General features: G+C 38.4%; 3 protein-coding genes, 1 long non-coding RNA gene and 1 other non-coding gene across 11 annotated transcripts in view; 3 read left to right on the top strand and 2 right to left on the bottom strand.

The window, feature by feature from the left end:
• Window positions 1–22,129, top strand: part of LOC141657401 (uncharacterized) — a 22,682-nt gene extending 553 nt beyond the window's left edge. Inside the window, exons 2-19 of one of the 6 annotated variants that reach the window (XR_012548750.1) lie at window positions 451–509; window positions 2,490–2,571; window positions 2,781–2,848; window positions 3,147–3,216; window positions 4,951–5,032; window positions 6,303–6,367; window positions 6,808–7,815; window positions 7,968–8,030; window positions 8,105–8,151; window positions 12,050–12,095; window positions 12,186–12,265; window positions 12,505–12,621; window positions 13,184–13,265; window positions 14,345–14,466; window positions 14,790–14,870; window positions 15,803–15,928; window positions 21,461–21,516; window positions 21,722–22,129. Coding sequence is in view for 4 of the 6 variants with exons in the window: in XM_074464631.1 (XP_074320732.1) it covers window positions 451–509; window positions 2,490–2,571; window positions 2,781–2,848; window positions 3,147–3,216; window positions 4,951–5,032; window positions 6,303–6,367; window positions 6,808–7,815; window positions 7,968–8,030; window positions 8,105–8,151; window positions 12,050–12,095; window positions 12,186–12,265; window positions 12,505–12,621; window positions 13,184–13,265; window positions 14,341–14,466; window positions 14,790–14,870; window positions 15,803–15,928; window positions 21,461–21,511 (2,253 nt within the window). In the remaining 2 variants the exon portion in view is untranslated. Of the gene's footprint in view, window positions 1–450; window positions 510–2,489; window positions 2,576–2,780; window positions 2,849–3,146; window positions 3,217–4,950; window positions 5,033–6,302; window positions 6,368–6,807; window positions 7,816–7,967; window positions 8,031–8,104; window positions 8,152–12,049; window positions 12,096–12,185; window positions 12,266–12,504; window positions 12,622–13,183; window positions 13,266–14,340; window positions 14,467–14,789; window positions 14,871–15,802; window positions 15,929–21,460; window positions 21,517–21,721 lie in introns of all 6 variants that reach the window. The other 5 variants (XR_012548751.1, XM_074464634.1, XM_074464631.1 and 2 more) reach the window with 5 other exon arrangements.
• On the bottom strand, window positions 19,358–22,796 carry LOC141657402 (uncharacterized). Its single transcript, XM_074464635.1, has 2 exons — window positions 21,370–22,796; window positions 19,358–21,262 (listed from the first exon to the last, which is right to left on the bottom strand). Exon 2 carries the CDS (start codon window positions 20,474–20,476, stop codon window positions 19,460–19,462), a length of 1,017 nt encoding a protein of 338 aa, XP_074320736.1. The 5' UTR covers window positions 20,477–21,262; window positions 21,370–22,796; the 3' UTR covers window positions 19,358–19,459.
• A 16,376-nt stretch (window positions 22,797–39,172) lies between these two features.
• Window positions 39,173–39,811, top strand: LOC141656109 (uncharacterized). Its single transcript, XR_012548346.1, has 2 exons — window positions 39,173–39,360; window positions 39,453–39,811. It is a non-coding gene; the product is annotated as an uncharacterized LOC141656109 (long non-coding RNA).
• A 2,961-nt stretch (window positions 39,812–42,772) lies between these two features.
• On the top strand, window positions 42,773–48,972 carry LOC141657399 (pentatricopeptide repeat-containing protein At3g49240, mitochondrial). 2 transcript variants are annotated; one of them, XM_074464628.1, is made up of 3 exons: window positions 42,773–43,333; window positions 44,652–46,153; window positions 48,661–48,972. In XM_074464628.1, exons 1-2 carry the CDS (start codon window positions 42,832–42,834, stop codon window positions 46,127–46,129), a joined length of 1,980 nt encoding a protein of 659 aa, XP_074320729.1. In that variant the 5' UTR covers window positions 42,773–42,831; the 3' UTR covers window positions 46,130–46,153; window positions 48,661–48,972. The 2 variants fall into 2 exon arrangements, with proteins under 2 accessions (XP_074320729.1, XP_074320730.1); XM_074464629.1 differs by having other exon boundaries at window positions 48,640–48,972.
• Window positions 48,973–59,313: 10,341 nt separating this feature from the next.
• Window positions 59,314–59,421, bottom strand: LOC141658135 (small nucleolar RNA R71). Its single transcript, XR_012549039.1, has one exon. It is a non-coding gene; the product is annotated as a small nucleolar RNA R71 (small nucleolar RNA).
• Window positions 59,422–72,089: the final 12,668 nt, after the last annotated feature.

The following is a 72,089-nucleotide window of genomic DNA, read 5'->3' as shown; positions in this document are numbered from 1 at the left end:
ACTTTCCTTTATCCCACAACTATACTAGTTTTCCAGAGATGTTTTAGTGTAGTGGTTAAGGCGGACATATTGTGGACAACGGGTCCCAAGTTCGAATCCCCCATCCCCTGTATTGTTATGCGACAAACAACTCAACCAATTAAAACTAACCAGAAAATCACTTCAAAAAGCTCCTTCTGATTTATACTCCTTCAAATTCTTGCAAAACAATTTGCGATTCGGTAGGTAACTAAGCGAAGCTGGTAACCTAGATTATGATACCATCTACATTCTCATGTTAATTTGTTATTCTAGTTGAGATGGATGTTATCAAAGTTGATGCTGACCTAATTTGATTTGGCAGAAGTATTATTAACATCTGCAATTTATGCTGAAAGTATCAGCAATTTGATTTTGTTGGATGACTTGAGATAATAGTGTGTTGATAAAAATAATGTTCATATGTTGCAGGATAATTTGGAGAGGCAGGAATTTGATGCAGTTGGTTGTAAGACGGTCTATCTTTCGGAGTATGTGATGATTTGCTAAACAATTTTACTTCTGAATTGGATAAATGATTGTCTGCGTTATTTAGCTGATTTTTAGAAATAAGATTCAAAGTAGTTCTGTTAGATTTATGTGGTAACTCTCGTTAGGAGTAGATTTAATTACTTGTAGGCTTTATAAATTGAAGGCCACAACTTTGTTCAGGGGTTGAATCTTCAACAATCGTTAATGCTTTTGGTATGGCGAGTCTTATGTTGCTAACTGAAGTTGACATAAATATTTTATTGAATTGATATTGGAAAACTGATGTTATGTTTGCTCGGGATCATAACATCACTGCTTGGTAGATTTATCCAGTTCTCTCTTGTTCGCCGTTAGAATGTCGGAGATGACTTTCTGGAACACACGACTGTATCTTCAACAGAAAAATTGTTCACTATAAATGATTTTGTTGAATGGTCAAAGATTATACTCCCTCCAAGTCAGTGTATTGTTCCATCTTTCCCTTTTCATGCTAGTCGGGTTTTGTTCCCTCTTTCCTTTTTTTGGGTTGATTTGTGTGGTCCAAATTCAATGGCATGTGGGGTAATGTGTTTTGTGTGGGCCAAATCCATTTTCTTATTTCTTGTCCAAAAAAGAAAGGGGAACAAAACAGCGACTTGGAGGGAGTACTTATTAGCGCTCTTGATAGTCAACTTTGTTAAACTGAAAAGTCGCACATCAAATTGTGTTGAAATCAAGGAAAGTGTGTTGCATCGAGGTTACTAGTGGTCTAGTGTACTCGGTACATACTATTATCATGAAACATTCTTAGGTCCACCGGGTGTACCACATAATGGTACACCCTAGCCAATGAGAAGCCTCATTTTTTATACTACTAAGATTCTACGTTGTTATATTACTTAGATATGGTAAATGTTTTCAAATCTAATATTCTCATTGGTTAGAGTGTACTATAATGTGGTACATCCTGCGTACCGAGAATTTCTCATGTTACCATAGCTACCAGTTTTTATTCATGGCACTATCATTTTTGGGTTTCCATTTTGAATTCATTATTTGATTAGTCAATGATCTGAATGCCCAATGGTGCCCCCCCCCCCCTCCCCCTTCTTAATGCCTTCTTTACCTTGATGTCCTGTCTAGGTTCACAGCTGGGTGAACTCGTCCATAAAATTAAAATATTTTGCTAGAGAATTTGCTTTCGTATTGAAATTTGACGTCGATCCTTGACAATGTATGCAGATGTAGTCACCTCATAGAATTGTTTCTCCTATTCTTATCTTGAACCTCATCTTTCATTAGCAACCTCTGATCAGCACCATTATCAACAACCGACGCCCAATTATCCTCATCAAACACACTTGCATCCTCATCAGCATCGTCATGTCTCTAAGCTTTTAATTCAAAATTATGCGCAAAACTTGCATAAGCAGTTATATACTGATGTCCTAGGTAATTTCATCAAATCTATTGATGAAATGAACCTTGATTATTGTTCTAGAAGGCTTTATGAGAATTGAGATGTTCGATTCATGAAAATGGTACGTGCCACACCTATAAAGAGGAGATAGACCACTTCATAAGCCTAAGGACGTTGCATCCTAAAACCAATCGGTGATAGGAGTAACTCATTGGTTTGTAAAGTAGTGGCCTCCCTTCTTATTTTGTCAATGTGACATATCACAAGCGGGTAAACCACTTAATAGGAGCCACTTAAGAGAAGATCACATAATATTATATATATGTAGAGAGAACCACTGATTAAACCGGTATATACTTGTCCCTGTACTGTTGTGAGAGCTTCTTTTCAGGCTCATGGGGTAATGTTGACTTTAGGTATTTCTACTGGTTGTGTTGCTTGATAACTGATTGCCCCTCTCTTTAATAAGTTCATGTTGTTTTACGCTTCAGGCTGCATTGCATAGTGTAGGCTGTATTGAATATAAATGAAACTAAAATATATAGAAAATAATGAACATTCATCTTTGTGAACTTTGCAGGTCATTTGTTCGTGAAATATATGATGGCCAACTGTTCATAAAGCTCAAAAAGGGCTTTAGTTTCCCTGCAATGGATCCTTGGGTTTGTAAGCTTTGCCTGTTTGTTGTGATTGGAAGTTACTATACCTATTGGTTGTGTACTTCTATGTTTCAGTGTATTTTAGGGTTCTTATTTGTCCCCTTTAGGAAAAAGAAAGGCAAATCGACTTGATGCTTTTTCTACTTTCAATTGCTGGAATGTTCAGTATATATTATTACTCTGTTTTCTCGACCATTCTGTTTTCATTTCAGGGAACAAGTGACCCATACATTGTGATGGAGTTTGATGGTCAAGCAGCTAAAAGTAAAATCAAATGGGGGTTGGTGATTTTTTTTATAGATTTTCTTTGTAATTCTTAAATGCGTATTGACCAATCATTCTTTGATATATGGTGGCTGTATGGTTTCTTCCTATAAGAATGTTGTATGTGTTTACTACCTTACATTCACATATATGTTGGGACATAAAACAGTTTTTGGCGGAGGTGACCTTAGGTTAAATGCTAGTGTCCTCAACTTTCAGATGACAGCTTGCAATAAAACATACTCTGTTTGTTAGCTTTTCCCTTGTGTCTACCTCCATCATCTCTTTCTTAAGTATGCTTCGTTGGATATCAGGACAAAAGAGCCTACATGGGATGAAGAATTCAATATAAACATCAAACTTCCGCCTAGCACTCTTCTTCAGGTATCATAGTGTCTGTTATTGCACATGAAACTGTCTTGCAATGAGTAAACAAAATTTAAACTAGCTATAAATTTGAAGGTATTGTTTAGAGGTAAGAGGTTCTAGATTAAGTAAAACTAAGAGAATTATTTTGAGTGCAACCTTTATTTTGAGTGCAACCTTTATTTTGAGTGCAACCTTATCTACTTCAGAAGTTGTAGATTGGTACATAAGTTACGCTTAAAAGGTTAAAATTATAACTTGGTTCTACCCTTGGCCGATAATATTAAGTAGTGGAGAGATAGATGGATACATACTTCTCAGTATCATTTTTGCGTTGTCAAAATGGTGAGGTGTGTCGTTTTTGTTACGGGAAGGGATGGTCAAACTAAAAGAGAAGTTTTACCAAACTACTAGCAGACCAGCATGCAGCGTTACTCTTTGGTGCTGATTGGTGGGAAATTAAGAAGGCCCAAATATATAAATTTAGTTGTAGTGCATATCGAAATAATTAGGGTAGATAGAACAAACTATGATCAGACATCTTGATGGTTCAGGTCGCCTATTGTACGGGTGGAGAAGCATAGGAAAGTTGGAAATGGGTATAGGGAGGAGAGAGGAAGTGAGAGGTTAAATTTTTGGGTTTCTATTAGTAGTTAATTAGTTCAACTGTACAATATTAATGAGTGGCAGTTTTATAAATATGAAAACCTCATAAAGCCAATCTCTTAAATTGATCCCTAATAAAATTTGCTGAACTTGAAATTTTTAATGTGGGAAGGCAAGATGAAATTTTCATGAATGGAATATGGAAAGAACACAGTGAAATGGAGGGAGTAATTAATTTTAAAGAGCACACGAAAGGAGAAATTGGCATGGATTTAGATTGGAAAAAAAATAAACAGAGTATTACTTTGAAGGAGTTTGAAGTGGAAAGAGAACTAGAAAGTAGTGTTACTTATTGAGGAGGTTAATATGTCATATGTTGCATCTTTTGTCAAATTCGTACAAAGGTGAGTACTACATGTCTACTATATTTTTCATCTGATGTGCACCTAATACATAGATGTATCTCATTTACTTGTATTCTATATCATATTAAATACTCTTTCTGTGACGCTTCTTAAAATAAGGATACAAAACAGGAATTCGTTTGCTAGAGTGAACATCACACTAGTTTTGCTGTATGTGCTTTTAATACGTTGATTTATAGTAATCCATTCTCACATAAGAAAATGTATTAGCATGCGTGAGCTATGATCAAACACTTTTCAAGTGTGGTTTTTTTTATAATCCACATCAATGAAGCTATGCATCTTTGTAGCCCCCCATGGGTTACCAAATTCGCTTAACCTCAGCAAAGGCCGTCTGAAGGTGACCCATTCGGTGACTTTTGCGGTCCTATTGATGATTTTATTATCTTGGACCACGAAGACTCGGTTGTGCTTCTGGTTTATATTCTCATCATCATATTGATGTGTGTCAGTAACAAGTATATGTACACTGAAATTTTTGTATCGGAGACTCTATTTTGTATCGCTTATCTTTATTACGAGTTTGCATTGCGTCATACTATAAATTAGGCAGTGCTAAGTCACATGAGACCTCTACACTAAAATACACATTATAAGCTTCAAACTGTTTGGATAAATCATTCTATTTCTGTCCAGTTAAGTCCATTCTTCGTGCCGGTAGTCACAAGTAATTTCATCATAAGTTCAATTTCTGGCAAGTAATAAGTGTTATGGATTGCAGGTTGCAGCCTGGGATGCAAATCTTGTCACTCCACACAAACGAATGGGAAACGCAGGTCTTAATGTAGAAAAGTTATGTGATGGTGAGAATGTTATTTTTTTTTTATATTCTTTACTTTTACTATCTTAAAGAATGGCTGTACTCAATTTTTATTTTTGGCTTCCATGGCTGCTGCTAATATTAGAAAGTTTTCATATTTCAATTCTTTTGTTTATCGAGTGGAACTATTTTCATTTAAAATGAAGCCTCAAAGACTCGTTATTTGTTGGTTCTGATTTCTCGTTATGATGGAAAAAAGTGAAATAGCTTATACTAAATTAACGCGCTTTTTTATTTTTTATTGTGAAGTACTCCTCCAAAACAATCCAACCCAATCCACCCACTTCCTTAAATACAATCTAATACACTCTATCGTTTCCGTTTTTATCAAAAAAAAAAGGTGGACCAACCTAACCATATCACAAACCTTTTAATACATAAATCGTCATGCATTGGGACATCATAATTCTTAATCTACCTCACTAAACCAAATAATTAACTTAATTTAACATCTTAAAATTTAAGTCCCCTATCCACATTTCTTGTCTACTATCCCAACCCCTCGGTAGCCACCACCACCAGACGCCTCCACTGCCGCCACCATCCAACCCCTCAAAACCTTTGTCGGTGGCCTGATTAAGAACTAAGAAGGCAGCTAAGGGGTGGGACAGGAGAGAGAAAGGTGAAAATGTTAAGCAAAATGTTAACCTCTAAGTAAAAGGGTATTTGAGACCTTTTGCCATTTTAAGTGATTTTCCTTAAAACCTGTGCTTGGCCCCACTGGTTGAATGGATTGAATTGGTGGAGCACTATTCGATGCTATTTCAGCAATTTTCATTTTTGTCACTTGGAAACAATTTTTTGTGCTATTAACAAAGGGGATCGGCTGCACACACCCGACCTCCCTCAGGCCTCACCTCACAATCGCAATTTGTGGGAGCCCTTGAAGCACTAGGGTGATACTGTTATTGTAATCAAGTGAAATTGACTTGCCAGCCGTTGTGCTTTCAAGGGTTTACTTGGGATCAACTTTTTTTATTGTCACGGAGGTAACTATCCTAACAAAGAGCTGTACCATAGACATCAAAGTTGTCTCCTGCCATTTGTCCGGCTTCACTGCATCAGGGCTCACAGTTTAAAATGACGAGAGTTTAGAAATTGAAATCTCTCTGTCCCACACTCCCACTAGATTTATCAGCAACTTTTTTGATCCGTTGCCGTGATTAACACTCTCAAAGCTAACAATATAGTAATGTAAGACACTATTTATGCAGTCAGGCTATGACGATTAAAGTATATTTGTATTTGTATAGGTAATTTGCATGAGTTGCTGGTTGAATTGGAAGGCATGGGAGGTGGTGGAAAGGTACAACTGGAGGTAAGTTTTTAATTTAGGAACTAGCAGTCCAGTGGAATGTTGTATCAAGTTCATAGGTCTGATCATAGTATACATATTCGAAAGAGTCTTTTTCTATATTACGGATTTACGGGTATTCTTTGTAATGGATACATAAACCAGATTGAATAGAATGCCTTGATTCATGCAAATGATATGGAAGACTCTATCTATATCATCTGGAAACATCTTGTGTGCTGTTAAGAGATCCTCCCAATGCAACCTCATTTTTTTTTTTTTTTTGTATATGTCTATGGGAAAACAACAAGCTGATTGATGTATATTCCGTGCCTTACCTCCAGAGAAGAGTGTATACTCTCACGTTCTAATAGAATTGCGGAGCTTCCTTTATATGCATAGAACTTTTCTCTGAGCATGTACGCTGATTACTAGGATATTAGCTAATTTGTCATGTGTTACAGGTAAAATATAAAAGTTTTGACGAAATAGATGAAGATAAAAAGTGGTGGCGGATACCCTTTATTTCTGAATTTCTAAGAAAAAACAATCTTGATTCTGCTGTAAAATTGCTTACTGGATCTGAAAGTGTTCCTGCGGGCCAATTTGTGCAATATGCATTTGGCCAGCTAAAATCACTGAACAAGACGTACCTTCAAAAAGATTGGTTGCCAGATACTGTTAATTATGATCCCAAAGAAATTGTGGATTCAGATGAGTCATCAAATGAGTTGAAAGAACCACAGTCGTCGAGCTATCTATCTGAAACTGCCTCTGATAATCTGAGGTCTGATGACGGAAGTAATGCCCTAGGAAGTTCAGTGAGAAACTCTGATGACACTACACAGTCAACCAACCATTTCTGGAAAAGCTTTGCAGATGCTATTAGTCAAAATGTAGTTCAGAAACTGGGCATCTCTGGTCCTGATAGTATGAAGTGGGATGGGTTGGATATAATTAAGAAGATTGGCTCTCAGTCAAGGGAAGTGGCAGAAGTTGGCTATATTGAGTCAGGGCTTGCCTCGCCGGAGATTCAGGACCCTACCACTAGCAGTGATGATAAAACTGCGGAATCCAGCCTTCTGAATATTGGGAAGATTCAGACTTCACTTCCTGATATTAAGAAGGCAACTGAAGACATATTGAGACAAACAGACTCAATTTTCAGTGCTCTAATGGTTTTATCAACTGTGGTTCCTCAGTTAAATCAGGAACCAAAGAACGGGGATGACACTGAGAATGAAAATTATAGTTCAATAAAAGAAGACAATGATGATTTAGACTATTTTCGGAGTGATGGACTTGAGGGTTTGGATGAGACGAGGGCTGAAGAAATGAGGGCCCTCTTTTCAACTGCAGAGACTGCCATGGAAGCTTGGGCAATGCTTGCCAGTTCTTTAGGGCACCCAAGTTTGATTAAATCAGAGTTTGAGAAGATTTGTTTTTTGGATAATTCATCTACGGATACACAGGTAACATCTTTGTTCGTTTGTATATTTGAAGTTTCCAATTTTATTTTTTCTATTGCTGCTTGCAAATATTCTTAAGTTCCGTTTTTTGGTGAACTCTTCTTACCATGTTGTCTACTATGACATCTGGATGATTAACAGTATAAGAAGCGCAGGTTGCTATTTGGCGTGATCCCATGAGGAAAAGATTAGTAGTTGCGTTTAGAGGCACCGAACAAGTAGGTTTTAAAGCAGTTCATGATCAAGTACAGTTATAGCTTTCGTAAGATATTCTGATCATTTGGCCTTTCAGGCAAGATGGAAGGACCTGATGACTGATTTAATGCTAGCTCCGACAGGGTAATTTTTTTATATAGAGGACATAGTTTTCACTTACCATCTTGGATTGTTGTGGGTGTGGAGACGGTTTACTTGTGCTTGTAGTTCTCCAACTTTGGTCTTCCTATTTGGGGATTAATACTTTCAATATTTACTAGGATTATTTCACAGGAATAATCCATCCTATTGCTGTTCATCTTATATTAATCCATCCTACATGTTAACTCACAATAATACGAACTATTACACAACCTTCATAGTTTGCACTTAGCCACTTAAGTGACCTGCTAATTCCGGTCCCTTCTTTTTACCTTTATATTCTGCCTTTCTTCTCCTTATTCATTTACTTCATCCACTACATACTCCTTCTGTGTCCTGTCCTCCATCGTCAACTACTAAACACAACCACCAAGCTGCTTAACCCGCCACACTATCACCAATACCAACACCAACACCAACACCAACACCAACACCAACACCAACACCCACACCCACACCCACAAACACCAACAACCATCGCCAAACACCCATCCCCAAACACCTTGTAACTCCACCATCACCAGACGACAAACACCAAGAATTACCACTGAACCGTCATTTTTAACCGTATCAAATTGGACTAATATTTCAGAGATTTGTTTACCAATTTTTCCATTTCGTCGGGTTTTAGGCGCAACAAAGGCCGTCAGAAATTCCCTTCAACACTAAAATTACCTAAAATAACCCAATTATAACTGACAAAACCCTAAATTGATTGTGAAATTGGCGATGTAATGATGAAAAGAATGAGAAAATGGAGAGAAAGTGGCCCCCGAGACGATCAGTGGCGAAGATTTCAAAATCTTCGAGGCGATCTTTAAGGTGAGGAGAGAAACTGTAGAGGGAGATTCAAAACGATGCCGATGACGGATGTAGATTTCTGAGAACGAACTATTTTCATGGTTTCATTCTCTAAATCCCCAATTTGCTGCTGTTTGAGTCCTACTCGATCTCTCTGCCTTTTGGTAATGGATTAGATTAGAACATAGAAGCTGGTGAGAAACCCCTCCAAGCCAAGATCTCCAGAAACACTGCATCTTCTATTCACTAGTCACTTGCCTTGCTTCCCCTTCTATTTCGATATTTCTTGTACTTCAACAATGGAGTTCCCCTTCTATTTCGACATTTCTTGTACTTCAACAATGGAGTCAGATGGTGTCTCCGAATCGTCAAAACCCTCTAATTCCCCAAAAAATCCTTATGAAGACAATCTCCAACAGCATTCATCTTTAACAACCGCTTTTATTTCTTTTAATTCTTCTTTTTCTCTCCCAATTAATCGACCCAGTTCCCACTTCCCACGATCCAGAATGTCCCACACTTGAAGAAGCTTCACAGTAGCCAACCCTGCTACTTAACTTCCGATGACTAGACTAAAAATGACCTTTTAGATCAATTAGAATGATACTTCATATTATTGTGAGATAATATGTAGGATGGATTAATATAAGATGGATTATTCTTGTGAAATAATCCTTACTATTTACTTTGGTGGTTTTTATTTTCTGTGATGAACACATTTGTGGAGTGATACTTTTAATAACAAATTCTTGTGTTAGGAAGTCTAGGATAGTGTGAGATCTTTCATATATGGTTATTGGTTTTTTTTAAGAACTAGTTTCACTCATGTTCATTCAATATGTCATTTTGGGCACAAAGTCTTTGGAGCGACAAAAAAGGAGGAAAGGGATTAGAGATATTTTAGTCATTTTAACTTTTATAATTGGGTTAGTTTTAGACAAGTGGGTAAAGTTGATAGCATTTTTGTAAAATGAAAAAGTGCACGAGGATAGATGTATATAATTTCACTATAAAAAGGTTATTACTTTTTAGAAACGGGGCTAAATGAGAGAAAAGAGTGAAAATGGAAAATTGGGCTAAATGAGAGAAAAGAGCGAAAACAGAAAATGAGGCTTATTGAGTGAAAAAGAGAGTATTGTATTCTTGGTAGCATTCAGCCATTCACCTCATAAATGCTATGTCTCGCCATTACGGTACAATAACTTAGGAGACTTGTTGAACTTGATACGGAGTCACTGGAATATTATTTTCTCTTATTATGGATTCCCGGTCATTGTAGGGGGTCATTGTAGGGTATTTGGACCATTTTTCTGCTTTAATGGAGGAGTTACCGAGGAATGGGAGTTTCTTTGTAATGGTTCAAGGATCTCTCCATTTTCAATGGAGCAAAATGATTCACTAGTCTTTGGCTTGGTAATATATGATGCAATAGAGCAAAATCATGTACTCCCTCCCATTTTCTGGATTCATATCACATTCCTTTTTTAGCCTGTTCACTGGATTCATACAATTTCTTTAATGGCAAAAACCCGCAAAATTACTAATATAACCCTCATCATATTAACAACCCCTCCTTATACTGATATACTCCCTACCTCCCTTGCCCCCTCCCTCAACACCTCCAATCTAGTCCATCACAACTAGACCTAGCAAATGAGTCAATAGGCTCAAAATCTGGATGGGGTCGGGTCGGGTCGGGTCGGGTTGAGTGTCTATTCAATTTCCGATGTAGTGTTCGGGTTGTCTTTTTCAATTAGTGATTACACACTTTAGTTAATAATAATTTAACTAACAAAGTATGTTGCAAAATTTCTTATATTATGGAGTGGTATAAACAATGGACCTTTTATTTTGATGTATATAGTGTTAGGAGTATAAAATCGATTTTGGGACTCCAACCATCAGCAAGTCTTAACCTCCCCTTAACCGACACACCATGTGTCTCCCCAGGGGTCTGGACCCTTCATGGGACTGTGCTACACTTGCGTACCAAACTCCTCTGCATCCAATATAACCTTGGATTGGGTCTGAAACCAGTGCCTTAAGCGCGCCACCCCCGACCGCCTTTGGACTTACCATGGACCGATTTTGTTGCCTCCATTAAGCCTCAGCCCACCACACCAGGTCGAACCAAGACCTTCCCCTAACCACTAACTCCTGACCACCACCACAACCTCCCCACCATCACGAATACCCCACCATCACTTTCACCTTAGGAACCACCATCAGACCGCGACCACATCCACTTCCCCCATAAAGCCGCCTCAACTCCACGACGCTAATCTCCTCGCTTGATCACCACCATGTCATCGTCCACGTGAAACCCAACCCAAACTCGGAAAACCTAACCCCCAAGCACAAAAACCCTGTGGTTTCCGTGGATTGAGGAGGTGGTTTCATGCGTGGGAAGCTGTTTTCGACTTTTCGTGGATGGGGCTTGGAGGTGGTTCGAGGGTGGGTAAGGGCTTCTGGTGAGGGAGGGTTGAGGGAGTCAGTGTTTGGGATCTCAGCATACCATCAGTGCTGGGGTGGCGGCGGTGGGTGAGGGGCGCCTGGGGCGGTACGTGATGGGGTTGCGACGGTAGGTGATGACGATGGGGTGGTTGCAGTGATGGAGGAAGATTAGGGGGTAAGAGAAGCAGTGAAAAGAGGAAGAATAATGAGGGGTAACAGTTTTCCTTAAAATTTGTGCCAAATTTACAGCGTATGAAACCAAAGAATGGGAGGAAGTACTAAACTGTATGCGCTCAGATTTTGTAGCAGCAGATGGTCGCTAAATTTCTTAATGCACCTTTTTTACTTGGTCATCTAGAAATACTCATTCCGTGTTTGAACACAAAAAGCTGCGTACATTCGAATCCCTCATACCTCACTGTAGACAGGAGCATTTTGTGGCAATTGTGGTAAATCTTGTTGAAATGAATTGGTGATATGATCAAGAGAGCTGCGAGAAACTGCCCAAAAAATTGACTGTCCTAGTGTCTTGTAAATATAGATTACTATTATCACCCACAATCCATCCCCTGCTTGTTTTCTCCAGTTTTCAAGATTATGCTGAAATAACTTAATGCTCTTCTAGGCTAAACCCTGAGAGGATTGGCGGTGACTTCAAGCAAGAAGTTCAAGTAAGCCTCTTCTTGAATTTTATTGTAGGTTTAACTCTTAAGCATTTTAATTATTTACTGCTATAATTAGGTATTGAATGACTGTTTCAGGTTCATAGTGGTTTTCTGAGCGCCTACGATTCAGTGAGGACACGAATTATGTCTCTCCTCAAGAAAGCTGTTGGTTTTGTGTAAGTTGTTTATCCTCAAATTCAAATGAGGCAAATCATCACTTTACCCATGTACTCCATAATTTTGTTAGCTTGCTATTTCATATCAAGAAATTTGGATTGGGTTTATGACAGCCCATTCCTCCTGCCTTTAAACTAAGACTGATGTTGTGAATGCTAGGTGCAGTTCACGTCTTCTGAAGCAAAAATGTGAGATTGGTCATTTGCTTAACTAGTCCATTTGTTTTGATGTACTACAGAGCTGATGGTGATGCTGAATCACCATCTAAATGGCATGTTTATTGCACCGGTCATAGTCTTGGTGGTGCATTAGCAACTCTGCTTGCTTTGGAGCTTTGTTCAACACAATTAGCAAAGTGAGCTGTTTTTTCTCGAACTGAGTTATTATTATGGATATTGAAGCTGTTATGAGGTGGTTGCTTCTTTAAGGACATGCGTCAGAGCTTAATTAAGTCAGGCCGATGTGACAGAGTGCACACAAATTGGTTATTTGGTTGATCAGAGCTTTTCCTTTTACTAATGAACCATGGCTTATTTGGTTGATCAGGGGTTTTATTAAATATACACAGATTTCATTTAGTTAAACTTTGATTATCAATTATTAGAATGTTAATGGACTACTAGGGTCTCTTAGTGGTTTAATTAGATCTTGTTGCTGATTGCTGAATGCTGATTTGTGTAAAGTCTATAATAGAGGTTATACTTGGTCAATTGAGTAGCTCTTGAAAATGTTTTGGGGCTCTTCACATATCATACCTTCAATAGACGCAGGAGGCTATATATTTCTTTTTGGGTTAATAGATAGCTATTCTTGTTGCTATATCTCCTTTTGAACTATGGACGTTTGGTGATAAACTCTGCTGGATGTGTGGAAGGCCTAACCGAAACTGTTATTTAACAAGTATTCTCTTGCTCTAGGAGTGGGGTTATATCAGTTACCATGTATAACTTTGGATCTCCGAGAGTTGGAAACAAGAGATTTGCCGAAGTTTACAATCAGGTAATCCTTCTCTTTTCCTGCATAGGTATCTGGTATGATTTATTACTTATATGCCTCAACTTATTAGCAGTCCACTATAGTTATATTGTGAGGAAGCCACGTTTTGTAAAACGGTTACCTTGAACAATGACTTGTTGACATGTAGTGGGTATGGGTTCAGGAATGTGAGAGTATGTGACAGGGGTCTGGTTTTGAATCCCTTGCTTTTGTTTTTTGTCATGGTGTGAAAACCCTACTGGTGTTCTCACTGTTGTTATGTGTTCTATATCCTTTCCTGTTGGGAATCTCATTCTGCTTGTCTTCTCTTTTACATTCATTGACAGTTATACGTGGGTTCTTTATTCTGATATAATTACGTAAACTTCGATCAAGGGCTTGAGGCGCAATTTTTTTTCTCCCTATTTTGTCATTTTTCTTCTTTCTTGGACTACTTTTTTCCTCTGTTGATGTGTAGTCCGTGATTTAGTATTACTACATTTCTTCTGTAAATGTCTGGAGAGTCAAATCATGGCACCAAGTTGTAGATGACTGATTGAGTTTGAGAGTATGTCGAAGCTAATATCATTTTGACGCTTCACTTTGGCTGTGTATTCTGTTCCCTAAACGCCAGCATTGGTACAAGAAGGGAGACTTCCACATCCACACTTCATTTTTGGCCAAAAACATGAAACTTTTCACTATATAGTCGTCTCGATACTCCCAACACGTGCCGCATCCGACACTTGTAGCCGCGTCAGATTAACATAAGCTTATGCTACGTGTTATGTGCTGCTCGCCTGCTCTCAGTCTTCTGCATTATAACTTAAAAGCACGGTGTACTTGCTTATTAGTAAGCTGTGCTAGCTCATATGCTTATATTTTAATAATCTTCTCTCCCTTCCAGATAAAGGGCTTTGTTTGAAAGAGTCTGTCTTCCTTTGTTCGTAGCTGCTGGTTTTAAATCCTCCTTTTCTCACTCCACTAGGGACTGCCTTTGCCTTTGCCAGTTATTCTCGTGTTTTTATGAGATTTGAGTTCTGTCTGTTTGCTTCAGGCTAATTTGTTTGACAATGTTGCATATATGTTATTATGCTAGAAAGTGAAAAATAGCTGGAGGGTTGTCAACCACCGGGATATCATACCAACAGTTCCTCGCTTAATGGGTTATTCCCATGTAGCTCAACCTATTTTTCTCACCGCAGGAGGCAGGAAGAATACCGTAGTAAGTTCTTTACTAAAACACTAGTTTTGACCTATATTTGTGAGTTGGTACCGAAGAAGAATTCCTTTCGAGCATCTTTTGAATGCTATTGACTTTGACTCCGTGAGAATCATGAGATCGTGATTGAGAAGGAGTCTTTGTATCTAAGCATCATCTTTTGGCTGTGTTTGCCTATAAATGAGAAGTGATCCTACATTTCTACTTATCCAAAAACTAAATGTGAAATTATCATTGGAAAATGTTGGGCTCTCTACTCCGGACACGGTAACTTCTTTTCTTGATATGAATATATGATTGCTCATGAATATAATGGAACATTTCAGGAGAGTGTGAATCTCTCTGAAGATGGCTATCAAGGAGATCTGATTGGGGAAGCAACGCCTGATGTTTTAGTCAGTGAATTTGTATGTGGCTAATCTCATGATAAATTTCCTTAAAATTATTGATCTGTTCCTTTTTTGTTTTTTATGCGTCTTTGCATCACTTATTCATGTAAATCCTTGTTTAGTTACTATGTTGTCTTTTCTAGCGGTTCCTTTATATATGTACAACGTTGACCTATTTCATATATTTCTATGAGATTAGTGAGTGATATTTGGTTCTATGAACTCACGAAAGGTTACATGAGACGGACTAACATGTTAGGTTAACTCCTCTATGAGAAAATTTGATGCTTTGTTGTTTGCATGTTTGTGGTGTGAGATTGGTGTCAGGATCTTGTGGAGTTTGTTGATAACTTTACAACGAGAGTTTACCTAATTACCTAAGATAGTATATAAAACATTTATTCCTTATTTATGTGTACTCATAAGTCATAATTATAAACATTTTCTATTTTTCATTGATAGCAAACTTTACAAAGTACATAAGTACACCATAAAATAACTCTAATGGATCCTAACCATGAGATTGGACGTTTGTTCAGACCTCAGTTACTGACCTTTCTATTCAATGACCTAGCTCTTAAGAGTTTTCTTTAGATGCAGGACTTTGTATGCTGGCAGGTGATTTGAAATCTCATCATCCCCCTTTATGATTGAGAGAGCCTTGTTGCCTCCGATCTATGGAGTCCACTGCCATGCTCCCCCCCTCCTCTAAGGATGCCTGAACATTAGAATCTTTTAGCTTTATTACCTTCTGTGAAGTTAGTATGACTGTAGCCTGTTGTTCTACTGCAACATATACCGTAAACCATTTAATAAGTTCATGAGGTGTACTGGTTCCAACTTCCAAGTTTCCAACTACAATCTGTTTAGTTTACCTGATCGCCTGCCTATGTTATTGGACTGCTAAATTGTTTTCTCATTTCGGTTTGTTAATATGCTAATTTATGAAGATGAAAGGCGAAAAAGAGCTTGTAGACAAAATACTGCAGACAGAAATAAATATTTTTCTTGCTATTAGAGACGGGAGTGCATTGATGCAGCATATGGAAGATTTTTACTATATTGCACTTTTGGAGGTAGGTTTTTTTTTTTTTTTTTTTCTCTCTCACTCTTTATTCAGTTTTTCTCTGCCAATAATCAGGCCAGTCTTGCATTTTTTTTTTTTTTAAGTATTTATATTGTTTTTTTTTTGTCTAACGAAGCGCGCACTTAGTCGCATTACAATAGAGGGAAGGGGGATTCGAACCTAGGACCTATTGTCCACAATATCTCCGTCTTAACCACTAGACTAAGACATCTCCGGTATATAAGTATTTATACGCAATTTATTTTCGCAGTACGCATTTGACTCATTTTAGTACGTTTTGCACGACACTTTCCATTTACCTACCCCTAACAAAGAAAGACTCTGACCTAATTCTTTGAAAACCTAACCACACAAACGTCCCAACTAATCAGATTTCTTTAATCATGAACACTAATTTAGATTACAACCTGTTTTTGATTAGTTAATTGTAAATTATCAATCAAATTATCAATTAATTGCTAATTATCAACCTGTTTTTCATAGGGTTTTAATTAGTTTTATTAAAGTTAGGGTTGAGATTGGTTAGGTGAGTGCTTGGTGGGGATTGGCGGTATGGGTGGGTGGGGGTCGTCGCCGGCGACGTCTGTGGGTAGCGCGGCAGGGGGAGGCGTGGAATAGCGTAGTGGGTGTGTTGCAGGGGAAAGGGAGTGCGTGGTGTTGTCGTTTGGGGTGGGAATGGTTCACGGAGGTCGCAGGAGGAGGGGGAGGGGAGGGCGGCGGTAGACGGTGGTCTCAGTGGATGGCGGTGGCCGACAGGAGAGGGTTGGTGATGGTATGTTGAAGATGACGGTTGGTGTGAGTTTAGTTTTTTTTTTTTTTTTTTTTTTTTTTTTTTTTGAACACAGTACACTTTTCCATGGGGGAAAATGGGAGGGGTAGTACGGTAAAAATTGTACTACAATGAGTAAAATGCGTCTTTGCGCTCAACACCCTTTATATTGGGTTTCCATTGATAGATGAACCATTTTGAGGTTGCCAAAACCTTTGAACCCGATGATTCGGTTGAGGTTTAACTATTATAAATATTCTACTATTACGCTCCCTCACTGATAATGAACCATCTCAACCAAAACTTTAAGGTGATGGTTGAGGCTCAACTATTATAAATATTCCTATTATACATAAATGAGACCGACAAATGTAATTTTCGCTTGGTTTCTTGTTCGTTAAACCAACATTGTTGGATTTGTATTTGTTAGTTTGCGGTCCACTTATTTTAATTATGGCTATGTAAAAACCTTAAGGTGATGGTTGAGAGGAAGCTCAACAAGATTATAAATATTCCATGTCATTCCTCTCAAATTTGTCCTCCCAAGTCACTCCATCATTGTCATTATCATTATTATCCATTGTGTTATTAAGATTATATCCGCGGATGTAGTTTCAGCATGTACAAGCTGATTGATGAACCATCTGGTCAAAACTTTAGATTGATGGTCTGATCCTTAGATCCCATCCAAATATTCCTATTATATCAATGGATTAGATTTGGGTCTCAATATTTGGATCTACCCGCTTGGTTTCTTGCCGTTAAACCAACATTGATCTGGATCTGTATCCTTTTGTTGAGGTCCAGATCCTATCCATGGATGACGGATCCTTTTTGTAATAATTTTATTTAAAATAAAAGCTAAGTTAAGGTGTAGTAAAATTAGGGTCATTCCTAATTTATCCTAATATAACTCCATCATTTCAAATCATTATTATCCATAATTTTATTAAAATTTATCCGAAAATCCTCATTTCTTTCATACATGTAATACCAAATCTCACAATTTGGTCATTTTATCTTAGATTTACTCATCACCACACTTTTACCTTAGACCATCCAAATTAACCCCCATTCCCATCACCATGGATTAGATTTTTGCCCTCTCGCCGACACTATTTGGATCTACCCGTAGGTGTAGCCCAGGGTTAGATGACCTTAGAGGTGATCATGGGCCAAATTCCTCCCGACGGCATCTCTCTCGGGCTTCACCCCATTAAATTGAACCCTTGTACTTTAACCACAACCCCTACGGCCCACACATGCGGGCTCTCCCCCATTTTAATCCGTTCCCCCCACACTAAAAAACGGTGTTAAAGTGCCTTAAGGTCTTATAACTTTACTCTTCAAATAAATTTAAAAATCCTCATGATCGATTGTGCATTTGTTAGGAAAAGTTTTGTAAAAACTATATTTTTTTTCTAGTATTGTCCCATATAAGGAGTAGAAACATGGATTTTTCAAAAGAAAAGTCAAATTCGATGTAATTTTGTTTATGTGACTTCAATTGGAGAATTTTTAAATAAAAAAACGAATGAATTTTGAGGATTGCTCACTTTAATGGGGTTTCGGTTGTTCTATTTTTACTTTGTAGAGTATGGTGTTAAGTTGTTTTAGTTTGGTGAGTTTTTGACTTATCACACTAATAATGATATCACAGGTAAATATTGGGGTAAGAAAATTAATAAGACTTGTAACACTAATACAGAGTAGTTTAAAAATTAGTTGTGATGAACTAGATGTGAATGTGATTTTAATTATTTTTTTTTACAAACACTAATTTACATCCTTAAATTTGGGGGGTTGTGGAATGTTTTTAATTTGCTTCGGCCGGGGGTAGCAAAATGAGGGCTTGAAACATCGGCCAAACCTGGCCCAATTAAATGAATCGGAGGGGACCATGGGTGGTGGTGGTGGGGTATTTGGTGGATGAAAGAGGGAGGTAATGATTAATGTTAAAAATGGGAAGAGTGGTGGTGGCTTAAATAATAAGGGCAAAACCGTCCATTTGATCAAGTCTTTTTTTGAGATTTGGTATCTTTTGTATAAAAGAAATCCAGGATTTTCCATGGATGACGGATAAGTTTTGAAAGAAAATTTTATTTAAAATAAAAGCTAAGTTAAGGTGTAGTAAAATATATATCGTCATTTTTCTCATTTTTCATAATCAAAGTTATGTTATTTTTTTCTGAAAAAAAACATTGTATTCCTTATTGTATGAGATTCTTTATCGATTTTTTTTAAACTTCAATTTTAATATTTTGTATTTTAATATTTAAAAATAATATTTTAAGGGAAAAATTCCAACAAGTTATATTTTAATATTCAACAGAGTAATTTTCTTTATTATGAAAAGGATTCGCAAAAGAATTTCAATTCCGTATAGGGTCTGGATCCACTTTAATTGGAGAAAAAGGATTACCATCGGATGTATTACGGTATTACCTCATGCCTTTCTAGTTTTTGAGTTTATATGTATTTTTTTGAGCATTTAAAATGGGTTGTGCTTTTTCACATACGGATTTTACTCTTTCACATACATTTTGTCATTAACTTTCCATCTAATACCCTTGAATCTCAAATCCAATCAAATTAACTCTTACTCCTTCCTTTTACCTAAAACCTAATCTAATCTAATTTCTCAAAGGATTTCAAGAAACGATCTTAATTTAATAATTAATGAAATAATTTTTTTTTTTTTTTTTTGCAAGAAAGATACATCCTATTTATTCATCCACAAGAGTGACCAAATTAACCATAAATAGAGTTGAGGTGAGCAACCACCTCATCGCTAATCTTAGAATGCCTATCAAGTATACGAACTCCTACCACAAATTGAATTTGCTTCACCAGATTAGACAAAGAGGATTCTTTCTCAGCAAATAGCCTTGCATTACGTTCCTGCCAGATAACATAAATGGCAGCAGATAAGCAACAACGAAACCAATTCATCTTCCAATGTTTGTGCCTGCGTCTAGACGTACACCAGGTGAGCTCAGTTCTGAGATCATTTGTCCTGCCCATAACCTGCATCCATCCTAACAATCTCCTCCAAAGTGCATCAGTAAACTCACACTTGAAAAACAAGTGAGTATGAGTTTCAGAAGATCTCCTGCAAAGAGTGCATCTGTTCATTAGGCATAATCCATGCCTGTTGATGTTATCTACTGTAAGAAGTTTTTTCTGGACAGCAAGGGAACAAATGAAGCTATACTTTGGAATAATGCTAGAGTTCCATATAGCCTTTGCCCATCTTACTCTCGCATAATGAGGCCTGATGTGCTCATAGATTTTTGCAACCTGGAACCTCCCAGTAGCATCAACACAGCTAATAAGTTGCTCTTCAGCTTTGGCAGCATTCCCATACATATGCAGCAAAAAATCCCGAGTAGTCAAGATGCTTCTCCAACTCTCAGAATGATGGGGACTAATATTAGCTGTCCAGATGGTGGAATTTTTCATGTTATACTCAGCATTCCAAGTTGTCCAGAGAGAAACAGGTGGGTTCAGCATTCGCCAGACCCATTTACACAGGTGTGCCCTATTCCAAGAGAGAATCTCCTTTATGTTCAGTCCTCCTTCCTCCCAGGGGCAGCAACAAGTAGCCCAACTCTTCATATATATTTTCTGATTTTCAACAGAGTTATGCCATAGGTAGTTCCTGCAGAACTTGTTCAGAAGTTTGACAAGAGCTTTAGGTAGCAGTAATGTCTTACACCAATAGTTTTCAAGGCCAAATAGAGTTGAGAAGCTGTAGCTTTCCAGCATAGGAGAGAAGTTTTGTAGACCAGTGATGGACAGATTTTTGGATTTTACAGATCAGAGCATTGTACATGGACATAGTAAGCTTACTGTTATGCAGGGGTAAGCCAAGATATTTAAAAGGGAAGGTACCTTCACAGTACCCAGTTAGTCCCATGATCATATTTTTAATATCTTCCTTAACTCCCCCAAAGTAGATACTGGTTTTCTCCGCATTGGCCACTAAACCAGAGAATGAACCAAAGAGCTCAGGGGTAGTAGCAACAGCCTGCACAGAAGGAGCATCACCTCTCACAAAGATCATGAGATCATCTGCAAAGATTAGGTGGTTAAGATTGATCCTGGTGCATTTAGGGTGGTAGGTTACTTGAGGCTTGGAACAAATTTGTCTCAAGAACCTAGACAGAATTTCCATTCCCAGAACAAACAGATAAGGTGACAGGGGTCTCCCTGTCTTAATCCCCCTGCACCTTTGAAGAAACCCACATTTCCACCATTTAGTTTCAAAGTAAACCAAGTGCTACTAACACAGCCCATTATCCATTTTATAAACAGCCCAGGGAAGTTTAAGCCTTTCAACATGCTTACTATGAACTTCCATTGAATAGAGTCAAAAGCTTTTTTAATGTCCACCTTGATCAAGCTTCTAGGAGAGCAATTTCTTTGTGAATAACCTTTGATGAGGCGCAGAGGTTTCCACGTTCTAGGCCGTGTTTGGGAAGATTGTGAATCTCTGACCATTTTCATTTAAGCCTCATTGTTTGGAAGAATGGTATTCTCATCTTTGTTTAACTGAAATGACACATAACATTGAATCGTGTATGGGTTAAAATCTTGGAAGAAAACCATGCAATAGATAAAAGACCACACGAATGACACGATAGAATAGTGGTCTTAACTGCTTTTTTGTCTTTGATGCTTTAATCATTCGCCTCCCGCATCTCTTCTTGTCCTGCTTTATCTAATTTTTTTCATCCTTCAATTTGACAGAATGTCAGGTCGAAGTACCAAACTGTCACGAAACCAGATAGCAAGAAATGAGACAGGTAATCCATGAACTAGTGCTTATGATGTTGTATGGTTGTTTCTCGACTCTCGGTTTTCAGATAGAGTAACATGACCCATTACAAATAAAAAGTTGAACATTGTTAAATCATATGCAAATACACCATGACTAATGTTATTCCCTCCCCACTGTTGCCTAATATATGTAGTAATCAACTAATCATCTTTCAATCGTTAAAATGGCAGAACAGAAGGCGGTGGCAGATATTGGAGCAAAAGAATAAGGAAGGTGCAAATCCATGATCTCCCGTTTGAAATATTAACTACTCAATTACTAGGACAACGGCTCCGATATTAACTTTTGTACTAAGATGTACGAAGTATATGAACTTTACAAGCCAGATGGGGCAGTCCCCCTTCACCAACCCACAGTAACACATAAATCTGCTACTGGGACCAAGTGGATATTTGTCATGCTATCTTCAGAGTTTCAGATGATATTGTGATGTACGGAGTGCTTTATGTGGGCTTTAAGCACTTACGGCTGTTTCAGGGGATCGGCAACACCTGAAAATCAAGATGATGGGTTAATAGAGTGCAAGACAGTGCTGTAGAAGATTTGAAATTTAGCCGGTGTACCGGATCTGCAAATTTGTAAATAACCCCCTTTTATGTACTACTTTTTACAAATAACCCCCTTTTACGTCATTTTTTACAAATAACCACCATAAATTCAAGTTAATCCAAAATTTTAGCCCCAAATATTGATTACGCACACAAAATCTATTAAACTTGATCTACCTACAACCTCTCAACTTAAACTTAACTAAAATATCTAAACTATCCTTACTAATTTAATTACCCACATTGAACATCCTGATAAAAAATCCTAAAACCCCAAATCTATTGTTCTACCGTCAGTGACTCACGACTCCCTCCTACACTTGGAACATTATAAATTTCTACCTTGATTCTAGAAGCCATTAACACTCGCCTGAAATTATAACACAAATTTACCCTAATTCTTCCCCGGAAGGAGGGAGCAATTGAAATCGAAGCCCAGAAATCTTGTAAGTTAATGTCAACTTATACTAGACCATTCCCAAGTTACACACCAAGAAAACCCAGAATTTGTCCAATGCATTTTTACACAATGAAGTAGCGTCACTGAGCCACTAAGGCATCTTCCAAAGCCTTTTAGTCATTGTTGATGATTGATTACACTTGCAAGTACTAAGGTTCAGACTTCAAACCCCTGTTTTTTCTATCTATTTTCCAAGTTCTATAAGCCAAATTCTGATTTGGGGGATGAGGGAGCAGTGACTTTAGAACAATAATTTTAGGGTTCAAGTATTTCTATTGATTTGGGGGTTTTATGAGGGTGATAGATAAGGGTAGTTTAGGTATTTTAATTAAGTTTAAGTCGGGATGTCTTAAGTAGATTGGGTTTAATAGATTTCGTTTGGGGCTAAAATTTTGGATTAACTTCAATTTAAGGTGGTTATTTGTAAAAAATGACATATAAGGGGGTTATTTGTAAAAAGTAGTACATAAAAGGGGGTTATTTACAAATTTCACAATTACTTTATATGTAAAACGATTGGTATTATTTTTTGTTAAAATGTAAGCATTATGTGTATTAGCAAACCAACCATCCAATTACATCAAATTTAACCTTTTCAAACAAAAAAAACCAAGGCTATATATATAGCTACATCATATATCTAATGTAACCCATTCACTAGCCTTGCACCATTCCTCTTGTTTGCAAATCGTCTTCAATATATAACGTTCAGTTCTCCCTTGATCCTACTAATGATAGTCTCAGGCCTAGGAACCATTCCCTCAATTCTGCATTTATTTCAGCCATCTACGTATGTATGATATAAGTCATCAAATCCACCTGATTTAAATAGATTGAATGGACCCATCTGCCCTAAAAGTGGTCCTATCTCATTGCTAATCACTAAAAACACTTGTCAAGGGCAGCTATTTTTCCAACTTCTTAAATCAATTACAATTGAAAGGGACTAAATTGAACTGAAATGAGCGGATATTAAGTTAGAAAGAACGTTTACTTTACTGTTGCCAAAAAGGGAAATTTTACGTTATACCCCTGAGTATTTCGGTTTCCTATATTGTACATCTACATTTTTGAAATTCCGTGTTTATATAGATTGTTAATCTATAAAATACTATTAAAAGCCTAGACTAAAATGACTCATAAAGTCCACGTAGACAAAGCCACGTATGATCATGAAATGCCACCTTTGATTAACGAAATGCCACGTTTGACTATGGAATGACACGGCCGCATCAATAAACTACCACAGTAAAATGTAAAAAGAAAAAAAAATGATATTGACCTTTTGCACTTCCTCTCCTCCATCTCTTTTGAACAGCTTCATTAAAAAAAATCAAATTAAATGTCTAATTTATCTATAAAATCTATTTAAAAGGGTAGTTAAAACAACAATTTAATGCCACGTCATATCAATTTAATGTCATGTCACATTATGTTAATGTTGACATCAGCTTTGCACACATGTTTTACTGCCACGTTGCTATGTAATGTTTCACACATCATCTAGGCAACCCCAATCCTACGTGATTCAGCTTGATTGAGAATTGAGAACGTGTAATTTATTGATGTTGTCACTTTAAATAACTAAGAGAATAAAAGATCATGCGTTAGATTGTCTTTCCATCTTTCTTGCACTCATCTAATTACTCTTTTATTCCATCTAATAAAGGGACGCTGCAAATTTATTGATACCTTCCGTTTCTCCAACCATTGAGCTTCTTTTGAGTCAATGCATGATTAAAACCAAGAGATTGCCATTGTAAATTGACCTAATATAAAAGTTACATTACACTCAATGATAAAAATGAGGTTGTTTTAAAGTATTGAAGGTATGATCTCTGCTCTTTTTCAGTTTATATTGTACGGTGTAATATTTTTGTTAAACTTTTTTCATTCCTATCTGTCAAATTTACTAAAGTGGTGTTTATTAGCATTTACAGTTGTAGGCGGTATATAAACTCCCAATGCCATTAAACGCGAAACATCAAAGCTACCGTACTGGAGTCTTTTGAATTCTGGTCATGATGAAACTCGAAAATATGCAAGACACCATGACTCATGGTGTTGTCGACTTACCGAATGTTTGCTTGACTGGTTAGTTACATTTTTGTTTTGTGCAATTTGAATCTTAAAGCCCTGATCTAAAAGTGTTTTGGTTTGTTATAGTGATGAGTTTGTAATAAAATAATAAAGCTCGCTTGTGTTGTATTTGTAGGTCAGAGATTTTGATTTCAGAGTAGGCAGACAATTAAATAGTTAAGTATGTAAATAAATTGAGCTTGCTATTTGATTATTGTAAGGGTATTATATGTGAATGAGGTCTTGCAGAGACCCAACTTACAGATTGAACTACATTCAGACTTTCGTTGAATGTATATCCCAATTTTGAGACAAGTGACTGGATTATTCAAATATTAATGAGCACAAGACAAGACAAAGGTAGGGAATAACTATAAGGAATTACGGAGTATATAATTTATCGCATTTCTTTTGTTTATACGCATGACGAAGAGTCTCAGAAAACACTTATATTTGTTCTGTTTATCTTCCTAGACTACTTTTTTGTTGAGTGTATGTTTACGTATATAACATAACATGGTTTTTTTTTTGGCGAAAGATATGATTCTAAGAAAGACTTCTTCTAACAAATTTAAATATATATATATTTGTCTCATATGTTAAAATTTTCTAAGTTTGGATTAGATTAAATTAGGATATGACTTATGAGTCATTTATCATACAAAGTGAACGACACAAGTAATTGCATAACAATGGCGTAATTGAATTAGCAAAGCGGGATGAGATTGCAAACCATTTATATCCACTACAAGCCAGGGGCCTAAAAGGCTAGAACTACAAAACTCATTTTATCTAATCTAACTGAAACTTTGAAGAGTATATTAGAATAATGCTCTTTTAAGTAATTTTCATCTTAGACGGAACTTCCCCGTCAAGCAACGGCTCTGCCATGGTGTAGTTTTTTGCTTCAAGAAATGTATGGAGTATTTCAGAAAAATAATTTAAACTTTATATAATTTTATTTTGAAAATTATGCTTTCACAATAATACATATCTTATTATCTGTCTCAATCAATTATTTATCTTTTTTATTCTTTGCTAAATTTTAATGAAAGATCAAAAAAAAATTGAGCAAAATAAGAGTAAAATTTAACTTAAGTAAAAAGTAGAGAACATAGCTTTAAGCGACCCGTGAATTTCACGGGTTCAAAACTAGTTGATTTATTAAATTGACTTTTTACCATTATAATTACTCATTAACCTACTCATTTACCTATTAGCCCGCCGAATTACCCTTAACTCACTCAATAGTAAGATTCTAACTAACAATTCATGAAACCTCCATTATCATTTTATGCTTCATAATGGAGGTTTTTAAATCGTAGTTTGTACTTCTTAAAAGTAATTTGTGATATTTCTTATAGAGTACGGTGATATGAGATTAATGAGTCAAAACGGAGGTCGGAGTAAGATTGTTTGATGAGGGATAACGGTTATGGAGAGCTAAAAGAGACCATGATGGAGAATAAGCAAGAAGTTCGGGGTACAATATGAAGTATAATATAGAAAAAGTAATGCCATGTTCTTTTGAATTGAAACTGGATGAACTGAACTAAACTAAACTAAACTAGATTTATATGAAATAAAAAAACTTAACAACAACAACAACAAATACTCCATTCCTTCAAATGAATTCCATACGTTTTTATAATATACTAGTTTATATCCCGCGCAATGAATGCGCGGTATTTACAGAGTTACTAATATAAACCCCGTACAATATATGCATGGTATTTATAGAATTTAAATTGACAATTCACTTATTTTTCACGTTTCTCCTTTTTTATTAGAGAAATAAATAAAAATTTAAATCGTAAGATGTAATAAAATGAGTATTTTTTTTGACTTTTTTACCGAGAAATCAATGATTTAATTTACAAATATTTACTAATAACATATTTTTTAGCTGCAAATTTTTATCATAAAAAGTCAATGAATTTTAACAAATATTTACTAATACCATATTTTTTAGCCGCAACTTCTTATCATAAAAAGTCAATAATTTTTTTATCAATAAGTTATTAAAAAAAGAATTTCCTTATTAGTAAAAAGATCGGAGATAAATTTGTGCAGAATGTAAAATATTAAATATTATAAATATTTAAATACAAAAAATTATATCCATTTAGACATTATCATGTCCACACATATGGTATATGCTAAAAATATCGCGCACTATTCTAGGAAATATGTTTTACGCGAGAAAAGTTAGAGTTTCGCCTATTCATTTAGTAAATAGGGGATGCGAGATATACATTTTAATCAAACGTAAAATAATATAAATACAAAAATAAATTTAAGGGTAATTTGATAACTTATACCTTGAATAAGTCACTTTTTCAAATATTATACCTAAGGTAACTTTCTTTAAAATTTTATACCTAAAATAACATTTTCTTCCAAACTTGATACCAAATCTGAAAAAAAGCCTTGAATTGACAATCTTACTCTTATTAATTAAACATTGTCATCCTTTGCCGCACCTATTAAAACACACGTCCACGATTACCACCACTAAAAACAATCAAATTAGTAAGAGCAAAATCGTTAATTTAGGGATTTTTTTAAGATTTGGTATCAAGTTTAGAAGAAAATGTTATTTTAGGTATATGATTTTAAAGAAAATTATCTTAGGTATAATATTTGATAAAAAGACTTATTCAAAGTATAAGTTATCAAATTACCCTAAATTTAAATATAAATTAAAATATAATAACAATATTAAAAAATATCGAAATTTATTTTCGCAGTACATATTTTACTTGTTATAGTACTTTTTGTCCATTAGTTTCCATTTGTGTACTCTTGAGTAAAAAAACAGTAAACTTAATTTTCTCTTTTGGAAAACCTTAATCAATCATAGTATTCTCTCAAAGTAAACAAATTTCTTCAATTATGAATGCTAATTGAGCGTAAAATACATATTTAATTTATTAATTGCATTCTTACTAATAAAATTAATGTTTACTTTCATTTTTTTAGAATTAATTTAGGGTTTGTGTTAATTGGTGGTAGAGATCTGGTGGTTGCCTGGTGTGGGAGGATGGAACGGTATATGGTTGCCTGGCTAGTCGTCACGGAGAAAGGGGGTTTAGTGTCGGTGGCGTGCGGGACAAAACATAGAGGCAAGGTGGTTAAAGGAGAGTGTGTAAAAGTGCGAGATTACAAGGATGGGGGCGGTGTTCATGGAGGTCGCATGAGGCAGGTGAGGGGGATGATGGCGTCGACGGAGGTTCACGTGGATGGCGGTGGGTGGCTAAGGGATGGGCAATGGTGTTGGTGGTGATGGTAGATTGAAGTTGGAGGTTTGGAAGAAGAACGTTATTGCGTTTTGCTTTTCTTAGTTTTTTTTCCTTTTTTCTATTGCAGTACAATTTTCAAAGAGGAGAAATGAGAGAGGCAATTATGTCAAAGCGTACTATAATGAGTAATTTGTGTACTGCGAAAATACACCCGAAAATAATTGCGACAATGTTGTAAATTGTAATGACTTGTATTGAACTAAACGATGCTCTTGTCCTTTTGGACTAAATGAAGTTGAATCAATCAATTAAATCACATGAGTGAATAAAGTCGAATCAATTGAAATTTGTCTTGATGAATAGAGATGAAATAAAATATGAGTTGAAATAAAATTTTCTAAGCTCATTTGATGACTGCTCGGTGTTTGTCGGATATAATCGTCAATCAGGGTGGCTTCATAAGAGGACACTACAAGAAAACTCAAAAAAGCACAAATTTGGCGATCGAAGAAGTAGTCGCCAAATTGGCGATGATTTTCAAATTGCGTGACTTTTCAAAAAGGGAATCAAACGTGGCGACGAAATTTTGGATTTGGCGATCGAATTATGGGTAGTCGCCAATTTGGCGATCAAAATCATCGCCAAATTGACAATCGATCGCCAAATTTTTTAGTAGAAACCAGTGTCATTTTTAAAAAGGAATCTACGTGGTGACCGATTTTTTACATTTGGCGACTGAATTTCAGTCGCCAAATTTAAAAATTCAGTCGCCAATTTTTTAAATACATTCAGCGCCCTCTCTCCTACTTTACTCTTTGCGAAACAAAAAAAAAAAAAAAAAAAAAGGACGAGCGATTTGGCGACGATGACACCAACCAACAACACCACACAACCACCCTTCCACCGCCATTTCCACCGCCACATCCACCCTCTTTAATTAGGTTAGTTGTTTTTGTTTAATTTCAGCTTATTTAGTTTAATTTGTTAGATTAATTTATAGTTAGTTTGATTAATGTGTTGTTAGTTGGTTAGATTTATTTGTAGTTAGTATGTTTGATTAATTTGTAGTTAGATTTAGTTTAATTTGTAGTTAGATTTAATTTAATTTGTGTTTGAATTAAAAGGGAATGATTAAGGGGGTTTTGTGGGGTGGGCCGTGGTGGGGTGGGTGGCGGTTCGGCCGTGGGTGGGCCGTGGTGGGGTGGTTGGCGGTTCGGCCGTGGGTGGGCCCACCGGTGGCGGTTCGGGTCGTGGGGTGGTGTTTGGTGTTGGTAGGTAAGTGAAACCGTCTCATTATCATTAGTATTAAGCTAAGTGGAACCGTCTTAATTAATATTATTATTAATATTAAGCTAAGTGAAACCGTCTTTTGCATTAATGGAATTAGCTAAGTGGAACCGTCTTTTGGATTAAGAGAAATTAGCTATTAGCTAAGTAGAACCTTCTTTAGGACTTGATTTTGATAAATTTAGTTTGATAATTCATGTTATTGATGAATTGAGGTAGAATAACCTTGTTATTTTTGTTTTTCTTTTCTCTTTTCAGTTGTCACCGTGCTGCTAGGCACCACCGTCTGCGGTAGCTGTTGCTTCTTGTTTTCTTTTCATTTTTGCTTTTACTTGATTAGGTAACCTCCTCTTACCAATTACCTTTTAAATTTACTAATTTTAGTTCAAATTATGTTACGGACTTTAGGATAGAAGCCTTTATTATGTGGTTGAATTGGGCTATTGATTGACTTAATTAATTTAGTACTTGATTGTGTTGTTGTTTGATTTGATGTTGACTTAGTACCCGTTCAAGAATTACTCATTAGGAGTAATTCTTGAATAGTCCCCATTTTGGGATCATCTTTGCGTTCAAGTCATTTAGGTAGTAAACACGTACTTGTGATTTATTAATGAGGAATGAGTTTGATGGCGATCCCTTTAATGTTCTCCGAATACATGTATATGTGTATTTGGAGAACGAAGGAATTGCTTTGCCGAATTTTTTCCTCATTAATAAATTACAAGTGTGTTTGCTAGTGACTTGAAACGTACATTGACGGGTTTAGGTTGGAGTGATAAGGACCCCATTCGAAGATGGATTACTTATTGACAATATTTATATATTGTTTTCATATGTTTATTGTATAATGTGGAGTATAATATTTAAATTTTGTATGTAATATTATTGTTATTTTTTAAAAATGTTTAAATTACTTTGGGGTCTTCTATCTTTAGATTAAAATGAAGAGATTTGAACGTTCATGGATGTATGAAGGAAGATTAGACCATTCCAATAAGAAAAGACGTCCTACCGCTAGATTTATAAAGGGTGTTAGCGAGTTTATTGAATTTGCTAAACAACAAGATGAATATGACTTGGTAGACAAAAAACTTAGGTGCCCTTGTGCCAAATGCAAAAACCTGAAATACCAGCTTGACATTGTAGTAGAAGAACATCTCATTATAAACGGGTTTAAGCCAAATTATTACAATTGGATTTCACATGGAGAAGCATATTCTCCAATTCATGAACAAACTCACACCCAACAAATACAAAATGATGAGAACCCATATAGAGAGATGGTTGTTGATGCTATGGATTCCACTATTTTTAATAGTGATGACCATACAACTATTTCTGAAGAACAACCGCCACACCCACAAGCAAAAGCCTTTCTTGACATGTTAAAAGCCTCAGAAAAACCCTTGTATGAAGGAAGCAGAATGACATTGTTACAAGCCGCTTCTAGGCTAATTACCTTGAAATGTGAGTTCAATATGTCATTTGTTGCTGTTGATGGCATTGCCTCGTTCCTTGAGGAATCTTTCCCCGATGATAATATCATGACCCGAAGTTTCTATACTACCAAAAAAGTAGTTAAAGGTCTTGATTACCGCATGAAAAGATTGATGCATGTCCTGAAGGATGTATGCTATTTTGGAAAGATGATGCTTTGCTTGACAAATGTAAAGATTGTGGGGCGGATAGATATGAGACAAGTGAAGGAGATACAGTTTTGGTGTTGAAAAAAGGCAACGGTAGTAAGAGGGCCAAAAAGAGTAAGAAACCAATAGCATGTAACCAATTGTTTTACTTTCCTCTCGCACCAAGACTTCAAAGAATCTATGCCACCAAAAACATTGCCGAACAAATGAGATGGCACAAAGAAAACCCACGTGCTCCGGGGAAGATGAGTCATCCTAGTGATGGGGAAGAATGGAAACGATTTGATCGGATGTATCCGATTTTGCCAAGGAACCCCGCAATGTACGACTTGTCTTGTGTACGGATGGATTTGATCCTTTCGGTAATTTTGGGAGGAAGTATTCTTGTTGGCCCGTTATGGTCACACCATACAATTTACCACCTTGGTTATGTATGAAAAGACCATTTATCTTCTTGTCACTTATTGTTCCCGGACCAAAAAGCTCGAAACGTAATTTGGATGTTTATTTACAACCATTGGTGGAGGAGTTGAAATATTTGTGGGAAGTTGGGGTGGAAACTTATGATGTGTCTAAAAACAAAATTTTCAACTTAAAGCTTCCCTTTTGTGGACAATAAATGATTTTCCCGCCTATGGTATGCTATCTGGGTGGTCTACACAAGGACAAAAAGCATGTCCTTGTTGCATGGAGGAAAGTAAAGCATTTTGGCTTCCCAATAGCAAGAAAATAAGCTGGTTTGATTGTCATAGATGCTTCTTACGAGAGGGAAATCCACATAGGAAGAACAAGAAAGCTTTCACAAAAGGTAAAGAGGTGCTTGATGCCCCTCCGAAACGAGTGCCTGGGGATGAGATATGGAAGACGGTATGTGATTTACCATCCCCTATTGATGGTACCGAGGAAGAATTTAAAGAATTGAAAAAGCAGAAAAACGGTTGGTTTAAAAGAAGCATTCTTTGGGACCTTCCTTATTGGAAGACAATGTTGATAAGACATAATTTGGATGTAATGCACATAGAAAAGAATTTCTTTGAGCAACTAATTGACATGATCATGGATGTAGAAGGTGAAAAATGTGATAGCATTGCTTCTAGAAAAGATTTGCAGAAATTTTATACTAATATGAAATTTTGTCGCTTTTTTTTGTAGCTATCATTTGCTTGGTCACCGTCTCAAGAACAGAATGTCCGTAACAGGTACAATGACGTCGGTACTCGACGATATCGGGACGTGATTTGGAAGGTAGTTAGGCGCCCAAAGGAACCAGACCACATAAAAGGTATTTAATTAACTTGTTTTGTTATTTGTATTAATTAGCATATACTCTCTTATATTATAAATAATATCAATAACTTATTAGTTATGATTTCATATGTGTAATTGCAGGTGACAAGTATGAAGGCTTAATAAAGCATACCAAAAGTGAAGCTTTTCAGAAGAAGTCTAAGCAAGCATCCCTCAACAAAAGAGGAGGAAAGGAAGACGCCGTGAACGAGCCTACTCATTACGCGGGTTCACGATCGTTCTGGAATCGTATGTTGGGTGTAAGTTTGTCTATTATTTTACACTTTTTTTTTGTTTTCAATGCAACATGTTTATTTTATGTTAGATTTTTTGTTGATTTTCTAACATGTATGTTTTTTTTTTTTCATTCGAGAGGAAAGAAGAAGTCACGGCCGATTGCGGCATGCTAAATCATTTTCGGACACGCATTCTAGGGTTGACCACAAAGGGGTTAGAACTTGGACTAAGCCAAAAGACAAGCAATTATATGTAAGTTTTCCGTAACACTTAATTTTTGTTAATTTATTCTCTTTTAAAATGTCGTATATAAGGTGGTTACCATATTAACTTACAACCATTTGTTTAATATTGTAGGAAGTATTTGAAAGAGAAAAAGCCGCCAATCCAGAAAAACCGGATAATGACATATGGTATGAGTTGGTGGATGGCTTCAAGAAAGGGCACGTGTATGGTACCGGAAGTTCAACACCGGCTTTCTATGAGAAAACGCGTAGAAGATCGACTTCAACAATTCCCAGCAACACGTATCAACCGGGAATTATTAGTCAACTTCAAAGTCAAATAAGAGAGCGTGATGAACGTGATGCCAAACGTGATGAAAAATTCCGGCAAATGAAGGAAAGAATGGAAATGTTTGAGAATTGGTGGCAAGGTTGTAACCCCGGACCTAGATCCAACTACGATCCAAATGATCCGCATGGTCCACATGGGGGAGTGGAGCCTAGTGTTGGCTTCAAGTAAGATGATTTTAGCAAGTAAGCTTGTAAAACTTGAACACTTTAGACTTAAACATTTAGAATAGCTTAGCTTGTAAAACTTTCATTTTCAATATATGAAATGAAGTTTGAGAAATTGGGAGGTGTTGGGTTGAAATGTATGGTGTTGTGTGTGTTGAAATTTGGGATGTATGGTGTTGTGGAACATCGGTTTGTATGCAGGTTGTAAATATTTGGCTAGCAATGAAAAAACGAAAAAACCACCAAAACATACAATAGCTTTGGCGATCGAATTGGGATTTGGCGATCGAAATTGATCGCCAAATTGGCGATCGATTTTTGGTAGTCGCCAAATTGGCGATCAATTGCGGATCAAAATCCCAAATCCCAATTCGATCAAAATTACTCTCAAAATTAAATCAAGCTCGTCACCCAAATTTGGCGATCAATTTAGATTTGGCGATCGATTTCGATCCGCCAATTTGGCGACTACCTAGAATCGATCGCCAATTTGGCGACTACCATATCGATCGCCATTTTAGTCATTTGGCGATCGATTTTTCGATCACGCTAAATTTGCGATCGACTTTAGTCGCCAAAGCTAGAAAAGGCGACTAAGGTCCGCGATCGACGTTTGGCGATGATTTCAGTCGCCAAATTGATTTTGGCGACTGATTTCAGTCGCCAAAATCAGTCGCCTGTTTTAATTCTTTTTGTAGTGGGAAGAAGTATCGTGGAAAATATACTAGTATGTCAAGACCTTGTCAAGCTGTGTAATAGACAAGCATGCTTTCCAAGGTGCATGTTTAAAATTGATCTTATGAAGGCCTATGACTCAGTAAGCTGGACCTTTGTTGATGAAATCCTACGAGTCTTTAAATTCCACGAAAGTTCAGGGAGTTGATTATGGAGTGTGTGACAAGTACTTTATTCTCAATTGCACTTAATAGGGATATCTTTGGCTTTTTTAAGGGTAAAAGAGGATTGAGGCAAGAAGACCCTAAGTCCCCCTTTTATTTACTCTTTGTATGGAATATTTAAGCAGGACCTTAAGTTGTGCCACTGAGAAATTACCCTTTACTTATCATCCTTTGTGCAAAAAAGTAAATCTGACTCATCTTATGTTTGCTGATGATTTGCGGATGTTCAGTAAGGGGGAGGCAAAATCAATCATGGTACTGCTTAAGGCATTTTCTTCATTTTCTAAGGCTTCTGGCCTTCATATGAATGCAAAAATCCTGTGTGTATTTCAATGGAGTCCAAAATGTTACGAAGGTGAAATTCGACTATCTCTAGTTTCGGTGAAGGGCAACTCCTTTCAAATACTTAGGGTTCCCATCACGATGGCAGATTGCAGAAAAGAGATTGTGCAGTTCTTATTGACAAGATTGTGGAGAGAATTAGAAGTCTGGGTGCCACAAGGCTATCTTATGTAGGCAGGCTTATTGTAGTTGAGTCTGTGTTATCCACTATGTACAATTATTAGGCTTCAATGTTTGTTTTGCCTAAAGGTATTCGAATAAAGTGGATGCTATTGGTAGGAATTTTCTTAGGGGGCCAGTACTGAGCACAATAAAGCTCCAAAGTTAGCTTGGCACAAGGTTTGTGTCCCAAAGAAGGAGGGTGGTTTAGATTTAAAGGACAATGTTAAATGGAATATAGCAACTATAGGAAAGCTGGTCTGGTGGCTGGCTAACAAACCTGACAAGCTGTAGGTAAGGTGGGTGCATCATGTGTACTTAAAAGGTGTGCCTTGACAATCCTATATACCTTCTTCTGATGCAATTTGGCACTGGAAGAAAATTTGTCAGATAAGGGATACTATTAAGGATGGTTTTGATGATCATAACTGGATTGTTGGTACTGGGGAATATTCAGTGAAGAGTTGCTATAATTGGATTCGAGATCACAGAGCAGAGGTGGAGTGACACAAGTCCATCTGGAATTCATTGGCTTTACCAAAGCACTCATTTGTAGCCTAGATGGTTGCTAATGGTGCATTAATGCTCAAAGATAAGTTGTTTCATTTTGTTGTTGCAGAAGATAATTTGTGTTGTATATGTGCTATGGAAGAGGAGACTCATCTCCATTTGTTCCAGGAATGCAGATTCAGCCAAAGTTGTAACACCCGCGAATTTCCCATTTTGACATTTAAAATTTATTAAACCGTTTGGTTACTTTATTTTATAATTTTGAATTATTCAATATAATTAAGTTTATGTCAAATACGATTTTTATAAACGTATTCTATAAAAGCTCATTTTTATAAAAATACGCATTATTAATTATATTTTTGAGGCATAATTTATATAAGGATTTATGTATACATATTTTGGTGGACAATAATAACAACTAACCTAATAATAATCATTTTCGTCTCAACATCTGTCTAGCTATAGACCGTCACATTTCACTTTGTACATGCTTTAATTCGGACCAACTAGAAACCAACAACACATCACACCCACCTACCCCTTTTCCACTCTACTATTATTATTATTACTAGTTGGAAAGCCCGTGCGATGCACGGGGCTCCTATTAGAATTATCTGTAAAAAAATATTTTTAAGTTAACCAAAAAGTCCAACTATGTTGAATCATTGATGAAAAAAATTCATGGTTGATATAGTTGATTGATGAATTATTAGTGCTTTTACCGTTAAAAAATTGACATTCAATAGTACTTATAACATCAAGTGATTTAGTTATAATATGTACTTTGCTTTTTCATTGTCGCGGGCACAATTGGTTTTTAATTCAATAAAAAACGCTTTCTTTGTAAACATGGTGCAGCTCACCAAAATAATTCTTAATAACCGAGACAGACTTTTATGAGTCTTGTAAATTATTTTAACCTACAACAACTACGTAAAACTGAATGATATTACGTAAAACAACAATTATCATAATTATATATAGTGTGTTCAAAGAAAATGTTAGATCTCTTAAACATAATTTTACCTTGATTATATATCTACAATTAAGAGTATTTGCTCTTTATAAACTTCTCGCAACATCAAATCCAAACTGAATTCTAACAGAATTATTGGTCTCTAAACAACAATCAAAAATACCCGTGATTCTATTGCATAGAATGCACGGGGCAACATCATTTATTAGTTTTATGACATCATTTAAAATCGTTGAGTTACCAAGTTAGTATTTTATGACAACGCTGAAACGTTTGTTTACCTTACCATGGTCTGGTAATAGAAAACTATTAAATTTTTAACAAAAAGTCAAACCATACTAAAAATGAGAGCAAACAAAATTTCGAGAGTTGATTTAGATGAGAAGTGATTAATCATCAGTTCCCCTCACAAAAACGCAACAAAAATGTTGGCATTTGGTATTGACTATATCAGTTGTATAACATTCACAGATATAATTGGGTTGTAGAGTTATTATTCTTATAATCTCACGTTTCATCGGTTTTTAACAGAAATAGCTATTTACAATTAAAACTACTTGTCCTTATAAGCGTCATACAAAATATATAATACGACACATAATTTGATAAATTTGTGAAAACTTCTTTGTAAATAATGTCATTCGTTTGGCCTTGATACATTTGGTCTCTATCACGATGAGAACCTTAATCCCTTAGATGACGTTATTCTTGACGCTTCTACGTAAAAGTGGTCATTACTAAAAACTGGTTTCAGCACATAAATTCCAACATGATTAAGTGATTGTCCCCGACTCTTGTTTATTGTCTAGCGTAGCATAGCCTCAATGTATATTGTCTCCGCTTAAGAACGAAAGGAATATTTGTGTTCGAGGAAGTCATTCCTATATGCTTGGTTTAGTACCTTTTGCCAACTTTGGAACCCGTAATTATCTTCCTTTCTATTTCGAATTTCCCAAGGCGATTGATAATAAGACAATGTCTCTTTAGATAGACCTCTTACGAGTTGATGTTCCTCAACAATGCAACCGACATACCACACTTGGTAAAATATACCATTATGAGTTATGTTAAAAAATTCATCATGTATACTCCCTTCCCTTCTTAATGAACATCTTTCCCATTGCTTCTCAAGAGTCAAACGTCGTTTATAACTTTGACCAATAATATGTCAAATATCATGGTCAAACTAATGTATTGACGACTCTGCAAAAACAATACATAGGATCATTGCGAAGAGGATGACGTACATTTAGTGTGAAATTCCTAAAAGATAATGAATTGCTCCCAAAGTCTAACGGGACTAAAATACTCTACCAAGTCTCGAATAATAGGAAAAAAAGCGACTCCTAAAAACAAGGATGTCATACAGGCGAGGAAACAGGATGAAGGTAGGCTTTCTCATACCCATATTAATTAGAAAAATTATATGCCTTTAGTTGTCACAAGTAAGAAATTTCAAAACCATAGATCAACTTGTGTAGATCTTGAATTAGTTTGTTCCATATAAATGTTATATTATCGCTTACTCTATAGTTTTCAAATATTTCTGATATTTTATTTACCCATGCCTAGCTAACACCCATGGTTGACATGACTTAAAATTTAGTTTGAGTCTGAAACTTTATTTATATTCGCTGCATCCAAGACAAAAGATATATAATTGGATGGACAATTGTGATAGATTTTCCTTTTGATCAAATTTGTTTTTTCTTATTGTAGAGTTAACAATTTTCTTATATGGAACGCTTATTTTGAACCAATTGTTTATTTATTCTATTTCTCATGATTATGATATATATACGTACTTTGTGTTACAATGTCTCATTGCTAATATTAATTCTGAACCAATAGCTATTTATTTTATTAATCAAGTTTATAAAATTAAAAATGGAACATGATATTAACTTTTAACAATAGGTTCAAAAGTAAGTAAACATGGGCAAAAAAAAAATAGAAAAAGAAATTAATTTGATATTATGAAGGTCGAGAGATCATGAAATTAAAAATCTCATATTTAGACTCTGTTTCGAAAAAAAATAAGCTTAAATTTATCTGACCAAAATTTCATTTATCTTCTTTATTGTAAGTATTTGGTGGATAAATTATTTACCAAAATAAGTGAAGCATGTAAGAAATAAGCTACATGTATTTTTTTTTAATACTTCAATTTATAATATTAAATATGGAGTACTTACTATGTCCTTTTATGCCATATTATAAAAAAAACTATCTTTCCGGTTAGTTTAAAAAGCAGTTTTTATTTAATCGGTTAACTGATCGGCTCCGAATTTTCAGTTATCTTTTAAGCTTGTTTTTTAGGTTTCAGTTAATTTTTATAATGAAATATGAGATATAGTATATGAATAATGTGTATGACATTAATATACCATATAATTAGTTACATAGTGTATTTTGAGTATTTAGCACCTACTAATGCGTGAGTCTAGAACCGATCATTAATTCATCATATGAATAACACTATGAGTTATTCCATTGTTACACAAAAGCTTTGAGTTGTTTAAACCCTCAAATTCTACTTGATTTTTCTCGGTTTCATTCCTTCATCTAATGATCTCCACATTCTTATAGAAAGTAAATTAGTTAAACAAAAATAGTAACATATATAGATTAGTAAAATGTTTTATGTATTGATAACTTGAATGTATATGGAGGCATTTATGTTTATGATTTCTATACACACACTCCAATGATTATTTAGTGATTACATTTTTGATAAAATCGTAACTTATATTTCGTGTAACTACGTAAGTTACACTACATCATCTTCACATAACACTTTAATAAAATAAATTCATCTTTTATCCGCCAGCTTCTTGAATTTTGATGCGAGAATACAAAATAAAAATGTATGAGACCGTAAGTGGGGGAAAATAAATACGATAACTTGAACTATTATTATGAATTTCTATTATCTGTTTGATAATTTTATATTTATATTAGGATAATTTTATTAAAATATATTTGATCTACTTATATTAGGATAATTTTATTAAAATTTGTTTTAAATACTAAGAAATCTACTTTTATTAGGATAACTTTATTTATTTAATTTTTTTCGAAATCTACTCTTGTTAGGATTTCTAAAAAAGTTGGACTCTCTAATATCGCTCGAAAAGTTTCTGCTTTATATATATGTATTGATTATTATTTATTGTTGTTGTTGTTTGCGCGTTCCCCACACCCTTCCTCATTCATACTCCCTCCCGCCTCTTCTTCTTTCTTTTGAATCAAAGCAACAACAGCCACACAATGACAGACCGTACAACACCATTTTTGCCGACCTTCAACCTCCATTTCCTCCCTTATTTCTCAACCAAATTCCCTAATGTTTACACCATTAGCTTCCCCTGTTTGTTCTTCATCTTTTGAGGTAAGAAAGGACCCTGCTTTCGTCCAATTTCGCGACCGACATCTTTCTTAAGGCTCGAACCTTGCGCTAATTTCTTTCGTCTTCGTGTCTAGGTGCGAGCTTGACATCCCGGTACAATTTTTGAGTCGAAATCGTGCCCATTAAAGAAGTATAAGGTAACGGTGATAGGTTACTCGACAATGAGTCGATATTTCCGTCTTGTGGTGTCGTTTTACATGTTCTTTTCGGATAAAGTTTAATTCTTTACATTTTTCTTTCGTTTGTATGGTAAATATCGTCTCATCTTGGTGTTTGGAATGGTTTGTGTTGAGTCGTGTTCTGTCGTGAGCTCTGCTTGCACGAACTCAGATCTTGACTCGAGTATGCTCTTACTCGTCCCCAACCCTGATTTAGTTCCGTCTTAAAGTGGGACCAAAATAGAGCTATTAAAGACGGTCTAGTTATGCTGTTTTGTTCTCTGTTTGGGACGGATAAGTCAGTCCTCAGATTAGTTTTCTTGCTTGTCTTCCTCATATTATTGTTGTCACTTGTCTGCTCGATTTTCGCCGCTTGGAAAACTCGGGTTTTGGACCGTTGGAGCTCGGTGTATACCGTGTCTAGTGCTACCCGATTCTCTGTTTGGGACGACAAACCTGAGCCCTGCACAATCGAAATTTGGTGACGTGTTACACGAATTATGGCCTGCAGTCTTCGTCTTGTATCACATCCTATTTCTCGTATTTGGACTGTTTGTGTCTCGTGTTTTAGTATGCAGTTGTCCTCTCTCTTGCATTCCTCTTGTATACCGTAGATCATTTTGTGAATCACACTTTTGGGACTCTTTACTACTTGGTTTTGGATCCATTATAAGTTGCATATTGGACTTGAATTCTTATAACTTTTGGACTTAAATTCTTATAACACTTGGACTTGAATTCTTACAACATTTGGGCTCGAATTCTTTTAAATATTTGGACTCGAATTATTAAAATATTTGGACCCGAATTCTTATATTATTGGGACTCGAATTCTTATATTATTTGAACCCCTATTCTTGTACTATTTGGGCTCACTCCCCTTGTATGCTTGGGCTCAATTTGTCACTTGTATTGAATTGTTTGCATTTCGTAAATTTTCACATGACGTAAATTATCCTTTACCACTTGTTATATTTTATTTATTTTATTTAACCGACATGTATAATTATAAAATGAAATGTTTATTTTATATGTTCAAGTATGAAAAGATGATTATAAATAATTACTTGTAAGAGTCGTATTCTTGTAGAAATGCCATATTACCATCGTATGTGCTTGACATGTTTTTTTTGCCGTGCTTGTCTTTGTTACGCAAGCACGGGTTTGACCTACTTGTCTTTGTTACGCAAGTATGGTTTTGGCCTACTTGTCTTTGTTACGCAAGTACGGCTTTTGGCCACTTGTCTTTGTCTTTGGCAAGTGAGTCTTATCTTAGTCTTTCCGCCACTTTCGTCTTTGTTACGCGATTGGGGTACTTGGTCTCCTTAGTAGTCGAGTCTTGGGTGCGTCTTTGTCTTTGGCGCACGTCGAATCGGGATGTACACCCGAGAATCTGCAGATTTAGACTAGGACCATATTATTATCGTAGTCCTACCCGGGGAAATTATAGTCTAAGAGTGATAAATGTCTTGCATTATTTGGATGGTTACTTTGGTCATATCTCCTTGAAATACGTGCTCGTGGCTAAGTGGTCGTGTCTGTTTCCTTGGCTTTCTTTTCCATTTATTTATTGTTGCTTATGCCTCACTTGTTTATTCCATCATTTCTTTTATTCTTGTTGGTTTAAACACGCATGATCCTATGTTTGGTTATAATTCGATTCACCCATATCTTATCTAATATGATTGTTTGTTTATGTTCTTTGTTATGTTCGTTTCGACATATTGTGGCTGGGAGAACCTTGAGTTACTCCCCACTGACTGTGGCGTTCATGTTTACATGAATGACAGGTTGTGAAGATGCTTATGTGGGAAAGACGTGTGGGCTAGCGAGAACTAAACCCTTGGACCTTAGTCTCTAGTTTAGAAACCCTTTATATGTTTATTCGTGGGATATCTTTTTCCCGCCTTCTAGACTTGGGTTGTAATAACCTAATTTTGTCTATTAATGTATTTGTTTCATTTCATTTTGGCACCCGCGTGTTAATCTTTAACTAATAACAAAAAGTTTTTAAAATATCACAAATTTCCGCTTTAATTTATTAGTTATATTTTCCGCGTTATCGCGGGGTGTCACAAAAGTGTTGTCCAGATACCATGAACGGGTTAGAGTCATCAGTAGGTCAATCTGATTGGCTCAAAACTATTGTTAATAGAAGATGGCCCAAAATCAGAAAATGTATTGTTAATGTAGCAGTGTTAGCCTGCTGGTATTTGATTTGGCAGCAAAGGAATGAGGCTCGTCTACATGCTTGAGTTATCAGACCTGAGTTGGTTGCGGCTGAGGTGCAGAGGACTTTGTATCTTAAGAGTAAAGAATTGTATACCTTAAACTATGTCTAATAAGGATAGATTGTGGTTACAAAAGGTGCACATTATGTTGTATTGGCACTTCAAAATTGTATGTCTCAAAAACTTGTGATGTAATTTGCTATTATTAATGAAATTTCTTACATTTTAGCAAAATAATATGAGTTGAAATGAAGTGAAGTGAAGTGAGCTAAGCAAGAGCTAAAAAAAAAAATCGAAATTAAAGCGAAAAAAAATCAAAGCCTAGATAACTTAAACTAAACTAAGCTAAACTTGGACTAGCATGGCCTCGTTAATCTAAACCTAACCAGTAACCACACTTCCAATGTTCCACGAGCTACAAGCTAGGTAGCACCAAAACGGACACGACACAGACACGTGATACGGTATCCCATGAAATTTAGGACACGGGACACGCTATTTAAATTTAATAAAAAAACATATTTTATGGTTATAAATAACGTATGATTTTATTTTTGTAATGTATTTGATTCTAAATTCGGTTTTTCTATCCTATCCCCACTGGCGATAGGATAAAACTTGAAAAAAATTAATGATGTTTTTCTTATAAAGTGATAGAATATTACAATTTTCTATAAAAACATCATTAATTCTTTCCTTTTAAGTTTTTTATCCTATGCCTAGTGGGCATAGGATAGAAAAACCCTTCTAAATTTAATGTATTTGATACTAAATTTAGGTAACTGAAGGTAAAATTCGACGTTAACTATAACTAATTCTCATTTCTCACCCAAACCAATCTTCTAATCAATATCTTTTGACAATTTATTGCTCGTCTAAACTATAACATTTTTAGGCGTGTGTCCGACGAGTGTCGAGTGTCATTCAAGTCATTTAACACGGACGGCCAATTTTGTAGAGGAGTGTCATCTTACCTAGTCAACTAGGCTACAAGTCCCATAACTCGACAAGGCATAAACCCACCCAAACCCCTCCTCCATTTTTCACCTCACTTAACCTCAACAATGGCGGCACTCTCAAAACCCTCTTCCTCAATCCTCCACCGCCTCAAATCCCTTTCTCTCCACCGTCTCAACCACCTTCCACAACCCACACCCCTCTCTTCCCGCCGATTCCTCTCCTTCGCTACCGCAGACGATATCGCCGCCGAACGCCGTAAACGCAAACGCCAACTTCGAATGCAACCACCTCTTTCCCCTTCCCGCCAACAATCTCCGCAGCAACAACAACCTCGTCGCCCACCTTCATCCTCTACCGCAAACCCTAATTCTGCCAAACTCCCTGACCATGTCTACCTACTCACCGGCAACCGTCTTAATTGCCATAACAACATTCTTAAGCTTATTCGCGAGAATGATCTTGACGAAGCCGCCTTGTATACGCGTCACTCTGTTTATTCTAATTGTCGTCCCACTATTTTTACCTGTAATGCTGTTTTTAATGCGTTGCTTAGACAAAGTCGCTATTCCGACTTTTTGTCGCTTCATCGCTTTATTACTCAAGCCGGTAAGTTTCTGGGTTTTTTTTTTGATTGATTGTGTGAAATTGGGTGATTGTTTGAATATTGAGTAATCTTGGGTAAGGCGCTTTTACACTGATATAATTGTAAAATCGATTCAAACACATCTCTAGTAAGTGGTTACTAAAAGATCCCGTTTTACGATAAATTTGTGTACAACCGCTAGTTTGTGAATTGATCATGTACTGATTTCACATAGCGATTTGTCCATATTAACATGTTTCCATTTTCAATGGAGCCTGTACCTCATTGTTTTGGTAATGAGTTTTGGTACTGGATTACGACGCAATAAAATAAAATGACTCAACGTATTGCTTTATTTCGAGGTAGCAATCACAATGAAATTTGCAGGAAACCGAGAGAAGGCTGTGTACGTCTAGCATTCTTTCTATCCCGCTAGTGGGAGTCGTTTAGGCAATGGGGTAATGGGAGTCGTTTTGGAAATTTAATTGATGCCAAAAAGATACGGTCTTTGATAATGTACTTTTTAGGTTAGTGAATTGGTGTTCCTCTATTTTCCCAACTGTCGAAAAAAATATTGCCATGAGTTGTTTGATTAAGTGACGCTCGCTCAAGTGTATGAGCATTTGATGAATCAAACTAATTTACTTGCTGTGCTATTAGATCGAAATTAACACTGCCTGTCTTCGTTATACTGTGATTGTTGCTGTTGAAGTAGTAGTTGCAAAGTTAGTTTTTTTTTCAATATACAAATTCGACACAACTGGTCATATAGTGGTGTATCATCTCTAACATTATTGATCCATCGGATGTATGTATCATCTGACATCACCTCTCGTACAAATTTAATAGATGTGTTGTTTTCTTGGTTTTATGAAGCGATGCGTCAGGCGATGTATGCTCTCTAACATCACCAATTCACCGCACATAATTGACTTTTACACATCTATCTTTTGTTCCACTCTGATAGGTAGTTTGGTGCATATTTTTTAGCATTATTTGAACTGAAGATTAGTATTTCTGATTATGTATGTTTTTGGATGTAACAAAAGAAAGGTTGAAGCTTTGCTTTGCCTTTCGAGTATAAGCGTTCGCAGTCTTCCGAAACTATGATATAAGATTGAAACTATTTCTCAAAAAAGCCATGCTAAGCACCTATGAGAGTGGTAGCGGGATTATTAGCCAGGCCTAGAATCTATGAGAGTGGTTGTGGAATTTTAAAGTAGTAAATTTGTAATGATGTTACTTTTCTGGAAGTGATTTTAAAATTTAAATAATTTTGTCTGATGTAGTGAACATATGGTGCTATTTCATTCATTCGGTTTCTTTATCTTTTCTCAACAGGTATTGCATCAAATATAATCACTTACAATCTTTTGATTACTCTGTACTGTGAGTGCCGGAAGCCTGACTCTGCTCTTGAGCATTATAAGAGGTTGATTGAGGATGCGCCATTCGATCCATCACCAGAGACTTATCGAATATTGATCAAGGGCTTGGTTGATAATAATAAGCTCGAGAAGGCAATTGAAATCAAAGATGAAATGCTGTCAAGGGGTTTCGACCCTGATCCTGTTGTTTACGGGCATCTGATGAATGGATGGGCTAAGAATAAAGACGGGGATAAAGTTTTGGAGCTTTTTGAGGAGTTGAAGGAGAAATTGGGCGGGTATATTACAAAAGGAATTGTGTATGGACCATTGATGAAAGGGTATTTCTGTAAGGGGATGGATGAGGATGGAGTGAGGGTATTTGAAGAGTTAATGGGGGAGGATTCAAAGGTTAAGATGGATGACGTGGCTTACAATTTGGTTTTGGATGCTTTCTGCAAGCACGGTAAATTTGAGGAGGCTATCAAATTGTTTGAGAAGATGAAGAGCTTTCATAATCCACCTTGGAAGCTGACCGTGAATCTAGGCAGCTATAATGTGATGGCAGATGGTTATTGTGCAGAAGGAAGGTTTAAGGAAGCGGTTGAAGTATTCATGAACATGGGTGAGAAATTTTGTAGCCCTGATATTCTATCATTCAACAATTTGATTGAGCAGCTGTGTAACAATGATTTGTTACCTGAAGCGGAGGAACTCTCGGTCAAAATGTGTGAGAAAGGAGTTAATCCAGATGAAGTGACTTATTGTTTGTTGATGGAAACATGCTTTAAGGAAAGTAGGCCAGATGCTGCTGCTGGGTATTTTAGGAAAATGATTGATGAAAATTTAAGGCCTAACTTGGCTGTCTATAACAAGTTGGTTGAAGGATTAGTTCAGGTGGGAAAAATAGACGAGGCAAAGTCATTCTTTGATTTGATGGTGAAGAAGCTCAAGTTCAACTCTGCAAGTTATGAATTTATGTTCAAGGCCTTGTGTGATGTCGGGAAACTGGATGATGTGCTTAGCATTGTCAGTGATATGTTGGATGAGGGAAGCGTTGACCTCAATGAAGATATGCACAAAATTGTTAAAGATGGCCTGAGAAATCAAGGGCTAGAGGAGGAGGAATTAGATAGACTTATTGAGCAGAAGGAGAATGAGAAAGAAGAGGCTAAAAGATTGGAGGCTGAAAAGGCGGAAAAAGCCAAAGAAAGTGCTAGAGCTGCTGTTGCTTCTATAATTCCACCCAAGCTGTTTGGTAACAATGACGACAAACAATCTAGTGCACTCTCTGGAAGTGCTGATATAATGTCGAACAATGAGGTGATAACCAGTGAATCATCTTCTCCTGAATCTACTTCAGGAGGATTAGCAGTGGAAGAAGTAACTGGAGGCGACTCAGCGGGCGAATCCACACCAAAGAGTGTGGACCCTGCGCAGGCTGCAGCTTAATTTGGCACTGTCCCCGGATTTCAGGTATTCCTCAATGCAAAATGCGCTCTGTCTACAATTTTCTGTCACTAATATATGACCTTGTTTGTGTAGCCGACAAAAGGAATGATGGAAATATATACTGTGTTACTCGTTATATATCTTGAACGTAGTTGGTGCGAATATGTTCTCTTCTTGTGATCTCCTTATGGAAATACATGTTATCAGGACTAGCATTGTATCAACGAGTTCTTTTCCTTTCTTTGAGAATAATTCACATTTAAAATAGCAGATAAATTTTGATCATCTTTGGAAAGAAATGGAAATCTAGTGGGTAAGTGCATTTTGTAAATTAGTCCTCTATTGTAATGTGTCCCATAATGACCAGTTATGCCCTATGTTGCTCGGACTCGGTTAGAAGTATCCGACACGGATACGTGTCCAAGTGTCGGATTCGTCTATTTTTATGAAAAAATTCATGTTTTTGGTCTAAAATGAAGTGTCCGATTGTGCTACCCATGTCCGAGTGTCCAGTGTCCGACACGGGTACGCGAGGTCATATTGAAGGGTCCGAGCAACATAGGTTATGCCTTGTTATTGGCTCAGTTGGTTAGAATAATGTATGGAGTAGATTTTTGTATTTGACCAGAGTAACTTGGAATTAAAAAAAAAAAAACAATCTCAACGGGCCAGTTATCCAAGAGAAGTATCTGACTTGTTGAAATTCACAAGAATTGGATCTACTAACAGAGAGCTGCACAGACTTTTAGAGTGTGTTTGGATAGTAAAAATGGAGGGAAAGGGAGGGGAGGGGGAAGGAGGGAAGAGAAAGGGAGGGAAGGAAAGGGGAGGGGAAATGGGATGTGGGTGTTTGGATACAATTTCCTTCCAAATCTTGCCAATTGCGGAGAGATTTTGATTTGCCTTGGAGGAGGGAAAATGGATCCCTCCAAATCTCTCCCCCTTCCCTACACCCTTATTTGCTATCCAAACAAAGGATTTTAAATCCCCTACTCTCCCTCCTTTTCTTTTCCCTCCAAATCTCCCAATCCAAACACACCCTTAGGAGGGAAGATGCAAGGGAAGGGGGAGTGGAGCCTTTTTTTAAATCTTTCTCAAGATGGAGAGATTTTCACTTGTCTTTAGACGGAAAAATAGACACCTCCATTTCCCTCCAACCCAATTTGCTATCCAATAAGGGAATCGTTTCCCGCCCTTTCCTGTCCTCCAAATCCCTTCATCCAAAAAAAAAAAAAGATTGGACCCATACTAACATCATAAGTTCATAACTAGACCTGGCAAAAGTATACCGAACCCGAAAAACCGATCGAAAATACCTGAATCGACACCTGACCGTACACCCGAAATTTATAACTGAATTTTACCCCGAAACCTGAATCGGCCTGAATTGATTCGAAATCGAACCGAATTTGTAATATCCGAAATAGACCCAAGTTCAAATGAACCTGAACTGTTTCAACCTGAATTGTTTTAATCCGAACCGATATATACCTGAACCGATTTCAACCCGTACATTGATGACAGAAACCCAACATTGAAACCCGAAATGACCCGAATGTACCTAATCTAGGGTGTCTTTTTGTACATGAGTGTCACTCATTTGACGTCAATAAATTAATATTATATCGTAGTTATACAAAAAAAACATTATTTATTATTTTTTAAAAAAAATTATTCGTATTATATCCAACGTTTTGAATAAAGACCTATTCCTTTGACATCCGATTCGATTATGACCTGACTTGAATCTCATCTGCTCCGATATTGACCCGACTCGAACCTTGTTTGCACCGATATTGACCCAACTCGAACCTGAACCGACCCGAAATATCTACAACCGATTATTAGTGAAAACTGAATCCAACCCGAGTTGAACCGAACTGAAATCGAAAAAAAAGATAAACCGAAATAACCCGATCCGAAAGAACCCGAACCGAAACTGATCCGATTGACCTGTTTGCCACCTCTATTCATAACTGTCCTGTTAGAATTCCTATCATGCAAATTTATTTACTATTTAAGTAAACCCTTTTTGCCTTTTACTTAGATTCCATTACTCGTTTAACTTTATTCTTGAATTTTGTCTTTTCCCTGTTCTTGTTTTCTTACCCTCACTTATTGAGCCTTTATTGACTCAAGCGCCAATGACTTGGTCAGCTAAAAACTAGCTAAACAATAGCTAACACTCGCCAGGGTTCTTTTTAAATTGTGAAGTGAGATAAACTTTCTACTTATGGCAATTGTTTATTTCTATTGCTGTCAGTATTTCAATCTTCACTTAAGTATAATTTCGCTCTTCTCTAACATAGGATAAACTAGATTGCCTTACTTTTTTAAATCCAAATTGAGCTCACTTATATTTATTCTGTATCCCCCTCTTCATCTATTCCCAATGGACTGAAAAATGCACGGTTCCTTTTGGCTTTGGAAAAATTGAAATGGATCTAACGACCTCTATTGTTTTTCTTACTTCTGTGAACTAGTGAACGATTTCTTATTCTGGTTTCAAGGTCATCTTTCTCTAAATGCAGGAGGCAGAAGAAGGAAGGTGGGTTGCATGTCTAAACCCTATCCTACTTGATGCGGGAGCCACTTTTAGCTGTGGCGATGGATGATGGCCATTATTGCCCTTGATTTATTTCCCTCCCGTACATAGAACAGGTTTTGAGTTTGTCTTCTTTAGTAAGTTGGTGAACTGTATTTCAGGCATTTTAAGAGAAATTTATGTTAAGAAGTCAGATTCATTGATTAGGCCAATTAAATCGTTGATGCTAGCGCACGTAACTTCAAAATGTAATGCATTTGAAGATGACATTATGTGTGTGAAGAAAATATAATGACTTGAGGAATGTCTTTTTGAAAAAGAAACTAAGGGTGTGTTTGGATGTAAAAGAGGGGAGGGGGAAGGAGGAACGGAGATGGTTTTCTTTCAAATCTTTACTTTGTTGGAAGCGAACCAAACAAAAGAAATTACCTTCATCCGTTTCCCTCTCTTGTCTTTTCCTCTAATCTTCCTATCCAAACGTGCCCTAAATGATACAACAACAACAACAACAACAACAACAACAACAACATCAGAGCCTTAATCCCAAAATGATTTGGGGTCGGCTGACATGAACCATCCTTTCGAACCGTCTATGGGTGAACGTACGCCTCAAAATGCGAATAAAAAAGGGAAGATGAAAAACAAAAAGGGGGAACGAAAATGTAATGGAAAGTCAAGGTAAACTTAAGGGTTTTAAAATCAAATTTCGTCTTTCTTTTATAAAAACTTAAAATTTAAATCGAGAGAAAAGATTAAAACGATTTTTAAAAACCGAAATAGAGTTAAGGGCCCGGAATGAACCAGGTAAAATCTATAAGAAAGTACTTGTTGAAAAAGTGTGTAATAAAGGAGAGAAAAATAAATAAATTAATTTCTTTAAATTAAATAAAAAAAAAAAAACACTAAATCTGTCAAAAAACATCAAATACTAAAAATCCACGTGCCCTAAATGATGCGTCTATAAAATTAGGAGACAGATCTAAAATGTGATTGAATTAGTTCTTGCTTGCTAGAGGTACGTAAATCCATTCATGTTGCCTAGAGTACGGTATTTTGTGCTTTAGTAGCGATATTCAGCTTAACGGGAAGCCAACGACCGGATTGAGTGGACATTCTTTAGAAATTGCTTTGGTTACCATTATTTTGAACAAGAAGTTAATTATGAGTTGGATCATCTTCATCTTCACCATCATATTGATGTATGTACTCGACTGCCTTAGGGTCCGTTTGGATACAATTTTAGGAGGGAAGGGGAGGGGAGGGGTAGTGAGGGGAGGTGAAGGGAGGGGAGAGACGGGGAGGGTAAATGAGATGTGGGTGTTTGGATAACAAAAAATATGAAGGGAAATGGAAGGGGAGGAAGGAGGGAGATGAAGAATGGATGGAGGATTGAAGGATGTTGGTGGTATAATTAGAAATCCAATAATGTTTTCTTTCCAAATCTTGCACCATCGGAAATATTATAGTTTGTTCTATAGGAGGGAAAATAAGTCCTCTCATTTCTCTCCCCTTCCATTTCCTTTCTCCCATATTTTTTTTTCCAAACAAAGGAAATTAAATCCCTCCCTTTCCCTCCCCTCCCCTTCTCTCTAATTCCTTCAATCCAAACGAACCCTTAATAATAAGTTGGATCACTTTCACCTTCACCTTTATGTTGTTCAATGTACTTGGAGGATGACCAGTGAAATATTCCTTGGTACACTTCCTATTCTGACATTGGCTAAATGCCTAATTTTTTTTTTTTGTGAATTTGTGAAATTATTTTGTGATGCAGATTCGAGAAAGCGAATGGGGATAGACAAGCGTTCAAAGAATGAGGGATTTTTATTTTTATTTTTTTGGCAACGGTAAAAAAAGATATTATATTCTCATAGCCCTCTTAGTTAAGCTATGAGCACGTTTATTAAGGTTCTTAGGAACAAAACTAAAACGTAAATAATGGAAAGACGGAAGCAAAAAAAGAAATATCTCCAAGCACTCCCTTAGTGAGGTGGTGTGTCCTCTCAGTCCATGCAATTTGAAAAAGTACTTGTAAACAATCAGACGAAATCTCCAGATAGAAAATCCTATTATAGGATGCCCACTCCAGAACTTTCCTGATACCAATAGCTTTAGCTTGACCAGCCGACTCAGCCTTAAACTTGCTTCCTCTTTCAAAAACAACACTCCCTTCATTGATATACACAACCCATCGTGCGTAAGCCTCCAAACTAGCAAACCAAATAGCATCAACCTTAATGCGAAAAGTAAAAGCACGATGATTCCTGCCCAACCAGATAGAAAGCATAACTATTTTGAATTCGATCCTTAAGATCGTCCCTTAAACATAACTCATTCCGCCAAACTCCTTCGTGATTCACAATTTCCTTACGACTCGCTTCAGAAGCATAAAAATACGACTATGAAGCTATCTTAAAGAAAACGGCTTTAACAATTTAGGACCTCTAAATAATATTAAAGAGTGAGGGAATTAAAGAGGGTTTTTTGAGTAACTAGAAATCGTAATCCCATACTTTAATTAAGACAGAGTATTGCAGACACAAAAGAGACATCATTTTCCAATGAAACTAGCCATAAAAGATATTGTACTCCCATATTTTTAATTTATTAATTATTGTCATGTCATTAAAATTTAACGTTTTGTTAACGGTCTTACATTAAGGATACCATGGGCATAAAAATGAAACCTTAAGGGTACCATGAGTGTAACACCCTCTTCTTACCCGACCAAGGCAATGGGAGGATATTACCATCTCGGTTTCCCGAGGCGGTGAATCGGAGTTGCAATTAAGAAACAATTAATATAAATGAAGTGTGTAATGAATTACATAACCATAAATAAATCAATAAATAAAATGTGAATTATACAACTTGACTACCATCTATGTCATCTAACAACTATCCATGTACTCGACTCCGAGTCCAAGGCTCGTCCCGTCTCCCGCTTGATACCAAAACAACCTGTACTTTACCTGCTCCCCATATCATCGGAAATATCATATGAATCGACACATGCCACCCCGGAAATTGGTGACAATTACACAGACACACAACACGTCAGTTTCAATAAATAAATATAAGACACAAGATGATAGATAAATATGTAATATGCCAATGATATGAATGCAGCACGATTATACAATCACCACGCCGGTACCGGGACACGTCCATACATTATAATACCACAGTTTTTCCTAAGTCTGCTACTCGGCCGAATATGGCTTACTCGGCTGAGTAAGTGTGTTGTGTGTTTCTGGACAGCTCTCTGCCTAGGAATACTCGGCCGAGTATGGGATACTCGCCCGAGTAGAGGATACTCGGCCGAGTATACTCTATACTCGACCGAGTATCCGGTCTGATGGGTGTCATTTCCGCGGTTTTGATTAAATGATTAGAGATTATATATAAGTCTGTTCCGGGTGTAATTCCAGAGCAGATTTGTTTACCACGTAAGCTTGGTGAAATGATGTCTTTCCTTGTCTCGACTCTTCCTTTCGGTCTCTCCTGAAACGATGAACAAACTGAGGGCTCGGCTTTGCACCGAGCGTACTCACTCCGACGCTCAAGTCAGTAAACTTAAAGGGATTAAGTTGTGTGTTACTTGACAAAGTATATTGTAGAGAGATGAGGGAGTTTGTACCAGATGAATAGTGAGTTTTAGGTTAGATTGTGGATCCCCTTCTCAATGAGAGAAGTGGAGTATTTATAGACTTTCACCTTTTGTCACGTAGTGGCCAAGTGGCCAAGTGGCTAGCTGGTGGAAAGACCGTTCTACCCTCGGCCGAGGGACCCATGGCAGCCGGTGACTCCATGCCGAGGGGTCTTGGATATGAGTACGCGGATATGTCTCCCTGGCCGGTGGTTGCCAGTAGAGACCAGTGATCGGCCGACAGTCGCGTCGGTTTAGGCGGTCTAACATGTTGACTTGTCTCTTTTGATCTTTGACCTTGCTCAATATGTTGACTCGGTCATCGGGTGCGAAATATGCCCCATCAATTTGCCCCAGCGTAGTCTATGCCGTGGTATGGACCTTCGATGAGTGTTGAGCGTATTCTGCGCAAGTTGAATTTTCTTCCCCGGCTTCCTCTTCCTCGGCTTGGTCTTGCTCAGGCCGTACCATATCCCCCCTCCACATGGATGTGTAATGGACATCAAATGTGGAAAAGAAGATGTTCTTGGCGGCGGGTCCAAGGTTGAGAGTGCTTGGATGCTTTGATTGCCCCCGGCCGTCTTTTGCCGCCAAGCTTGGTTGATCACCGGCCGTTTGGCAAGTAGATAACAAGGAGCGTGTTGAAGAAGATACGTCGATTGGCATTCCGCCAAGTAGCGTGTCAAAGAAGATTGGTAACTGTTGTGACGATTGACATTCCGTGGCTGCATGCTTGACACGTGTCTTGGTGTTGATTGGTTGACGCTTCATGGGCTTTGCCCTGATTGGTCGGATTGAGTGGGCTTTGCCCTATAAATAGGGCAGTTAGCCCCTGAATTTGGCCTTCCAAATTCATTCTCTCAAAAAATTTTCTTCTTTTCGCTTAGTTTTCTTTGACGAAACTTCTCTCTAGTCTTTGAAGCGTTACTCGGCGTAACACTCTTCCCAAGGTAAACAAACAAATTTTACAACTTTTAATTGTTAAGTTTTTGTTGTGAAAATGTCTTCTCGCGATGCTTGGACCTAGTAATCTGCGCCGGGGTTCCCCGTCGCGCCTTGATGAGGAGGAGGGCACTTTGCCGCCATCCCGATAAGGTCCGGGGCCCTAGGTCTCCTTCTCCTGAGGTTGACGATCAGTATTTGGATGGTTTCTCGGATGATGATGATGATGTTGATGATGACGGTGATGATGAGGAAAGGACTCATTCCGATGAGAGGCCGCATCTCTTGGATCATGGCGAAGCCCGTAAGATCGATCCCCCGATCGTGCTTGGACCAAAAAGTTCGCGATTGTTCGGTCCCGATTTTTTCGAACATCATTTCTCCTTCGGCAGGGAGTATAGGATTGTTATCCCCAAGGAGGGTCAAGCGGTCCCTTTGCCCTCCCAAGGGTCAGACGGCGTATACATTAGACACCTGGAGTATGGGCTCCGGTTTCCTCTGAATGAATACGTCGCAGCCATCCTTAAAGCCATGAATGTCGCCGTGGCTCAACTGCATCCGTTGGCCATTAGGACTATAGTTGGCTTTGTGTGGCTCTGTCTCTTTAAAAAGGAGGCCCCAACGGTTAACTTATTCCGCCGGCTTCATCACCTTCGGCCGTCAGCCCCTGGTGGCGTGGGGTGGTACAACGTGCAGACAGAGCCGGGTTACGTCTCCGTCTCTAAGCTTACTTCCCGCAAGGACTGGAAGGCGCGGTGGGTGTACGTCGAGGTTCCGGAGGATTATCCACTGCCTCGGTCCTTTGAGCACCGTGTCAATTTGCGGTGTGAGAGCCGGGGGAGCGTGAGAAATATGTCTCCCGGAGTAAGCTTAAGATGGATGCCATCAAGGTCCATCTTAATGAGGACGAAAAACGGGCAATGAAACTGTTTGAGGCTGAGAAGAATGGGATGCCGAAGGGATGGATGCCCCCGACGCAGATCATTCTTCAGGATGAACTGCTCTGCCACGTCGGCCTCATACCGGCCCTCGAACGGGGTGAGTGGGGTCGGTGTGAGGCCCATCTCTCGCTTTAATGTTTCGTTTTTGAATTTTGATTTATTTCTTCTACTTAACTCTTGCTTCGTTTCCTTTGCAGACCGTTTTGGCCCGGATCTGTCTGAGGATACCCTTAAGAGGTTGGGACTCGGTAAGGACGGAAAAGTTGTTGATATGCATCCTAAGACCGAGACACGTGATCGCAGACCGGCGCCAAACGACCTCATGGATCAGCAGCTGAAGGCATTGGATGTAACGGCGGCCCAGGCGAAGGTTGCCAGTAAAGTGCCGCGCCGAACGCGAAAAGCAACGTCTTCGGCGGTGACGGCGTCAACTTCAATTCACCTCAATCCTTGCGGTCCAAAAGGAGACGGTGGTGGTCGTCGATATTACCGATGAGGAGACCACTGTGGCAGAGGAATCTCCTCTCTTTCGTAAGAGAAAAGAGATCGCCACGCCCCACGCTCTGCTGCTATCGCTACCGAGGCCGACAAAGAAACGCGGGGCCAGCCGCCCTCGTCTAAGAAGCCCAAGACTGTACGGATCTAACTCGTGGCTCGGTTAGCCGGTTCATTAGGTGTTCCTGATGATAGGCTCTCCGGCATGTCAATGAATGTTGACATGGATGCTTTGTCCGCATTTTTTGTAGATCAACCGCCGCCGTCTACCGGTCCCTCTGAACGGCTTATTGAGAAGCGACCTGCGCCGACGGGTGATAAAGATGTCGCCGTCATCTCTTCCTCTCCGAAGCCTTCCCCCGCTCAGATTAGAAAGATGCTGGCAAAGTGGGCTGATATGGCCGGTGCTCATATTATGGAGCAAGAAAAGGTCATGGCCGCGCCCCTCGCCTGAGCGGCTCAGCTTGAGCTCGGCTAGCGCGAAGGAGGAAACCGAGAGGGCCAAGGTTGAGGCTGAAAAGGCGGTCCTTGCCGAGCGAAAACTTAGGGAGGACGCTGAAAAGGCGCTCCTTGCTTTGAGAGAGCCAAGGTTGAGGCTGGGGAGGCTAATGCCGCTAAGATGCTGGAGGAGCATGACAAGCTTCAGAAAGCCTTTGACTTCACCGTTAAGAAGAGGGAAGAATGGAAGTCTATGTATCGGCTTCGGTCGAAGTCACACAGAATACAAAGGCAATCCTCACCCGCAGGGAGGAGGACATTGAGACGCTCCAAAGCGTCGTCCTCCCTAACATGTGCGCCCAATCACGGACTGGCCGAAGAAGCCGCCAGGGAAGTGATCGGGGAGCTCTTTCCTGAAGGCTCCTTTCCGTGGCAAATATTTGACGAGCTGTTTGATGATAAGCTTGATGCTAAGGCGAAGGCCGCGGAGGAGAAGGTCATGGAGGAGGCAAAGGTGAAGAAGGAGGAAGAGGAGGTCGAGAAGGCGGCCCATCTTGAAAAGGCGAAGGCGGCCAGGAGGAAGCGAGAGGCTAAAGGCGGTGAAGCTGAAGCCGCCAAGTCGGTCTCGGGTCGCCCACCAAAGATGATGCTTCTTGACGTCGCGACGACGACGGGCAAAGAACAGCATAGGGAGACGGGCGGTCGTCACCGGGTTCACCCGGCATCTCGGATAGCTTCACTGTTCGGGGCCAATTATTAAGCCTTTCCTCCCCGCCATCTTTTGGCACTTCATGTCTTATGTCTGTACCCTTTTGTTGTTCCTTCTTTTTTTGTAAACTTTGGTAGGTAGTGTTTAGGCTATCCCTATGGGGACGGCCGTCGACTTCTTCCTTGTAACCTGTAAACATTTTAATAAGAGTTTGTTTACTTTGCCTCTGGCTTGGCCGAGGTCTTTTTCTCATTTTTGTCTGAGTTGTCTTCTTACGTTATTAATTGAGTGCTTCTTTTCTGTTTCTACCCTCGGCTTTGCCGGGGCAGTTAGAATGCGTATCTCAACTGTACTTAACGTTTTTAAACATGTTGGCTTGTCGGTTGCTTCCTCCACCGCCCGAGGCGGTCAGATTTGCGTTTCCCAACCGCCGCTGTGAACATGTTAGCGTATCGGTCGTTGTGTCCCCGCTGCTTCCCGGCCTTGGCCGAGGGAATCGGGGTTACGGCGCGACGACAATGTTCGTATCTATAGACGATATTGATCGCGTCCTTGTTCACGCTCGGTCTTAATTTGCCGAGGTGTCAGATTTGCGTCTCAACTGTACTTATACGTTCTTAAGCTCAGTTTTATTTAGCCGAGGGCAAGTCGTGGTTTCCTCGTTTCTTCCCGGCTTTGGCCGGGGCAACTGAGTTAACGTTTTGACTGCTGTTGTATATATGTTAGCATTTTGGCTCGTTCCCCCGTCACTCCCGGTTAGCGGCCGAGGTGATCGAGGTTTTGGCGCTCTTTCTCTGTGTACATATGTATTCTTTTGTAGGACTATGGGAGGGACACTCCATTTTGATGGAAAACTTGGAACACTCTTCATTAGAAATAATCATGCGTTGGGGTGCCCACAACGGTCTCGGACACCTCCGCCGCTATATGAAGTATTTTATGAGGTTGTCTGTGTTCCAGTGGCTCATTAGAGGCACTCCCTCCATGTCGGTTAGCCGGTATGTACCCGGCCTCATTTCTTCAACCACCCTGTAGGGTCCTTCCCAGTTGGCCGTCATTTTGCCATGGATGTTTCCTTTGTTGGTGGCGGCCGACTTTCTTAGGACTAGATCTCCTACTTTTAAGTCCCTTTTGTGGACCCTTCGGTTGTATGCTCTTCTCATTCTGTTTTGGTAAACGGCCAAGTTGAGCCGTTGATATGTTCATTTTATATATACTTTTACCCCTTATTTTAGCTCGGTTTCTATTGATTATCATACTTTAATTAGTATACTTTTGAGCTAATTTTGTGTTCTAGGTGTATTGTTGTGTTTGTTACGGTTTTGTAGGAATCTAAGCATTTAGAGGCTTTTTCCTATGATTTTGTACACCAAAGTTCATTAAGCTAAACAAGGCCAAACATTGGACTAAGCATGGAACATTGGATTGATGTTTGCATAAAGATTTGTTGGATTGAAATAAGAATTACAAATGTTGCCAACAATCAAAGTCAAGCCCAACTTCAATGTCCTTACTAAGGTCAAACATTGGATGCCATGAAAGCTTTGGATGCCAAGAAGAGCTTAGGATGCTAGGAATTAAGCACTACCGAAAGAAGCATAGAGATCCCTCACGCAATCAAGCACGAGCGAAGTGGAATGACGAAGGGGCACATGACTCCGATCGGGCCGCCCAACCCCCGATCGGGGCCACATGGTTTTCGGTTGTTTTTGTTCTTCCTCCTCTCCTATAAATAGGAGAGGTATTCCTAGGTTCTAAGCATCTCATTTTACGTCTAATTCTACTACAATAAGCCTCAAGCATTATAAGTTTTCTCTCTTTAGTTTTCATTTAAGTTATAAGTTGTTTAAGCATTCCTTAGTTAATCTTTCAATAGTTTGTATTTCAAGAGATTTTCAAGCATTTGTCATTCAATCGTTTGGTTATTAGTTACTTGTTCTTCCATACAAGTCTTCCTTATTAAGGTATTTCTCATTACAAGTTTACAATTTACACCATTACTTTAGTTATCACATAGTCATTATAATCAAGTTTTTCATATTTGCTTTAGCTTTGTTCTTTACATATGTTATATCACTTAACTAATATAATTCATATAACCATGTTTAATATTCTTTACAAATTAGTTTGCATTTTACATCTTAGTATGAGTAGCTAAATTCTCTAGTCTAAAGGCTAGGGGAGCCATGCAAAATCAAACATATAATATGACTAAATAAAGTTCATAATAATATTGATCAATTGTTTCCACCACATGCTTGTTTTGTTATGTTTAATCTTTGATTATCGGCCATAGTCATTGATTAAGTTTGTTCATTCGTTCTAAAGTCGAGAGGCACGGAATTGAATTAGACTAAGCATGTGTGGTAGGACGACCTAGTCATGGACGAGAGTTTCTCTAGGACCCGGTCTATGGTTGACACTAATGCCGTAAGGTGGGTGTCTTTAAGCCTAAGCAATTGACAAGATTATTACTAACAAGTTTATCATGTTATTATGTTTACCTTTGCATGGGTAACCCGACCCCTTTAGACTACCTTTAATCATATTTTATTTACATTGCATTTTCATTAATCATCAAACAAACAAACAAAACCAAAATCGTAATCAACCTCGATAAAAATCTAATCACAAAGAATTCAAGACGTAATTCCCGTTTCCTTGTGTTCGACCCCTATTACTACATTTAATTGTGTCTAGGGAAATTATCTTTGCATAGGTACGCGACAAAGCCTATCAAATTTTGGCGCCGTTCTTGGGAAACGGTTCTATTGACTATTGAATTGTCGATTTTTATCTTGTTTTTCTTTGTCTTAAGGAACACTTGTTCCTTGAGACCGTTACTTATCACTTTTCTAGAGATTGTCGTCTTATGCCCAGGTCCTCTCGAAGTGGAGAATTGCTTTCACCGGATTCCGATCCCGAGAAAACATTTAGGAGAAGACGACGTTTTTGGAAGGAAGTAAAGGAAGCCGCTTCTCCTATACAAATTGAAAGTGCTAGAAAGTCTTATTTAGACGATCTAGAGGTTCTTGAAGGGGAGGAGGTTTCTTGTTCATCAACTCCACCACCACCACCATCTACTGCCAAAAAGATGGTGAGACTTTCTGATCACTCAAAGCCCACAGCGGCCATGCTTCCGGCTGGAATCACAACCACTCAAATCACCGCACCAGACTTTGAGATCAAACCGGCTTTTATTAGCCTTGTGGAGAGAAGACAATTTGGGGGAAATCCTTTGGAGGATCCCAATTTGCATGTGCAGAACTTTTGTGACTATTGCTCCATGATCCGCCAAACGGGCGTTACCCAAGAACAAATAAGGGAAATACTTTTCCCTTTCTCTTTGAAGGACAAGGCTAAGCTTTGGATCAACAGCCTTGACCGCACCACCTTGGGAATCACCAATTGGGAGACATTGGCTCTTGCTTTCTACCAAAAGTTTTTTCCACCAGAGAAAACTCAAACATTGAGGAGCCAAATCACCGGATTCCGTCAACAAGCTCTTGAGAGCTTATATGAAGCTTGGGAGAGGTACAAAGAGCTTCAAAGGCAATGCCCACACCATGGGCTAGATGATTGGTTTCTGGCAATAACATTCTACAATGGATGTTGTGCCGAGTCCCGAAGGATTCTCGATTCCGCCAACAATGGGCGGTTTGATCAAATTGACACCAATCTTGCTCATTCCACGATAGAATCTATGGCAATCCATGATGCCCAATACGTCAATTCTCGTGTTATGCCGTCTAAAGGAAAAGAAGAACCCTCTAACAACTCTGTTTTGTTAGCTCAAATTGCTTTGCTCCAACAACAATTGGCGGAGAGGGATGCTAGAGATTCCATTCAACAAGTCAATGCCATGTCCTCAACAAACCAAATCGTTGTGTGTGAAGGTTGCGGAAGTGCGGGTCATTATGCCGCCCATTGCCAAGCTCCCATTGAAGAGGTAAATGCTTTTCTATCTCTAAGACAAAATGCTTATCCACCGGCACGCGTTCTCAAATACATATAATCCAAACTCAAAATTCCACCCGAATATGTCTTATAGAAGCAACAATGTGCTAAATCCTCAACCACAACCCTCACCACAACAAAATGCTTATGTCCCACAACAACAAAAATATATCCCTCCACCGGGGTATCAAAATCAACAAAGGCCTCCACACAACAATTTTCAACAAACTCAGCCTCAACAAACCAATTACCAACAAACTCAACCTCCCCAACAAAATAACCAAGATGGAGGTAAGCTTGAGGGCTTGATAATCCGTATGCAAAAGGAACTGTTGGCTCAAATCCAAAAAAATGAGCAAGCTCAAAATACCGCAATCAAAATGTTAGAGCAACAAATGGCTCAATTGGCCTCATCTAGCTCTTCAAGGAAATCGGGTCAACTACCCCCTCAAGGTGAGCAACCTCATGATACCCTTAATGCTATCTCCTTGAGAAGTGGTACGAAATATGATGAGCCACCCATGCCCAAAGAAGATGAGAAGGTACTTGTTGAGTTGGAAGTCTCTCCAAAGGATAAAAATGAAGAAATTCCTAAGAAAGTGGATGACCCACTTGTTGTTGAGAAAGTCAAGGAAGTGGAGGATGCTCCTCCAAAGAAAGATGTTGAAGCAAAGATTCCGGAAAAAGTCAAAGTGCCATTCCCTCATAGATTGGCAAAGCATCAAAAGGATTCCCAATTCGGTAAATTCATGGAAGTTGTAAAGAACTTACAGGTAACCGTTCCTTTTACCGAATTAATCACTCAAATTCCATCTTACACTAAGTTCATGAAAGACATTTTAACTAAGAAGAGAACATTTGATGAGGTTGAAATAATAGCTCTCACAGCCGAGGTGAGTGCTCTTTTGCAAAACAAGTCCCCTCCTAAGTTAAAAGATCCCGGTAGCTTTTCTATTCCATGCACAATTGGCACCTACCAAATTGATAAAGCTTTATGCGATTTAGGTGCTAGTGTGAGTGTAATACCTTACTCTATTTGTGCTAAGCTGAATATGGGAGTCTTAAAATGCACTAGTGTCACATTGCAAATGGCGGACCGTTCTATAAAACGCCCTTTGGGAGTTTTGGAGGATGTTCCCGTTAAGGTTGGTAAGTTTTTCATTCCAGTTGATTTTATTGTTCTTGACATGGCCGAAGATGCCCAAATCCCAATTATTTTGGGAAGACCGTTTTTACACACCGCAGGTGCGTTAATTGATGTCAAGAACGGTAAAATTACATTGGAAGTGGGTGACGATAAGGTCACATATAATTTGAACAGTGCCATGAAGAGTCCTATGATAGAAGAGTCTTGTTATTCTATTGACATTATGGATACCATTGACATTGTTATAGAAGACTCTACACCTCGATCTTTGTCTAAAGATCCCTTGGAGGGACTCTTGCTTTTAGAATCATTTGCAGGTGATGATGAGATTGGAAATGAAGATATTGATGCTTTGGAGCAAGAATTGGATGGAGAGGAGCTATCGTTGGAGGAGAGCTCACACTTCATAGGCTTGGTTGCTACACCGCAAGATGTTGAGGTACAAAAACCCGAGCTTAAGCCCCTTCCTTCCAATTTGAGGTATGCTTTTCTTGATAATAAGGAGATGTGTCCGGTAATTGTTGATGCTAAATTGGATGAGAGTCAATTGACTAAATTGCTTCATGTCTTGAGGTCTCACAAGAAAGCCATTGGTTATAAACTTGACGATTTAAAAGGCATAAGTCCGGAATTTTGCATGCACCGAATCAATCTTGAGGAAGATCATAAGCCATGTATCCAAGGTCAAAGACGACTAAATCCTAACATGCAAGAAGTGGTAAAAAAGGAAGTGCTTAAATTATTAGATGCGGGAATTATCTACGCAATTTCCGATTCTAAATGGGTGAGTCCGGTCCAAGTGGTTCCTAAGAAAGGAGGAACCACCGTAGTCAAAAATGATAAAAATGAGCTAATACCAACTAGAATTGTGACAGGTTGGAGAATGTGCATTGACTATAGAAGGCTAAATCTAGCAACCAAGAAAGACCACTACCCATTACCCTTTATTGACCAAATGTTGGAAAGGTTGGCATGTCACAAATACTTTTGCTACCTAGATGGTTATTCCGGGTTCTTTCAAATACCCATTCACCCGGATGACCAAGAGAAGACCACGTTTACATGTCCCTATGGTACATTTGCCTACCGTAGAATGTCTTTTGGTCTTTGTAATGCCCCCGCCACTTTCCAACGTTGCATGATAAGCATCTTTTCCGAATACATTGAGTCTATTATGGAGGTGTTTATGGATGATTTTAGTGTCTATGGTTCTTCTTTTGATGCTTGTTTGACTAACTTGTCCAAAGTTTTGAAGCGTTGTGAAGAAGTTGATCTGGTGTTGAATTGGGAAAAGTGCCACTTCATGGTAAATGAAGGAGTGGTGCTTGGTCATATTATTTCAGAAAGAGGAATTGAAGTGGATCGTGCTAAGGTCCAAGTTATTGAGCAGCTACCCCCACCGGTAAATATAAAGGGTATAAGGAGTTTCTTGGGCCATGCGGGTTTCTACCGCCGTTTTATCAAAGATTTTTCTAAGATTACCAAACCCCTTACGGAGCTTCTTTTAAAAGATGCTCCCTTTGTGTTTACTAACGATTGTCTTGAGTCTTTTAATAGGATCAAGAAGGCTTTGATTTCCGCACCTATCATCCAATCACCGGATTGGAACTTGCCATTCGAGATCATGTGTGATGCAAGTGACTATGCGGTAGGTGCCGTGCTAGGACAAAGAAAGGACAAGGTTCTCCATGCTATCTACTACGCTAGTAAAACCTTGGATGCGGCTCAAATCAATTATGCCACGACGGAGAAAGAGCTACTTGCCATTGTCTATGCCTTAGACAAATTCCGCTCTTACTTGATTGGTTCCAAAGTCATTGTTCATACCGATCATGCCGCATTGAAGCATCTCCTAGCCAAACAAGAAGCTAAGCCACGATTGATAAGATGGATCTTGCTCTTGCAAGAATTTGATCTTGAGATTAAAGACAAGAAGGGGGCCGAAAATGTTGTTGCCGACCACTTGTCTCGTTTAAAGTACAAAGATGGAGGTATTGAGTTACCTATTGATGATTCGTTCGCCGACGATGTTCTAATGATGTTGGAAGCCAATACTCCTTGGTATGCCGACATAGCCAACTACCTAGTTGGAAGAGAATTACCACCCAACCTTTCATATCAACAAAGGAAGAAGTTCTTTCATGATGCCAAGTTCTTCCTATGGGATGATCCACACTTGTTCAAACATTGCTCCGATGGACTATTCCGGAGATGTGTCCCACAATGGGATGTGAAAGGAGTGCTAGAAGGATGTCATTCTTCTCCTTATGGTGGTCATCATGGACCATCCAAGACCGTTGCAAAGGTGTTGCAATCCGGCTTCTATTGGCCAACTATGTTCCAAGACGCCAAGAATTTCGTGATGGCTTGTGATGCTTGCCAAAAGACGGGTTCCATATCAAGAAGGCACGAGATGCCTCTAAATGGAATCTTGGAAGTAGAGGTGTTCGATGTTTGGGGCATAGATTATCAAGGACCGTTTCCTTCCTCAAAAGGGAATCGGTATATTTTGGTTGCCGTTGATTATGTCTCCAAATGGGTAGAGGCAATTGCTACTCCTACCAATGATGCTCGCAACGTGATTAAAATGTTCAAAAATATCATATTCCCGAGGTTCGGTGTTCCAAGAGCAATCATTAGTGATCGTGGTACTCACTTCGGTGAGAAACAACTTGATACTTTGTTGGAAAAATATGGAGTTTACCACAGGAGAGGCTTGGCTTACCATCCACAAACTAGTGGCCAAGTGGAGGTTTCCAACCGTGAGATCAAGTCAATACTTGAGAAAGTTGTTGCCAAATCACGAAAGGATTGGAGTATGAAGCTCGATGATACCTTATGGGCCTACCGCACTGCGTTTAAGACACCTATTGGTACCTCACCGTATAGGTTGGTCTATGGAAAGGCGTGCCATCTTCCCGTTGAGATGGAACAAAAGGCCTTTTGGGCAATTAAGGAGCTTAACATGAACCCGAAGCTGAGTGGAGAAAAGCGGTTGTTGCAACTCAACGAGCTCGATGAATTCCGTTTACAAGCTTATGAGAGCTCCCGTCTCTACAAGGAGAAAACAAAGAGATGGCATGATAAGAAGATCTTGAACAAAGAATTTCAAATTGGTGACAAGGTCTTGCTTTTCAATTCCCGATACAAGCTATTTCCGGGAAAGTTACGATCACGGTGGACCGGTCCATATACCGTCACTAATGTCAACAAGTTCGGTTCCGTTGAAGTAATGACCACCAATGGCGAAAAATTCAAAGCAAACGGTCATCGTTTGAAACTCTACCATGAGAATGTGATCGTTGGTGTGATAGAGGAAATGACCGTTCAACCTTTACCAAAGGAATCTTAAAGCCGACTCAACCATTTTCGTCGTGCGGGACGTTAAACCAGCGCTTCTTGGGAGGCAACCCAAGCTTTTTTTTTATTGCTTTTATTTATTTTTCTCATTTTGCTGCAATTAATTGTTTATCGTAGATTAGTAATAATAATACTCAACTTAACGATTTTTCTTTTGTGATTTATAGGTGAAAATGAAGAAAGGAAAAAGGAGTGCTTAACACGCAAACCCATGCAAACACACCCGTATACGAGAAAGTCAAAATCCGGAGAATAGGTCAACCCCGATCGGGGCAGCCCAACCCCGATCGGGGCCGTGTTACTGTTGCTGTGCTGCGTCTTTGCGGGTATGTAATAAAAAAAAAAGAACACTTCTATCATACAAGCAACCCGACGGTACTACTCTTCACCATTCTCCATCTTTTTCTTCATCTTTTCTACCTAAAATCACAAGGAAACTTCAATTTCTTCATTGATTTGCAAGCTTTGTTCAACCATTAACATCTAATTGGTAAGTTCTCTTCTATTTTCTCTTTAAATTCATCCATTACAATCAATTTATTGAATTATGCAAACCCTAAGTCAATTTGGGGGAATTCGATTTAGTGCTTATTTGTACTAGTAATTGGTTGTAGAATGCTTATTACATGTTTGTAGTGTAAATTAGTTTACTAATTCACACTATTATGCCTATTAGGATGAATTTTGGTTTGCCTTAAGATGAATTTTGTCTTAAAATTTCAGAATTATGGCACCAAGAAAAGCCCCTCACAAGGTGCTTCTAAGAGAAGGAGAGTGAGCGAACCTTCAAATGCAGCGGAGGATATCCCAATGGAGGAAGTCCCACAATGGCATGACCCGGACTATCCAAATGTGATCTTCAATTCACTAGCTCAATACAACAATTGGGTTGTTTTGAGAAGCAAAGGTATGGAACCGACGAAATTCATCAACCAAGCATCTTTAAACAACATTGGAATAGATAAAAATGTGAAAGCTTTGTTTAAAAATCTTGGCATGAAATCTTGTTATACAATGAATTATAAGACCTTCCCCGAACTCACCCTTGAGTTCTTAAGCTCTTTCGAGTTTCACAGGTCTAAGAAACCCGGTTTCATTCTTTTTGTTACCTTTCGATTGTTTAATGAAGATCATAGGATGGACTTAGCGGATTTCGCCGCTATCTTTGATTTGCCTGGCCATGACCTACCATTCGATTCACCCGATAATTATAACCCCGGTTTAACTTGGGATGCCATTTCTCACTTGACTTTTCCAGGTTTTGATCATTTACCTCATCAATTTGTTCATTATCCCGACATAAGGGTGTGGCAAAGGTTTATGGGGTGGACTTTTTTTGGTCGAAATGAACCTCACTCGGTGAGGAAAGTTGAGTTAGAAATTTTGGGTGCGTTCTTAAATGTTAATGGTGATGAGATTTGGGGAATTAATATCCCCTACCACTTTGCGGTCCACTTGACCAAACAAACTAACACCAAGAATAGTTGCATTGTCTTAGGTGGTTTGGTCACTAGAATTGCTCACGATCGGTGTCGGTTTAACCAAGAAACCACCGATTTGACACCATTGCTTGAGTCCAGGTCTAAGGGAGTTGGTCTTGATTATGAATATTTTCTTTCTTGTAATTGGTTTAAAAATGAATATCCCAACATGACTTGGAAGATAGGTAGGCAAGACTCCATTCGTCTACCGGAGGAAAAGAAAGAAATAAGGGCCTTAGTTCACACGAAGCCTCGTCGAGGAAGTGCCCCCTTTGTTAGACCGACTTACCATTTACCCCTTAGGGGTGAGTCCACTACCACTGTTGAGAGACGTGTGGGAGGTTCATCCTCCCAAGCACGTCATTCCACCTCTAGCCTTGAGTCACCATCTAGTAGAGAAATGATGAATATGATGCGGGAATTGAACTTAGGTGTTAACCAAATTCGTGACGACCAACGTCTTGCATTGCATCCTATTTATGATCATTTTGCTAGGCAGGGAGTTATCCGACCCGAGGGGCCACACCCTTCATTTTATACTTATCCCCCGGGTGGATTTCCCCCCCCCTCCCCTCCTAACACCGATGCGGTACATTTGCTCGCTATGAACCCGACCCGGACTTTTGTGGTTCGGATTATGGGGTTGAGGCATTGCCAGGAGGTTATGGAGGATATGGAGGATATGGTGGCTACGGTGGCTATGGTGGGATTAGTAGCTATGGTGAAGGTCTTGGTAGTGGACAAGATATTGGTGAGTATGTCACTCCTCTTCAAGGAGATGACTCAAGTGGAAGTGGCCAACAAGGAGAATCAAGTGGGAGTGGCCAGAAAGAGAAGAAGAAGAAAGGGAGGAAGGGGTTCAATTTTTGGCCCTTTTCTTAGATGATCAATGAAGAAATCCCCCGAATTCATGCTAGCTTGGGGGGGCTAGCAAGTTGAGTAAGTTTTTAATTGCTTTGCATATTAGTTTAGATCTTGCAACCCATTAAACATAACCTCTAGTCCTTCCTGTTTTGTGCTTTGAGCCATTTTTATGGTTTGATTGGATGATTTGGATAGTTGGCACATTGAGGACAATGTGATGTTTAGCTTGGGGGGGGATTGCATTTGCATATAGTGTAGATTGCATGTAGTGTAGAAATTTTGAAAATTATTGAGAGAAATTTTTGCTTTGTGCTTGCTTGTAGCCTACTTTCCTCTTTGCTTATCCTATTAATAGCTTGTTGCTAACGATTTATTCTATATTGATGGGATATTAGCTACATGGGGATGTCTTGACATAGTAGGTAGGAGATGGAGAATGAACCGAATAGGCTTGATCTTGACTTTTGGCAAGCTACAAAATGGTAAGGTAGAACCTCTTTTGACCGACGCATCCATATCCGGTCTCTCTTAGGTGAGTGTAGGTGTCTCCTTATAAGGTGTGTTACATCAAAACGCACAAGTATGGTTCTCATGTCATCTCTTGGTAAGCATTCATTTTCCCTTGTTATAGCATTTTGGAGAATTTTCCCTTCACAAACAATTTTCCCTTGTTATAGCATTTTGGAGAATTTTCCTTTCACAAACAATTCTCCCTAGCTACATTATAAATTGCCTACCCTTGTTGAGCTAGTAGCTTTGTTTGTCCTTGTTCGGGTGCTCAATTGAGATTTATTTCAAAGTTTGGACAATCATGTGAGCTTGGTCTTAAAGCTCAAGAAAGAAAAGAAAGAAAAAAAAAATGATGATGAATTGAATTGGAAAAAATCAAGAAGAAAAAGGAATGAATAAGCATGAAAGAAAATGAAAAAAAGAGATGAATAAATTGAAAAAGAAAAAAAAAAAAAAGGGAAAAAGAGAAGAAGTTGATGTGAGAAAATCTCATGCATTATTCATATATTTTGGAGGATTTTCTCATGATTTGCATTGCAAAATTGGGTTAGAAATAGGATTGAGCACCTTTACAATTTGGTAGTTGCTAGCTTGACTTAGCTCCACATTACCATAATTCATTTGTTCCCCCTTCTTACCCATTACATTATTGCCTTCTTCCTACCCATTTGGCTTCTTTATCATGCTTACATATGATTATCCTTGCTTACTAGTTTTGACATGTTTACCATATTAGATTGCGGACACATTGTTATAAGTTGAGGATAGTTGAGTGTTCACTCACAAAAATTGTCCTTTCACATATAAAAGAGTTTGAGTGTCCCGTGAGAGTCCATAAGTCAAAAGATCATGCAAAAGCTTAAAGGTTCATTCAAAGTTTTCTATGCTACGCCGTCATATAAATCTCATCCATGTCTTGCTTTATTCCTTGCCCATGTTGTTTCGGGTTTTTAAATCGTTATGCTTAGCTTGTTTAGGATATAGCATTTGATGGATTTGGTTTCTTGCTTGAGGACAAGCAAGGGTTTAGCTTGGGGGAGTTTGATATGTTCATTTTATATATACTTTTACCCCTTATTTTAGCTCGGTTTCTATTGATTATCATACTTTAATTAGTATACTTTTGAGCTAATTTTGTGTTCTAGGTGTATTGTTGTGTTTGTTACGGTTTTGTAGGAATCTAAGCATTTAGAGGCTTTTTCCTATGATTTTGTACACCAAAGTTCATTAAGCTAAACAAGGCCAAACATTGGACTAAGCATGGAACATTGGATTGATGTTTGCATAAAGATTTGTTGGATTGAAATAAGAATTACAAATGTTGCCAACAATCAAAGTCAAGCCCAACTTCAATGTCCTTACTAAGGTCAAACATTGGATGCCATGAAAGCTTTGGATGCCAAGAAGAGCTTAGGATGCTAGGAATTAAGCACTACCGAAAGAAGCATAGAGATCCCTCACGCAATCAAGCACGAGCGAAGTGGAATGACGAAGGGGCACATGACTCCGATCGGGGCCGCCCAACCCCGATCGGGGCCACATGGTTTTCGGTTGTTTTTGTTCTTCCTCCTCTCCTATAAATAGGAGAGGTATTCCTAGGTTCTAAGCATCTCATTTTACGTCTAATTCTACTACAATAAGCCTCAAGCATTATAAGTTTTCTCTCTTTAGTTTTCATTTAAGTTATAAGTTGTTTAAGCATTCCTTAGTTAATCTTTCAATAGTTTGTATTTCAAGAGATTTTCAAGCATTTGTCATTCAATCGTTTGGTTATTAGTTACTTGTTCTTCCATACAAGTCTTCCTTATTAAGGTATTTCTCATTACAAGTTTACAATTTACACCATTACTTTAGTTATCACATAGTCATTATAATCAAGTTTTTCATATTTGCTTTAGCTTTGTTCTTTACATATGTTATATCACTTAACTAATATAATTCATATAACCATGTTTAATATTCTTTACAAATTAGTTTGCATTTTACATCTTAGTATGAGTAGCTAAATTCTCTAGTCTAAAGGCTAGGGGAGCCATGCAAAATCAAACATATAATATGACTAAATAAAGTTCATAATAATATTGATCAATTGTTTCCACCACATGCTTGTTTTGTTATGTTTAATCTTTGATTATCGGCCATAGTCATTGATTAAGTTTGTTCATTCGTTCTAAAGTCGAGAGGCACGGAATTGAATTAGACTAAGCATGTGTGGTAGGACGACCTAGTCATGGACGAGAGTTTCTCTAGGACCCGGTCTATGGTTGACACTAATGCCGTAAGGTGGGTGTCTTTAAGCCTAAGCAATTGACAAGATTATTACTAACAAGTTTATCATGTTATTATGTTTACCTTTGCATGGGTAACCCGACCCCTTTAGACTACCTTTAATCATATTTTATTTACATTGCATTTTCATTAATCATCAAACAAACAAACAAAACCAAAATCGTAATCAACCTCGATAAAAATCTAATCACAGCAATTCAAGACGTAATTCCCGTTTCCTTGTGTTCGACCCCTATTACTACATTTAATTGTGTCTAGGGAAATTATCTTTGCATAGGTACGCGACAAAGCCTATCAGCCGTGCCGTATCTCGACTTTCTTCAACCAGGTCTAGGGAGGCTTTCAGGCCTTCCTCATTTTGGACTGGGTTAAAGGTTTGCGTTCTGAATGTCGGCACCGTTGCTTCAATTGGCAGGACGGCCTCAGACCCATAGACAAGGTGGAATGGACTGTACCCCGTTGCTTCTTTCTCCGTGGTTTGTAGTGACCATAGGACGCCGGGTAGTTCATCAGCCCATCTTCCCTTTAGATCTTCCACCTACTTTTTCAAACCGTTCAAAATTGTCTTGTTAGCTGCCTCCGCCTGCCCGTTACTCTGAGGGTGGCAGACGGAGGAGTATGCGAACTTGATACCGAGCTCTTCTAGCCAGTTCATCACCAAGTCACTCCAAAACTCCCGGCCGTGGTCAAATACCATGACTTGGGGTAACCCAAAACGAGTTATGATGTTCTCCCAGATTACCTTTCTTACGGCCGCCGTGGTCTTGGCAGGTACTGCGACAGCTTCGACCCATTTGGTGAAGTAGTCAACGGCGACTATTAGGTACTTTCTTCCTCCGGAGGCCGTCGGAAATGGCCCCAGTAAATCCATCCCCCATTGTGCAAATGGTAACGGACTGAGTACTGGTTGCAGGTCTCGGGAAGGTGCATGTATCACCGGAGCGTGCATCTGACAGTTTTTGCACTTTTTGGTCTTAGTTCTGGAATCTTCCAGCATGGTGGGCCAGAAGTAGCCGGCTCGGAGAGCTTTGTGGGCTAGTGTTCTTGCCCCCATGTGGTGTCCGCAGATGCCTTCGTGAATCTCTGTCAGAATGAGCTCCGCGTCGGCTGGGCCGACACATTTCAAAAGTGGTCTTATCACAGACCTTCTGTATAGTTCTCCTTCGAACACCAGGTACCTTGCGACGATCCTTTTTATCTTCTGGGAGAGACTGCGGTTCTCCGGCAACTCTTTTGTAAGTTTATATTTCTTTATCGGAGTCATCCACGTCGTCTCGGCTTCTGTGTCGCCCACCATGCCAACGGTCTCATTGATGCTTTTAGCATTCCTGATATCCACCAGCACGGTTCGACTGACATTCTTGATGGTTGAACTGGCAAGTTTTGAGAGAGCGTCGACTCGGTTGTTCTCGGACCTGGGGATGCATTGGATTTGGAAAGATTTCAATTTTGCTGTGTCAGCTTTTACCTTTTCCAGGTATCTTACCATCCCGTCGTCTCGAGCCTCAAACTCTCCTCTGATTTGGTTAGTAACCAATAGTGAGTCTGTCTTCAACACAATGTGTTCTGCCCCGGCGGCTCTAGCTAACTCGACTCCGGTTATCACCGCCTCGTATTCGGATTCGTTGTTTGAGGCCGAGAAGGTAAACTTCAAGGCGTACTCAAATTCGTCCCCGTTTGGGCTGATGATAAGGATGCCGGCTCCTGAGCTGTTCGTCGTGGAGGACCCGTCGGTGTATACTTCCCATACACCGGGGTGTGATTCTTCTTGGTAAGTGCACTCGGCAAGGAAGTATGCAAGTGCCTGCCCCTTTATCGAGGGCCTCGGCTTGTATTGAATGCCGAAGCCGGATAGCTCTACTGCCCATTTGATGAGCCTGCCGGATTGTTCAAATTTTTCCAATGCTTTCTCCAATGGCTGGTCGGTTAAGACCGTTACGGGATGCGTGTCGAAGTAAGGTTTTAGTTTCCTTGCGGCAACGACGACAACAAAGGCTGCTTTTTCAATCAGTGGGTAGTTTCTTTCGGCGGGCAACAGTGTATGGCTGATAAAGTAGATTGGTCTTTCTTTGCTTGTTTTCTTCTCGACGATTACACCGACCGTGGCCGAGGTAACTGCTAAGTATAGATATAGAGTTTCCCCCAGCGTCGGTCTGGACAGGGTCGGGAGAGTTTGTAGATGAGCTTCAGTTGCCTGAAAGCTGTGCTCTGTTCCTCCCCCCAGCAAAAGTCTTTATTCCCCTTCAACACTTTGAAGAATGGGGTGCTCTTGTCGGCTGACCGAGAAATGAAGCGGGCGAGAGCCGCCATCCTCCCGGTGAGCATCATAACCTCTTTTCGATTCCTCGGCTCCGGCAGGTCTAGAATTGCTTTGATTTTCTCTGGATTGGCATCAATTCCCCTGGCGCTGACAAGCACGCCGAGGAACTTGCCGGCCCGGACGCCGAAGTTGCACTTCATTGGGTTAAGCTTCATCTTGTATTTCCTTAGCGAACAAAATGTTTCGCTCAAGTCGGCCAAGTGCTCGCTGTCAGACTTGCTTTTTACAATAGCATCGTCGACATAAGCCTCGATGTTTCGCCCTTTTTGATCTTGAAAAACTTTGTCCACCAGCCTAGTGTAAGTTGCGCCCG

The sequence above is a fragment of the Silene latifolia genome, chromosome 5, assembly GCF_048544455.1.
Source record: "Silene latifolia isolate original U9 population chromosome 5, ASM4854445v1, whole genome shotgun sequence".
Taxonomy (NCBI): Eukaryota; Viridiplantae; Streptophyta; class Magnoliopsida; order Caryophyllales; family Caryophyllaceae; genus Silene; species Silene latifolia.
This window is presented reverse-complemented; position numbering and strand designations above follow the sequence as displayed.

What these genes read in the sequence shown, in the direction of transcription:
- LOC141657402 (XM_074464635.1), bottom strand. Translation starts at nt 20,476, where the DNA reads ATGCTGGAAAGCTACAGCTTCTCAACTCTATTTGGCCTTGAAAACTAT.
- LOC141657399 (XM_074464628.1), top strand. Translation starts at nt 42,832, where the DNA reads ATGGCGGCACTCTCAAAACCCTCTTCCTCAATCCTCCACCGCCTCAAA. An exon ending in TCGCTTTATTACTCAAGCCG is followed by an intron (nt 43,334 to 44,651) that starts GTAAGTTTCTGG and finishes TTTTCTCAACAG; the next exon opens with GTATTGCATCAAATATAATC.